Source organism: Canis lupus, chromosome 15, assembly GCF_003254725.2.
Source record: "Canis lupus dingo isolate Sandy chromosome 15, ASM325472v2, whole genome shotgun sequence".
In the NCBI taxonomy this organism is placed as follows: Eukaryota; Metazoa; Chordata; class Mammalia; order Carnivora; family Canidae; genus Canis; species Canis lupus.
The window spans coordinates 63,050,565-63,122,653 of NC_064257.1; the positions used below are offsets into that span (position 1 = coordinate 63,050,565).

Genomic DNA, 72,089 nt, shown 5'->3' on the forward strand with positions numbered 1-72,089 from the left:
CTAAGATAAATAATGTGATGACTCAAGTTAGCTTGGGTTTGTTTTCTTAGAGGTGTTTTCTGACTTGCATTTATAAAAATGGAAAGCTGACTATCTGAAGAATCACCCTTAGATGTATTTTATGAGGATTATCATTTATGGAAGATTCAAAACTAATTAAAACCCAGATAGAAAATTATGGTTCACACAGCAACAGCAAGTAGAGGATGCAGAGGTGCTTAACTCTAGGCACCGACTTTGGGCACACTGGAACTTGACAGATGCCATCTTGCGATTTGAACGAGACCTGAACCTTTTCTCCAACATCAGAGGTTGGCAGGCAAGATTGCAAATATTTGGTCAAATAATGTATGAAAAATAATAATTTAAAAAATAAAAAATTAAAAATTAAAAAATTTTAAAAAAGAAAAATAATACTTTATATAAATGTGGAGATTTTAGGCATCAGAGTTTAATATATGAAAGTATAGGTTATATGAAAGTCAAGTATTTGAAAGTCAGGTGCAGTTCCCCTAAGGTATCAATTGTAATTTTAAATACAATAAGATGTTTTGCTTTCAAAATGTATTTATTTTGGGTTTTATGTGTTAAAGTATCTCCTAGTCATATTTATTCCTAAATGGTACTATTCAAACACTTTATTTGAATATTTTTTTCTAGTTTTCCAATATTCCTTAAGTTGGCCATTTTAAGTCCTTTCCATTAGTCTTTGGTTCTTAATCATCCTTTGCTTTACTTCTCCCATGGATGGATCATTCTCCAGACAGAACTGTGTGCAATACATAGATTTAAGACCATGTTAAAGAGATGGTTAAAGTAATCACTTTTTTTTTTTTTAAGTAATCACTATTCTTAACTTTAGTAACCAGTCATGGTAACCCTGGACTTCCCCCACTTTTTGCCACTTACATGAATAGGAGCACTTAGAACGTAAACACTACCCTCTATTTCTCAGCATGTAGTTAAAGATGCGATTTGTAGACATTTTAAAGGTCATATTCTCCATAGTATAAAAGAAAAACATCTTTCACAGGTGTTTTGTCTCCACATCTGACTAAAGAGACCCTCCCTCATGTTACTATGTTTGCTACCTTTGAGAACTTTTCTTATTTAGGTGAAATCATTAAAAATTCAAAGCATTAGATCAGAGAAGCGGGTGTGGATGTTTTTTGTCCATTTATGACTGGAAAAGTGGGATTCTTTGCCCTTAGGAGTAATCAGTTTCTCTAATAGCTGTATATTTTGATCAAAGGCTTATTTGAGGGTTTTTTTTTCCTATAGCTTTTATTCAGGGAAATGAGGTTCGTAGGAAAAATAAAAGGAAGCAACTTTGCAAGACATTCGGAAGCACATAGAGAAACACAGAAACTAATGGATGAACTTTCAGCTTTGATTAGTACCTAACTACAAATATATTGCAGGCATAGAATGAACAAAGCTGACCTCATATTGGCCTAATTTTCCTGTTAATTAACATACTTAGGGATTTTGATAAATTAAAAATCGCCCTATCTTTAGTGACAAAGTATTTCCATTATAGAAATCGTATAGGGATCCCTGGGTGGCGCAGCGGTTTGGCGCCTGCCTTTGGCCCAGGGCGTGATCCTGGAGACCCGGGATCGAATCCCACGTCAGGCTCCCGGTGCATGGAGCCTGCTTCTCCCTCTGCCTATGTCTCTGCCTCTCTCTCTCTCTCCCTGTGTGACTATCATAAATAAATAAAAAAAAATTAAAAAAAAAAAAAAAAAAAAAGAAATCGTATAGTCTGGGTGTGATATGAGAGCTCAAATTGCTTCTAAGGGTCTTATACTAATATTGACCTGTGGACTCATGCCTCGTGACCTATGCAGTTGATCCTTGAACAACTTAGGTATGAACTGAATGGATTCATTCACATGTACATTTTTTTTACAGTGCTATTAAGATATTTTCTCTCCTTTATGATTTACTTAACACTTTCTTTTCTCTAGCTTATTATTGTAAGAATGCAATATGTAATATACAAAATATGTGTTAATTAGTAGTTTGTTATTGGTCAACAGAAGCTATTGGTAAAGTTTTTGGGGAGTCAAAAGTTATACATGGATTTTCAACTCTATGGGGCATTGGAGCTCAAAACCCTTGTATTGTTCAAGGGTCAACTATAATCAGTTCAGAAGGTTCAAAGTTTCAGAAAGAATAAAAAGAGATAAAAAACCAGATGCTAAATAATATTCTTCCACTAAAACTGATTACTAGCCCTCTGCCTTAACTTGTAAGAACTAGAACATGCATAGAAATTTTACATACATATGCAATTCGATAAAAAAATATACACATTTACATATAATTCCCATTGCCTCCCAAGTTAAAAAAAAATGTCATGGATCATGGTTTCCTAAAAGCCTCAAATCTTTAATGAACAAGCAGACCTGCTTCAGTTTCTTATGAAAAATTAATCCGATTCTTGTATGATGGTTCTACAGGCACTAAATGGTAAATGTTTCATGAAAACAAACTTTGTCTTACTTATAACTGACACTTCAAGTCACAAGCTAAAAAAAGACCCAAAGAGTTTTCTCTAACTATGAGTAAAGAGATCAGCAATGACAGTATTTGGGGTGGGGGGTGGGGTGGGGAACAACAAAAAAGCAGCTCAGAAAGTTATAATCAATTCTTTACTGTTCAAATTGCTGTAGGAGACCCTTGAGTTAAAATATTATCAACGTGAAATAACTCATTCTGGATATCAAGCAATAGTTCACCGAATTCCATAACGTTTCCATTTAATGGCTGGATAATGTAGAAATCGACCTGAGGATAACGTACTGCAATCCTAAATACTGCATAAAACACTGCAAACGCAGTCTACACTGTAGCAGGTACCATGTCGTAACATAAAAAATGGATAATGTGCACTCAGTATAATCAGCACCAAGTTATCTAATTAAAAATGAAATGTTATTTATAGAAGACGATATATATTTTCATATGAGGAAATATTTTTTTATCAATGTTCTTCACAAAGAATCTTAAAAAAGCTTCAGTTTTCACGTATTCTCTTTAAGCTTTGAATATTCCAATATAAGTTCTTCCTACAAATGTCATTTGTGATTGGAAGCCTCCGACTGAACTTGGGGCAGGGACAATTGAAATATAATTGTGTTTACTTATGTTCATATTTGTCTAAAGAAATTGGTATCAACTGAAAAACTGTGTCTTCATTCGATCTTGATTTACTGGTGACACGGAATGGAAATGAGTGGGGAGTTGGGAGAAAGTGAATTCAAAGTTACAAGACAGAAAGTGTTCATAAAGGCGGCGCCCCAGCAAACACTTGGTGGTCCCACGCTTATCATTCCTCCACAATTACCTTGGACTCCCTTGCCTGTTTCTCTTCCATTCATTCTATCCTAGCAAAACTCTAACCTTAGTAGAAGTGTGATGCCTTCCCTAAGTCCTTGTCCGAGCCCTGGTCTCACTTTCGCAATTTGATCCTCCATCTCAAGGAAACACTGAACACGGCCTTTTCATCTTATTAGTGTTCACAGTGAGACTGTTCTGCTGTCCTGGGTGACGGTGGTGTGAGTCTTCCTTCCCCCTTTACCCTCTGGCCCGTTGTGGAAGTGAGGTGGAGGCTGCGACACCATCCCCTGTCCTCACCTCCAGGCCTGGGGCCACCGTGGCCTCCACTGCTGGGACTATTGCCTGCTGATCACTCACAGCCGAGTCTCCCCGGGCACTTCCCTCCGTGGAGGAAACGCTTACCCAAGAAAGGTTATGTCCCTTCTTAGGGCCAGTCGGGTCCAGTGGCTGTCAGCATGGAGACCAAAAGATTCAGCCTTTAGCCTCCATGTAGGACAAGTCCGAACGGTCATCCTAGCTCCAGGGCTCCTCATAGAACCAGGAGTCCCTGCTGCAACTGAACTGTAGTTGCCTCGCCTCTCCCTTCTGTAATCCCTCCTCCAGGCCTTCACAGGTGCTGCTCCGATGCACACTCCCCGAAGCACTTCTGGAAAATAGTTGTCTGCCTCAGACTCTACTGCCCCGGGGGAGCCACTCTAACAGGGTAGGCGCCCGCGAAGAATGGTCCATAGGAACCGACTCTAACAGAATTGTGGAAGTGGTGCCTGGAGCCATCTGGTGATGAGGCCCCCCATCCTTGGTGGTAGGCAGAGTTTGGGTAGCTCCTGCAACCGTTAAAATGGTCGTTATTGGTAAAATAGGATGGAAATACACTGCTACGTGCCATATCTCAAGGACTTAGGAAGTTATCGAGAAATCGGAATTGTAAAGACCTGTAATTGGATGGCTTCTGCTGAGAATGACTAGATGCAATCAGAGAATAAAATACAATGAAAGACCAGAGTTGATTAACCGCTAACTTAAGGCAAATTTGAAAGAGAAGATCTTTTTGCCGGTATTTACAAAGACTTGTATCTTCTAAAGCTGAAGAGTAGAAAAGCTGAGAATGAGGTCCCAAGACTTCATTGTAAAAGTAGGAAAGCTCCAGAAACATTTTTTTTTAATTTTATTTATTTATGATAGTCACACAGAGAGAGAGAGAGAGAGAGAGAGAGGCAGAGACACAGGCAGAGGGAGAAGCAGGCTCCATGCACCGGGAGCCTGACGTGGGATTCGATCCCGGGTCTCCAGGATCGCGCCCTGGGCCAAAGGCAGGCGCCAAACCGCTGCGCCACCCAGGGATCCCTCCAGAAACTTTTTTAAATATTCAGTGTTTTGGATCAAGGAGGTAGTGGATCATAGGAGCAAGACATAAGTTGGATAAGTAAATTTTTTTTCTGGTTTTAAAACTTTTTATTTGCATATTAAAAAGTCGTGCATTCCAATAATTAGAATCTTTTGAACCAAAAAAAAAAAAAAAAAAAGGCCCTCTAATTTAAACGGCATTTTACAGCCTGCAAAGCACATTGGGCCAGCTTGGTTTTTAGTCTAGATTTCACCCAGCTTCTTCCTTCACCGACATGCAAGTTATTTTTCCTTTCCCGCCAGCCAAGCAGGCAGGTGGGAGAGGCAGGTGTGGCCTTCGTTGCCAGCAGTTCTTGCTTCTTTGATAATGAAAAGGGACGGCGCAGTCATTTAAACTTGATCCAACAACCTCTTTGAATCTTGCAAAATTAAATAGCGAAAAGAAGTAAAATAAGAGAGATGCCTGTGGAATGGGTAGTGCTTCTCGGCGGTGCACACAGCATTATGGTTTACAGGATTGCTTCTCCTGTTCAGTCATCTCTCTTGAAGGCAACGGATTTTTCTCTTGCACTTCATTCTTCTTCAATTTCAACTCATCAAATTTCTCCACCTTAGCCACATCGGGCTTAGACACGGTTGTGGAGAGAATAGAGCAAGGCACCCACGCAGGAGAGGGAAGTCCGGTCTGTGCAGTGCCTGCTGTGGTGCAAATATATATATATATTTTTTTTTTTTAATTTGAGCTATAATCGGCATAAGCACTGTGGAAGTTTATGGTATAAAATGTGATTTGATATATTTTGCAACAGGATTATCACCAGGGCATTAGCAAACACCTCTACACCTCCATTGTTAGCATTTCCTCTTTGTGACGAGCACTATTAAAGTCCAGTGTCTCAGCAACACTGAAGTTTCTAACATGGTATGTGGAGTGTAATTACTATCTGTGCTTTGGATCTTCAGTAATTATCTACCAGTTGCATGTTTGCACCTTTAAAGATTTTATTTATTGATTCATGAGGGACACAGAAAGAGAGGCAGAGGCCCAGGCAGAGGGAGAAGCAGGCTCCATGCAGGGAGCCCAACGTGGGACTCGATCCTGGGACCCCGGGGTCACGCCCTGGGCCGAAGGCAGACGCTCCACCGCTGAGCCCCCAGGCGCCCAGCATGTTTGTACCTTTAAAGATCATCTATCTTTACTCCTCTATCCTCAGTCCCTAATCACCACCATTTTACTTCGTACAAGTTTGGTTTTTTTTGAGTCCAGGTATAAAGGGAAGCATATAGTATTGGTCTTTGACATATTTCACTTAGCCTACGCCTGTAACATCCATCCATGTTGCAAATGGAAGGGTTTCTTTCTTTCTCATGGCCGAATAATTTTTTTATTGTGCATGTCTATCTTATTTTTTCATTCACCCATTAATGGGCATTTAAGTTGTTTCCATAGCTTGGCTATTTTACATAATGCTGCAGTGAACACAGAAATGAAGGTATCTCTTTGATATCCTGCTTTCATTTCCTTTGGATATATACCCAAATTTGGGATTGCTGGATCATATGGTAGTTGTATTTTTAATTTTTTAAATCTCTTTTTAAAAATATTCTATTTATTTATTCACGAAAGACAGAGGAAGAGAGAGAGAGAGAGAGAGAGGGAGAGAAGCAGGCTCCATGCCGGGAGCCCAGTGTGGGACTCGATCTCGGGACACTGGGGTCATGACCTGAGCCGAAGGCAGATGCTCCACCACTGAGCCACCCAGGTGTCCCTGTATTTTTAGTTTTTTAAAGAACCTCCATACTGTATTCCATGGTGACTATACCTATTTATATCCCACCAATAGTGTATGAGGGTTCCCTTTTTTTCTCATATCTTGCTAAGACTTATTTCTTATCTTCTTGATGATAAACATTCTAATGGATGTGAGATGTTATATCTCACTGCAGTTTTGATTTGTCTTTTCCTGATAATTACTGATATTAAACATCTTTAATGTAACTATTGGCCATTTAGATATTTTCTTTGGAAAAATGTGTATTTAGTTTCTCTGACCATTTTTTTAGATTTATTTATTCATGAAAGACACAGAGACAAGAGAGAGGCAGAGACACATACAGAGGGAGAAGCAGGCGCCATGCAGAAGCCTGATGTGGGACTCGATCCCAGGACCCGGGATCATGCCCTAGGCAGAAGGCAGATGCTACACCACTGAGCCATCCTTTTTTTTTTTTTTTTGGACCATTTTTTAACCAGATTTTTGTTGTTGTTGAGTTGTATAAGTTCTTTATATACTTTGGATATTGACCCCTTATTTGATAGGTGGTTTGCAAATATCTTCTCCCATTTCATTTTGTTGATTGATTGTTCCTTTGCTGTGCAGAAGCTTTTTAGTTTTATTTGGTCCTACCTTTTGATTTTTGCTTTGTTGCTTGTACTTTTGTTGTTCTATCTAAAAAATTATCAAGACCAATGTCAAGGAGTTTCTCCCCTAGGTTTCCTTTCAGGAGTTTTATGTTTTCAGGTCTTATGTTTCTGTCTTTAATCTACTTTGAGTTAATGAACGGTGTATGATAGATGTCCAATTTATTTTTCTTGGTTACCAAGGATAGCCAACAGCATTTTTTCCTGATTGTGGGTTCTCGGCTCCCTTGTTAAATATTATTTGATATGCAGAGGTTTATATTTGACTCTGTGTTCTGTTTAATTGTTCCATATGTCTATTTTTATGCCAGTGCTGTATTGTTTTAATTACTATAGCTTTGTAATATAGTTTGAAATCAGGGAATGTGATGCCTCCGAGTTTGTTCTTTCTCAGTATTACTTTGGTTATGGGGGATCTTTACGGTCTTACATAAATTTTAGTACTGTCATTTCTATTTCTATAAAAACAATATTGAGATTTTGACAGGAATGACATTGAGTCTATAGATGATTTGGGGTAATATGGACTTTTTAACAATGTTAATTTTTCCAGTCCATGAACCCAGACTATCTTTCCATTTGTCCTCTTTGATTCCCTTGATCAAAGTTGTGTAGTTTTCATTGTACAAATCTTACAGCCTCTTGATTAAATTTGTTCCAAGTATTTTGTTTCTGTTGCTATTGTGAATGGGAAGTTTTCTTCTCTTTCAGATATTTTGTTGTTAGTATATAGAAATGCCACTAATTTCTGTATGCTGATTTTGTATCCTCCAGCTTTAGTGAATTAATGACAATTTTATTTCTTTCTTTCCAATGTGAATGCTCTTCTTTCTTTGCCTTACCTAATTGCTCTAGGTACCACTTCTAAGATTATGTTAATAAGACTAGTGAAAGTGGGCGCCCTTGCATTCTTCTGGTCTTAGAGGACAAGCTTGCAACCTTCCACTGATGAGAATGGTGTTAGCTGTGGGTTTTCATATACAACATTTAATATATTGGGATATATTTCTGTATATACAATTTTTGAGGGTTTTTTTTTAACCAAAATATGTTATATTTTGTCAAATGCTTTTTCTGCATTTATTATGGTGATCATATGGATAATGAATCTTTTTATTAAAACACTTTGCTATGACAAAGGGTTTAGCATCATGGTCCAGATTCTAAAAGATATTGTTTCTTAGAGGTTTGGAGAATATGATCATCTTCACTAAATGAAGCAGACATATAACACTGCTATAGTAAGATAGTAGATTTGAGTTCAAATGTATCACTAATACATTAAATATTTTCAAATGTACTAATTTGAAAAGACTATCAGGATATCAAAGCTTGACCCACCTACATGCTCTATAGAAGAAACATATTTAAATTTCAAGACACTTATAGATAGGCTGAAAGTAAAAGGACAGAAACGTCAAACCATATATACACTAATTCTAAGAAAGATAGAAAGGTTATTTATAGTAATATCAGTCAAAATAGCCTTAAAATTATCAAATATTAACAAAAATAAAGCGGGGCATTTTCTAGTGATAAAGAAGTCTGCAAAAAGTCATATGAATTATAAATGAATACATGATAACAAGCTGCAAAACAAATGAAGCCAAAATTGATAGAACAAAAATAATAAATTGACGAATCCACAATTATTTTTGAAGCTTTTAACAACATCTTTAATTTATTAATTGAATCAATGGATGGAAAACCAGTAAAGGAACAGAGGACTTGAGCCTCTCTATGGAACAATTGGATATTCAGTTTTCTCTTTTATACATCAATTATAACAGAATACACATACTTTCAAAGTATACATAAACAACCATAAAATAATCTTTAAGAAGGCTTAATATTTAGGTGAATGTGATGATACATATCGTTGCTATGTCTACCTTCTTATTTTGATACAAGAAATTTTATTACCTGGCAGGCTCCCACTCTTGTTGAATAGAGCTGAAGACTTAACAGAAGTAGCAACCCAGCAAAATATTTGGCCAAAAATAAATCCCTGGGTGGTCCCTATTCACTGGTATTGAATTTAGTATAATCTTAAAAAAAAAAAAGTATCATCCACAATAGCAATATTTAGAAATAGGGAAAAATATGTGTAAGACGGGTACATCAAAAACTGTAAAACATTGTTGGGAGAACTGAAAGAAGGCCGACATAATCGAGACTAATGCTGTGTTCATGGATTAGTGGACTCAATATTGTTAATATATCACATCTTTTCTATTGCTTACACTGAATGTAATAAAAGAACAAGAAGTCTTTTTTTTCCCTTTGTAGAAATTGACAATCACCATCTGATTTGCGGATCTATTACAAAGCCTTAGTAATCAGTACAATGTGGTATTGATGTAAACATACACAAAAAGATCAATAGGACAGAATGGAGAGTTCAGAAATAGCCACACTTATGATTAATCAATTGATTTTTTTGTTTCATTCAAAGGCAATTATATAGAAAAGAATAACCATTTCAAAAGAGTTGCTAGAAAAATTGGACACAAATTTTCCAAAGGGAAAAAAATACTTTTACCCATTCCTTACACTATATCCAAAAAAGTAACCCAAAATGTGTAGCAGGCCTGAATGTATAAAACAAAAAATTACAAAACTTCTACGATAAAACATAGGAGAAAATCTTTGTGACCTTGGGTTAGGCAAATAATTCTTAGATATAGTACCAAAGCACAATCCATAAGGGAAAGTTGATAAACTAGGATACATCAAAATTAAGAATTTTTACTCTTTAGGAATGTGAGGCATAAACCGGAAAAAAATCTTAAATCATTAAACTGATAAAGAACTTACATCCAGAATATATAAAGCACTCTTGATAACGATAATTCAACAACCCAGTTAAAAAGTGGGCCAAGATCTTGACATCAAAAAACAACACAAATAGCCAGAACTCATGTGAACACACGTTCACTATCACACTCCTCATTAGATAGATGTAAACTTAAGCTACAGTGAGATCCCACTATGCAGGTAGTAGAAAAACTATAACTAAAAATTCTGACCATGCCATGTATCCGCAAGGATGTGGAGGAGCTGGAACTTTTTATTCACCACTGATGAGAATATAAAATGGTATAGCCCTTTACAAAAGACACCCAGATGGCCAACAGGTGCATGAAAAGATGCTCAGCATAATTAATCGTCAGGAAATCCAAGTCAAAACCAAATGGACTATCAGCCTCACACCAGTTAGGATAGTTATTTTAAAAACCGTGTTGGCAAAAACAAAACAAAAAACAAAAAACAACAACAACAACAACAAAAAAAAAACAGTGTTGGCCAGCATGTAGAGAAATCCAAACACTGTGCACTGCTGATTGGAATGTAAAATGGTGTTGCTGCTGTGGAAAAGAGTATGGAGTTTATTCAAAAAAATTAAAACCTCGAACTACCATGTGATCCAACAATCCCACTTCTGGGCATATATCCAGAAGAATTGAAATCCACATCTTGAAGAGATAACTGCACTCTTGTGCTCATCGCAGCATTATTCACAACAGCCAACATACGGAAACAACGCAAATGTCCACTGATGGGTGAATGGAAAAAGAAAATGTTTCGTGTACACCCAACGGAATATAATTCCGCCTTAAAAAAGAAGGAAAGACTACCGTTTGCAGCCGTGTTCTCCGGGATGGACGTAGAAGACATGTACTGAGTGAAATCAATCGATCACGGCAAAACTCATTTGTGTGACTATTGTTATATGAAGCATCTACAATGGTCCACGGTATAGAAGTAGACAATAAAATGGTGATTATCAGGGAGTAAAAGAAGGATTGGGAAGCTGTTTAATCAGCATGACGTTATTTTCACAACATAGTGAAGTGCCGGAGCTGTGCTGTACAACAGATTTCTGCCTGTAGTTGATAATAATACATTGTGTACTAAATAAAAAATAAAAAATACGACCAGATATCACAGTCACTCTGAAGAGTAGTTTGGAAGTTTCTTAAAAAAAGAAAATTAGAACTTCCACTTACCGTAAGAGCCAGCCAATCTATAAGGCAAGCCCCAGAGAAATGAAAGCATTTTTTTTCATATAAATATTCATAGAAGCTTTAATTATAATAGTCAAAAGTGGCAGCAACCTAGTCTGTCAACTAATATCCATCAAAAGATGCATCATAAACTTTGATATAATCACATAATGAAATTGAGCAATGAGGTGAAATGAACCGTTGATGCATATAACAAGATGGATCACTCTCACAATAATTGTGCTACGTGAAAGAAACTGCACACACAAAAAAAGTGATTCCATTCATATTAGAACCATGAAAAATCAATTTTTATTTTATGTTAACGGTGAGTCAATGAAGAGGTGAGGACGCTGCAGACGCGGAAAGCAGGGAGAGATCACAAAGGCTCAGTGCAGCTTTCGGGGTGATGCACTGTGACTGTTTCCAGGTATATGCACGCGTCCGGCCCTCTACGAGGAGGTTCTTCGTGTTAATTTTACTGTATCGCAGTTACAGCTCTGTATTAGGCACTTCTCACCACATGACACATCACCGCAAGCTTAACAGCTGAATGTAACTCACACTTATGCTCTCAGGTTTTGTGGATCAGGATTTTGGGTAGAAGCTCAGAGAAGGTGTTAGCCAGCCTGTACCCTCATCGTGAGGCTCGGCTGGGTCAGAATCAACTTCCAAGTTCATGTAAGTTGGTAGAGTTCACAGCCTGCAATCCCACCCAGGGCCCCTGCTTTTTGTGGGTTGCCGTCCTCAGGTCCGAGAGGATGATGCTTGCAGGTCCTAGACGCTGCTTGCTTCATCCCACGGGCCAGGAGAGTGTCTAGCTCCCGTCCTCCAGCATGGAGCCCCACATAACGTGGTTAGTCACAGGAAGGACAGACATCCTGTCACCTTGGCAATAGTCTATTGGTCAGGAGCAGATGACAGGTCCTGCCCTCACTCAAGGGACCGCATGTACAAAGGTGTGAACACCAGCAGGAAAGAGTTGCCGGTGGTCGCCTTAGAGTTTGTCCACCACAACCTTAACATATGGCTGTTAAAAAAAAAAGAAAAGCAAAAAAAAAAAAAAAAAGGCCTACTGTGTCCTACTTGAAACATGCAGAAGCTTTTGTTATTTCAAAATTTTTTTTAAATTTTTATTTATTTATGATAGTCACAGAGAGAGAGAGAGAGGCAGAGACACAGGCAGAGGGAGAAGCAGGCTCCATGCACCGGGAGCCAGATGTGAGATTCGATCCCGGGTCTCCAGGATCGCGCCCTGGGCCAAAGGCAGGCGCCAAACCGCTGCGCCACCCAGGGATCCCAATTTTTTTAAAAAAATTTTTTTAATTTTTTATTTATTTATGATAGTTTTAAAATTTTTTTTAAAATTTTTATTTATTTATGATAGTTTTAAAATTTTTTAAATTTTTATTTATTTATGATAGCTTTTGTTATTTCAGACGTTATTTTGACCTGCCAATTTTCCTTCATCGAAAAAGAAAACATTTAATATATTTTTTTTTGCAAAAGATTAAAAATCAGACTTTGACTTGAGTTCTGAAAAATCAGCTACCCAAGGGAAGTTATGGGCTGCTCTCCTCTATGCTCATATGCTCATGCCACTCCATTTCACATTTTATAAGACGCTCTTAGAGTCATGACATGCCCATACCCTCTGGTTCACCGATTTCCAGAGATGCTAATAATGTCATAAAGGCCATAGAATTTTTCATGCAACAGTTTCATGTGACTCAGGAATGTTAGTGGTTCAGAGCTGAGCTGTTAGAGATAAAAGTGACATGTGCCACTTAGAGGAAACAGTTGTACTTACAGCAATACAGTACTTTCTTGGGACTCTAATGTACCAAAATAATCCAGAAACAAATATAAAAATGAGGAAATTTCAGGTAATTTAGCTAATGTGTCCATTACCTGGTTCTGCAGACTCTTTGGATTAGAGATACTTTTATCTGTTTTCTGGGTTTAATTTGGTCATTCTGAGCTCCTGATTTATAAATGGACTATAAACTCATAATTCTTATCTTCACAGTCTATTTTGTAGTATTTAAGTATGTGATCTCCACAGACTGAATGTCCTTATGCAGCTGCTAATCCCATCAAATGATCCAAAATTTGTCATTAAACTAAGAGGATAAAAATAAGATCCGAACACGGGTTGACTCCACCGACACCGATGACTTGATATGCGACTTCATCGATAGTAGGATGGAGAATAGTAGAGAGAGAGGAAAAGGTCCCTAGTCCCTTCCACCATGTGAGGACACATTCCGGGTATGAATCAGGAAGGGAGCTCTCATCTCCCCCTGAATTTGGGTATCTAATCTCCAGAATTGTGAAAAATGAATTCTCCATTATCTCACCTTTGAACAACTCTTCAGTTGGCTGAATCTAGCTAGAATCAGTTGGAATAAAGCCCTGAGAGTCAGGGTGGGAGGCGTCGTGTCCCTGTGGTGTGGATTAGACCTAAGGGAAGTCCATTAGATGAATTAGGGGGCCAGCTCCCTACTCTTGTTTCCGTGTGCCTCCTCCAACCCCTAACTCCCTTCATCATCCGACTTACAACGCAAAAAAACTACACTCCTTTTGCTTTCAAATGGAATATATTTGGTTAAATTAAGATGAGGTTTGGGTTGTAGGGAGAAGGGAGGGAAATTTTACCTTAGCACGGAGGGCTTTAAAATCATGCACTGATTTTTAAAACTATTTGTGCTCATCCACCCGTCCCCCAGTTACTCTTATGAACTGAGCAACGTTAATCTTATAGGGCCCTTTCCACTTCGGGCCTGTGCTCCGGGGCTCACCTTCCAGCATCATGTTCTTTAGAGGAGAGGGAAGGAGAGTACACGTTTCCCTTTATAGACGTATTTTAAACCCACATGTAGGAGTAAGAAGAGACACAGTGGTGGGAAAGTCTCCCTGTGACTCTGGGTGAATACACTCCCGCCCCCACAAGAAAGGGAGAAATGCCTTAGTATCTCCTCTTTCTCACTGAATATTCCAAGCTGTCAAAAGTGCCAGGCTGAGTAGAAGCAATCGGTGTTATTCTCGGACTTTCATCACCTGAGAAAGGGGCCCAGTACTCCCCAGAGATGCACAGAAAGATCTAATACAACCTTGACTCAAGGGCATTTTGACTCTACCTGCTTTTATGAGCTTGAGCCCCGAAGTCAAACTGTGAGACTGAGGTTATGTTCTAACACTTTCCTGCAAGTTCCTTAAGATACTTATGTCTTTTCCCCCCATCTCTTTAGCTTTATTTCTATTTGAGAGATTTCAAAACGCCATAAAAATGTGATCCTCGATAGCATTCTGCTCCAACAAGAAATCCTCTGAACGCTGTCCTCCAACCAAACAATACTCACGCACTGGAGTAGGATGGCTGTTGGGTACAATGGCTGGCGAGAGGTAACTCCACATTAAATCCCAAACACGGAAGAATGATGAATGCAAGCAAAGTGCTGTGTTTGAGATCATCTCCACCGACTTGCTGCCTCCTCATCTCCAGCCCAGCAGTCTCCACATTTGCCACTGTCATCACCGGCCTCATTTTCTTCTTACTGTAGTCTCCTCCCCGTGCAACTTGCAGCAGCACGAGCCCCTGGAGCCCTCAACCGCTGAGAACACCAGGAGCACCTGGCTGACTCGGTCGGTAGAGCATGCCACTCTTGATCTCGGAGTCTTGGTTCAAGCTCCATCTCGGGCATAGGGCTTATTGATCGATCACACTAGTTGATCCTAGAAGGATGTAACTCCGGAACAGCCAGGTGGAAGACTTACATGGGGCAAGGTATGGAGAAAGGCCACGCGTCTTCCCTGCCCTCTCTAGGCCACCACTCTTCCCACATTCCCACATGCTCACCAACATGGCAGCTCTGGTTTCTTATCTTAAAATTGGAATAATGATAGGGAAGAGAGTGTAGGATTGATTACCAGATCAAATACCAAATAAGATAATAAGCTTACCACGTTCACCTGCTTTTACTATTATCACTATTCCTTTTATACCAGCATCTAAGAACTTGTGCGTGTGTATGTGTGTGTGTGTGTGTGTGTGTGTGTTGACCAAGATGACCTTAACATTGTCCTTGACTAAACTTTATCTAAGCTTGTTCCTTACTTTAGGCCCTGATTCTCCTTTTTTTTACAGCATGTAACTTAGAAAACTTTTAAGTTCTTTCTCTGTCCCTTTGAGATATAATTTTTTTTTGAGATGTAAATTTTTTGAAGTTTACACAGGTTCACAATCCAGGATTGTCTTTTTCAATGACCTAAGAGCCATCCCTTTGAAATGTAACCATCGAGGCAGATAGTGCTCCCAGATTTGTGGTTGGGTAAGAGCCTAACTTTTGTGGGCTCCTTGCTTCAAGTTGGAAAACTGCCTCTTGTCATGAAGATAAGAGTCAGTTAATTTTTCTTTGGATAAGGCCATTGAGAGAACACGGAGGATTTAAGATTCCCTTATTCCCTTTAAAAAAAAAAAAAAAAAAAAAAACTCTCCTGCCCTTTGTTTTGGTGTAGTTAAGCTCAGAGTCTGGTTGCTTGTGCTTATTGCAATTCCCTTGACAGAAGTCTTCCTCGCCTGGTTAACTTTATCTGGTAACTGTTTGGTTTGACAGCACTATGAGTTGAACAAGAATTTTTATACACGTATTTTTCTAAATCTTATAGTCTATAGGGCTTAGCACCTCAAATAACGAAATTAGTTGCACATAGACAATTTTGCAGTAATGGATAGCTACGGATACTGATGAATAATACAGTCATCTTTTTCCCTATTTCACATCAGAACATAGTCTGAAACTTGCACCTTAGTATGTTTTTTAAGCTCTAAATATTTTAATAATTTTTATCCAAGCAAATGAGCCAATTTATGAAAGTCGCTGATTTAAAAGTAAATGTTTCTCAAGTTTCTTTTCCCTAAATGAATCCGTGGACCCTTATCTCCATACTAAAATGTGTTCAGACTTCATCATTTATACTCTACTAAGAAGATTTCATTATAATAGTAAGATTATGTACCAAGTTGAACTACACTGTTTAGCTTATATATAGTTTCTGTGTTTTCAAAGGTAATTGTTTAGATTTAAAAGATTACCTACCAAACTGCTGAATACCTCTAATTTGCCATCTATGAGGAATAAGTACATATGAGTTAATTTTCAATAATCTTTGTAGTTCTTAATCAGCTTAAATATTATTAAAAGTTGAAATCAAACTTTCATCATATATCATGAATATAAGTAACTTCCTTAGAAAATACTATCTTATTAAATAATTATAATTTAATTTGGAAACTAAATTAAAGAAGAATGTTTTAAGAAGCTGTATAGAAATTTTTGGTAGCAAAAGGACTGTTTTTCCTTTACTTTTATAGCTAGAGGACCTCTAGAGCCAAATTTCCAAAAAATTGGGAAATAATATTTTACAGCCTTTCTAGGTAACCATAAAGCTATGTCCATTGAGTACTTTCTAACACTCATCACGATATATGATATCAATGGAAGAAAAAGAATTCTGTATTTTATATAGAACTGTGGGCTAATTACTATTAAGTAACTATTATACAGATTAATTTAGTCTAATACTAGGTTTGCTAATTTAAATATTCCTTGGCAATACAGTATTTTAAATAACAAGTGCTTGATACTAAAAACTTTACTGCCACAAATTTTTAATGTTATAATTTAGCAAAAAAATAACAAAACAAAAAACATGCAACAAATAAAAAAATAGCTATATTTTTTTGTGAAAAATACTTCCTATTGAAGTTTAATCACAAAAAAAAAAAACAGGAAATTTAAAGCCTCAGAAGGAACTCCAACTCTAAGATATAGAAGTTTTAAAATTGTATTTATTGCTAAGTACGAAGTGCTTATGTATTCCCATAAAATACTTTAATACTTAATAGACCAAATGAGATGCTTTTAGAAAAAGCAAAAGGGAATTGATATAGAGAAGAATATGTAAGGGATGGGGAAATAAACAGAGGAGAACGCTGACGCAGGGGCAGAGATAGGGTAAATACTGGTGAGAGACTGTGGTCTACAGGAGGAAATCAATATTCATGTGAACTCATGAGATGCTTTTATTCTGAAAATATTTTTAGATATAATCATGCATAGTTCTGAAAATAATTCAACAATTCATTAAATGCAAATTTTGGAAATCTTTAGTATTTATCCTGAACTATTACCCTAAAATTAAGAAATTATGCATGTCTTATTAAAAATGAGGAATTCGGGGCGCCTGGGTGGCTCAGCAGTTGAGCATCTGCCTTCAGCTCAGGGCGTGATCCTGGGGTCTGGAGTTGAGTCCTCATTGGACTCCCTACGGGGAGCCTGCCTCTCCCTCTGCCTGTGTCTCTGCCTCTCTCTGTGTCTGTCATGAATAAATAAATAACATCTTTTTGAAGCAATGAGGAATTCATTGGCTTATAAAAAATACTTATTTGACCTAAGTTTCAATTTCAAAAATAACAAAAAATTCATTTGAAAAAAAGAGCTAAATTTAAGTGGGCTCGTAATTTTAAATCCCTTTTTTCTTTTAAGATTTGTTTTAGAGAGAAAAAGAAAACATGAATGGGAGGGGCAGAGGGAGGAGGAGAGAGCATCTCAAGCAGACTCCCACTGAGTGTGGAGCCTGATGCAGGGTTCAATCTCTCAACCCTGAAATCAAGACCTGAATGGAAACCAAGTGTCAGACTCTTAGCTGACTACATGAGCCCAGTGCCCTATTTTAAATGCCTTTTTGATATAATAATATCTAACATACCTCTTTTCACATTAAAATATATTTCAAAACTCTAAATAACCTTTATCATTGAATTTTAGAGCCAGAAATAACTGCCATTATTACCTAGTTTAGCAACTGATTTTGTGTAAACATGATTTAGAAATATCACCCAAGTTAATATAATGTACTAATAGCAGATGTAAAACTAAACTAAGAACTTTTAATCCTTTAAAGGTTGATGGTTTTCTAACATTCCATAACATGTAGAAGTCCTGGAGATATTTTTTTCAGGACTGGAGACAAATTATGGTCAAGAAAATCAAAACTAAGAGTATTTTAATTTCATGATTAGTACAACCCAGCCTCCTTTTGTTTGGGATTAGTGAACTAGTTTGCCTATTGGTTCCTTTGTTCCTATTAGTTCTCCCAAGCCACTCGTCACGGGAAAAAGTGATTTCTTTTCAAAAATATAGATCAGTTCATATCCGTTACTTGCTTGAAATTCTCTAGCGTTCTCATCATACTTAGAATAAAACCCAAACTTTTTCTATGGCCTACAAGGCAAGATGTAATCCTATACTGACACTTTGACCTCATCTGCCACAAGCGCAGCAAAGGACGATCCTCCGACACCTCCTAGACTCTTCTGAGGACTTCTGATGTATGAGTCACTCCATACTTGCAGTGATTCTAGGAGACGGATATGCTATTCGTCCCACCTGACAGATTAAATAACTAAGGTTACAGGGACTAAATAAATTACCTGATGTTTTGAAATAGTGGAGCCAGGATTTGAGACCTTCTGACTGTAAGCTCTGTCCTCAGGGTCATGCTTGGTTTAGCTTTTTTCCTTTCACTTCTGCAGCCAAGACTTGCTCCTCTTTGGCTTCTTCAGCAATCAAGATTACTCTCTTATCTCAGCCTTTTGAATAGCTTTTCTCTCTGTCTAGAATGCTATTGTCCCAGGTCATTGCATGGCTTCTTTTCATACATTTTTCAAGTATAAGTTAAAATATTATTTATTATTATTAATATATTATTATTATTACCATCATAGACTTTGTCATCTAAATAGTCTGTTTATACCCCCATTCCCATATACAACTCCCAACCTAGCTCCTGATCATTTATTAATTTTAATTTTTTTCTTAGCACTTAACATTTCCTGAAAATGTATTATTGTTCCTTATTTACACATGCAATATTGATAGCTTTTACTAAAATGTATTCTAAAAATAAATAAATAAATAAATAATAAAATAAAATAAAATAAAATAAAATGTATTCTAAGGATGGCAATTCACTGTTCCATTTCCTCTTCTATACTCTTAGAATAGGTAAGTAAATATTTCTTAAAAGTAATTTTCTTATATTCAGATTAACTTTTGGAAAAATATATGCTTTAGAAAATGACAAAAATAATGTTGGATTATTATTTTGGGAAACTATACATGTTTTATTATACTTATTTCTTCTCCTTCACTCATCTATTTAGATAATTTATTGAATTACCATAAAATTTAACTTACTCTCTTGATTTTAACAATCACTTCTATGTTCCTTCAGACTATATTGTGTTCTTGTTTCCTTCATAGATACTCTACAAAAATAACAACAGGGAGATAAAAGATGTCCCTGTTATTAATACAAGGATTTTTGTCTAAGTTTGATACTCAAGGGATTGCATATGTATTCATAAAGAGTTTTCATAGACATAAACACTGTTAAAATGATATAATTACATGTGGCTACAGGTAGGGAGGTGACTACGTAAAGAAAGAAAAATGCAAAACTGAAATAGTGTTTTGTTTTGTTTTGCTATTCTTAAATATGGATACCCAATACATCTAATGTTAAACCTTTTATCAACTTCATAACACATTATTCTAAAGCCATGGGGCTACAGAAAAGAAAACAAAACCTCTAAAGAGGTACCTTTGTTTGAAAATGTCATCTTTGAATTGAAATTGGGTTTCCATACCATTGCTTAAGGATGTTATTATTTCAGTATGTTTATGGATTCAGTAGCTGTAAACCAACATAGTGAGGATGAGTAATAAGTAACCTTAAATTGAGAATCTAAAACAGAACGGTAGATATAATTTTATTGTTATCACAGTAACTTTGTGAAATGGAAATCAAGATTGGAAAATGGCAATGCACTATGGATATTCTCTTTTCAAAAGAAATATACTTCTTAAGAGGAGAGAGAGAAGAAAATTTTAGTACTTGAAAGCATATTCCTTCATGGAAATATATAAATGTGAGGGTAGAAAGTTGCTGATAACCAAGGAGAGTAAGACTGAAATAATATGAATAAGGGAATATGCTATGTGCCTTTACAGAGATAGAAAAAAAGATAGTTTTTTAGAGAAGACAAAATTTTCATGGAAGTACTTCAAATAGGCAGCTCTACTGAGAATGTATCTGCTTAACATTTAGTGTCTGAGAATTTCTTCAATTATTTTGCCCATAAATTCTTCTCTCAGAAATCAGAATAGCAAGTTAGGGCAACTTCTCCATATTTAATTCTGACTTATCAAAAGAGAAAATATATATATATATATATGTATTCTCAGTGCAATGATGTTTCCATAGAAGTGATGCAATATTTTTGTCTTTTAATTCTTGACAATCATAAAAGAAAAACCATGACATATTAAGATATATATCCCAAATAACACTAAGCAAAAGTTTAAATTAAAAAGTAATGAATCAGGATGCCTGGCTCAGGTTCTGATCCCAGGGTCCTGGGATGAAATCCCATGGGGTAGCCTATGTCTCTGGCTCTATCTCCTTCTGTGTCTCTCATAAATAAACAAATCTAAAAAAGAAAAGAAAAAGCAAGATTTTTAAAAACATACATACATAAATGTAATGAATCTAAACATTTCAGAGAAAAAAGTAAAGACTGATACTGAACATTGCCCAAAATGGGTCCATGTGTAAAGACTGATGCTGAACATTGTCCAAAATGGGTCCATGTGTAAAGACTGATGCTGAACATTGTCCAAAATGGGTCCATGTGTAAATCCTTATAGAAAAAGATCCAAGAAAATAATTTCAGAGGGCAACGTGTAGTTTATTCCTCTTACGAAGTTCATTGTATCATTAGCTAATGGAAGGACATTCTAGTATTTATTGCTGAAAAAAAAAAACACTCTAAAAGTCAAAGGTTAAATCTGTTATGAATTAATTTCATTTGTGAATCTGCGACTTAAGAAAGATTTCATAGGGAAACAGCTCGCTGGGCATCAACTGGGTCTGGGCCATGGTTGGGAGCTGGAACCACCTTTGCTATCACGACACCATAACTCTCATAATTCATGCAGTTGTCAGTTAGATCCCCCCTCCTGGAGCTCTTGCTGGGACGCCAACCGGTGGACTTCCCATGTGGCTGTTGGTTTTGGCACAATAAGGTGACCGTATTTCAACGACGCCCATCCAACGAGTAGAGAGAGAGTCAGTGAGTCTACACGGCCTGGCAGACGTTACACATCCTCGTTTCCATCTCATGCCATTGGTTAGAATTGAGTTGTTTAGGCCAGCTTATATTTAAGGCAGGAGACTTAGATGCCTTCTTTCCATGAGAAGCTGATCAAAGGATATGTGCGTTTTAAATCCAACAAAGACGCTTTGAATTTTTTAAGACAATGAAATCTGTTTAACTTAGCATTTTCTGAATTTTTTTTTGCTCACGGTTTTCTCTGAGACGACACTAATTAACATCTTGAAGATACTATTCTAAAAAAAAATCCCCTTAAGGAAGCTATTCTTTCAAGTACATAGTATCACTCTAAGTTTATTTGAGCAGCAGGAACTTAATGGATGGGATTAGAGTGACCTGCAATGCATTTCTAAGAAAAGCTCAGGCACACAAAAGTCTAAAACTATGCTCACATTTTGCCCATTCTGTAAAGAAGTAAGTGATGTTACCTTTTCCTTTTACCCTTGTCTTCAATTTAGTGCTCATCCATCTTTTTGCTATTAGTAAACCTTTAATATGTTTGAACAAAGCGGACACGGACGCACGTATGACTGGCAATGTGTTCCTTAAATAGGAAATAAGATCTATTGAGTAAAACAGCAGAAAAATCTTTAAATCATTCATAGGTCCATCAGTCTCTTGTTATTTTATAAATAGATATGTTTAGACCGGGTGCACTGGCTTGGAGACCCTAATGCAGGGGACTACAGAGGAGAGACTTCACCCCGGTAATATTTTACATCTTTATCTGAAAAGGAAGAAGAGGCACCTAGACTTGATTATGTCACAAGTTACTATTTTTATAAAATATGTTAGGTAGCCTGGACGTTTACCCGTGAGGCATTTTGTAACTCTCCCAGGAAGAGATGGGTTCCTCCTTTGTGTTTCCATAACATCTTGAGTAATTTCCCATCTCTTCAAAGAACCTTTTCCTCATTTACTTTTATTCCTGTCTGTATCTTCATCTCCATACTGGCTTTTTCCCCCCCAACCTAAATCTGTTTCTACCATATTTAAATGAAAATGAAATATCTACAATATACATTTTCTGCTTACCATTAAATCATTTTGGTTACAAAGCAATGTATATTTTGCAGAACTTGTACTTTTGCAGATCTTTGTACTGATTGGATACAGTACAATCATCATTTTTTTCTTTGCCACATCATTGAAACTCGTCCTCCCCACCACTGAAAGTGTCCTTCTTAGGAAATGTAATGGTTACTCTCAAAATTTTTTATCATCTATCTTTTCTGTTGCATTTGACATGGTTGACCACAACTTTCTTCTCTTTTCCTGCCTTCTGTTAATGTTTAGATATCTCCAATCTCCCAATATAAATATACAGTATATCCAAAATCTGTGCTGTTTTTGAAATTTCATACCTCAGGAAATTATGCTTTAGTGCTTCTAGTTTTCCCAAGAATATCTCCTAAAAACTTGGAGTCTTTCTTGATACCATCTTCCTGTCACCTACCATTTCCTACCAGTCAGGAAGAATAATCAACTCTTCATCTATATTATGCCTTAATTTTTTTTTATTACTTTCCCTTTATGAAGTTAGGGTATCACTATTTTTTTTTTTGCTGTGGATTGTTAATAAAAAAAAATCTGTTTCCAATATCTCACTTCCTTCTGTCAAGCTCTCTCTATTCACCTAACTGATTCTAGAGAGAAAATCTTTACTTGCTGAAAATCACTGTCTACATCATATCGACAAACCTGCCATTTCCAGAACTCCATAATCTCTTTTCCTTCTCTATTTGACATAATACCTCATCTACTGCAAACACTCTCCTTCCCCCCTTTTACCCGATAAATTCCCTACCCTTGATGACTGGACTTAAAAATGACATGCTCTCAGAGTTCTCCCTACATCACTCCCATCTATATTATTAAGAGGCATTGATAATATGGTTTTATATTATCTTCTTGAGATATTTCAAGTATTTATTTCATAGATTCCTTGTAAACAGATTCCATAATTCTTATTTTCCTAACCATAAATTCCAAAATGTATTTGCTTAATGAAAGAATATGGTTAAACAATAAAGTGTCACATTCTAATGTAATTATTTGCTCAATAAGTCTCCTTCACTTAATCACATTTAACGTACGAGAACCATGTTTTGTTTATTTATGATCCCAGTACACATAATATAATGTGCACTTTTTAAACATATGTGGAATAAATGACAAGTGGAAAGGCAACATCTTGGAGAAAAAAAAATAAAGCAACTCTGAAAAGAATGCCATTAATAATATTTTATTTATATTTAAATTTGGGTAGATAAGATCAAGAGGATGCTGGCAAAGCATTCGTCCTGTAAAAATGCAAAATACATTCTTTTTTTAAAAATACATTCTTTTATTTTTTTAAAATAATTCCAATATAGTTGACATACACCATAGTTTCAGGTGTACATATAGCGACTCGGCAGTTCCATGCATCACCCAGTGCTCATTACAAGTGCGTGCCTTGATCCCCGTCATCTATTTCACCCATACCCCCACCCACCCACCTCCCCTCCGGTAACTATTGATTTGTTCTCTAAAGCTAAGAGTCTATTTCTTGGTTAGTCTCTCTTTCTTTTGCCTTTGCTCCTTTTATGAGTGAAATCATATGGTATTTGCCTTTCTCTGACTTATTTCACTCAGCATAATTCTCTTCAGTTTCACCCATGTTGTTGCAAATGACAAGATTTCATTCTTTAACATGGCTGAATGGTATTCCACTGCATCTATGTACCACGTCTTCTATATCTCTGCATCTGTTGATGGGCACACGGGCTGCTTCCATAATTTGACTATTGTAAATAATCCCACTCTAAACATAGGGGTGCATGGTTCCCTCTGAATTCATGGTTTTGTATTTTTGAGATAAATACCCAGTAGTGTGATTACCGGATCATAAGGTAGTTCCATTTTTAAGTTTTTGAGGAAGCTCCCCACTGTTTTCTGCGGTGGCTGCACTAATTTTTATTCCCATCATCAGTGCACAAGTGTTCCTTTTCCTCTACATCCTCACCAACGCTGGCTGTTTCTTATGGTTTTGATTTTAGCCATTCTGACAGGTGGGAGGTGACATCTCATTGTGGTTTTGATTTGCATTTCCCTGATGATGGATGATGTTGAGCATCTTTTCGTGAGTCTGTTGGCCATCTGAATGCCTTTAGAGAAATGTCTGTCCATGACTTCTGCCCATTTTTTAGTTGGATTATTTGTTTTTTGGTTGTTGAGTTTTATAAGCTCTTTATATGTTTTGGGTACTGACCCCTTACTGGATATGTCATTTGCAAATATCTTCTCCCATTCTGTAGGTTGACTTTTGGTTTTGTTAATTGTTTCCTTTTCTGTACAGAAAGCTTTTTATTGTGATGAAGTCCCAATAGTTTATTTTTGTTTTGATTTCCCTGGTCTCAGGAGACATCTATAGAAAAATGTTGCTACGGCCAATATCAGAGATATTACTGCCTGTGTTTGTTTCTAGGATTTTTAATGATTTCATGTCTCACATTTAGGTCTTTAATCCATTTTGAGATTACCTTTTTGTATGGTATAAGAAAAAGTCCAGTTTCATTTGTTTGCATGTTGCAGTCCACTTCTCCCAACGCCATTTGGCAAAGAGACTTTCTTTTTCCTACTGAGTTTTCTTTTCTGCTTTATCAAAGAATAATTGACCATGCAATGGTGGGTTTATTTCTGGATTTTCTATTCTGTCCTATTGATCTTTGCATCTGTTTTTGTGCCAGAACCATACAGTTTTGAATACTACAGCTTTGTAATGTAACTTGATATCTAGAATTGTGATACCTCCAGCTTTGCTTTTCTTTGTTCCTTTAATTTTTTGAGGAGATATTTAATTTCATCCCTGTGCATACTTGTTTCACTGGCTCACTTTTTCTGTGTTACTTTTGCAATTTAACACTGGATTTACAAAAAAGTCACGGGAAATCTGTCATTTGGTTTTATTTCGCTTAACAAATAAGTTCTTCATAATGATATCTCAAAAAGAATGGAAGAGAATCAGTATAAATATGAATAAACTTTGGAAAAACTTACTGTATTACCAATCAGAAACACTTGCTTCTGAAAAAGCATACTAAATGTTTAATGTAAAATTTAAAATGTAATATGTTAGGTAAAATAATGTAAGACTCTTTAAAATTCAGAATGAGTCTATCCCTAAAAGTATTTTATTTTATTAAAAATGATAATAAAATGCCATTTTATTAAAAATGCCATGTGTGAGACTCCATTTTATTAGAAATAGTATTTAATGTTGCTACTGATATAAAAAATGGAAAACAAATCATTTACATGGAAGTCCTGTGTCCATGGAAGCTTTTTTCTTATTTATATTCCCCTCTGTATGTAAGGCTTGATCTCATGCAAGGCTTGATCTCATGGCCAAAGACCAACACCTGACCTGAGATCAAGAAGAGTCTGTATCTTAATCACTTGAGCCACCAGGAACCCTGTGGTAGCTGTCTTAATTCCTTAACTCTATACCAAAATTAGAACTCAGTAAATTTTCAGAATTTTTACTACTTACAGAAGAAATTATCATTCCACCTAAAATCTGATGTAGACCTAAAAGTACAAAAGAGGGAATTCATTCTGAGAGAGTAGAGCTTTTCCTGTGTTTTGTTTCTTAATATGCCCAAAGAATCTGGAACAGTGCAGGATGCTTAATAGCCACATAATACATATCTATTGAATCAAAATATCTGGTTTGAAAAGATAGTAATATATGAAGTGACCATCTAACCATCTAAACTATTATCAATGTCAAGGAGGAAATATAGCTATATAGCTATATAACTATATATATATATAAAACTATATAACTATATATATAACTATATATATATATTTCTCTTCTTATTATCTGTGATCACTCATATCTCTATTGATACCACATTCAGATTCTCTCACAAGAGACTGTTAAATGACCAGCTTATAAATTTAATTCATTTTCAATCTATTACAAAAAAATCTATTAAAATTTAATAGAAATGTTTTTAAAAGTAATAACCACAAACACTTTTGTCACCACCCTAAATAACCACAAATATTTTTATGATGTCTAAGGACATGCTAGCTTTTCTCATTCACAAAACATGTGACATAATAAATATTTTGGAGGAAGGAGGCTTAATTAGGTAACATAAACACAGGGTCTCACATCACTAAAGGTTTGCACTGCCTCTACGATGTGTTGAAGCTCATTTTGGCAAAGATTAAGGGGACCCATGAATAATCCTTCACTGTTTAGAAAACATGCTATTATCGTGCCTTTTTGTCTTTGGTCTCTTTGGTGCCCTTAGAGGGTAATCTGAATTCCTAAAGCAAGAAAGTCAGACTTGATTATTTTCTAGCAACATTAAACTGTGCAACCACTGATCATAAACCTACCACAGGTCCTTTGCTCTAGCTCTTTCCTCTAGAATGTCACTTTCCTTCAATTTGTTCACCTCACCCTTTCAATTCATTTAGGTCGATGGTCAAGTGTCAGATCCTTAAATAGGTCTTCCCTAGTTAATGCATCTTCCTCACCCCTGCTTTATTTTTTTTCATAACACTTATTGCTATAGAAATGTATGTATATTAATTTATTTTACTCTCTAACAATAGAATGTAAGCTCCATAGGGTCAGAAGCTTTTTCAATTATTTTTGGTGCTATATCCTGAATAGTTTATTAGTATGCAGTAAGCATTTTATCCATAGTTTTTAAGTAAAATAAGACATAAATAAACAAGAGGATAGATTAGGCATGAGAAAATTGGGTAAATCTTCACCAAATTAGGAGGGACTTTAAGAAATAGAATCTTACAAGATTCCATTCCAGCAAGAAGTAACCAAATATTGATTCCCTATATATCTTTACGGAGACCAAGTGGAGTACCATTTCTTAAAAGAGCCCTTTCTAAGTAAGGGAGAGAGAAGAATTTATCCCATAGCTTCTTGCTAAAACCTGCCTCCCATTGGTCAGTGTTCCCATGGGCATAAAGTACCTACACACGGCATGTCAAAACCTCTGCAGGTGGTCACTAGCGAAGCCAGGGCTTCTGCGGGTCCCTTCTGGCTGATGCTCTGCTGCAATGGACTTGCCTTGTTGATCAGTGCGGCCAATTTGGGGCTCTTAACCAGTGGCAGTAGCAGCAGCAGTAGTGACCTGGGTTCTTGGTCACTTTAAGCTTCTGTAGGATCATAACATAAAATATTTAGGTTCTTGTTAGGTTCAGACTGAAATACGATAACTTTTTTTCTCATAACAGCTTCTCCTCATGCTCAATTTCAAACCCAAGTTTGACTGAGTAAGATATTCCGAAAATGTGAGTTAGTGATCTGACCTCCAAACGATAAACAGATTTTTAAGGTTCATAACTATGATATGCGATCCAAGAGTTCATGACAGGCCAAACATTCACTAGTCTAAATCTCTAAGATAATTTGGCTTCTACAAGTGTTTGAGCTACATTAGTTTATCAATTCCATAGCCTTGGTCACTAAATGTCCACTTTGTGGATTCATTTTAAGGAAATTTTTTATTTGCCTACTGAGGGAATGTCCTCTCTAATCTAAGACTGGCTCTTCACAGAAGAAGCGATACGAAGTAAATTGCGAAATATTTTGGAAAGCATTAGGAAGGTATAATTACAAAGGTTTGAAACAGAGGGTTTGCTAATTATCTTTAATTACTGGTGTGAGTTAAGTAGTAAGCATTGAGGAGGCGGCCACCATGTACTCAAACCTACCTACTTATCATATCTTGTTTAGTTGTTGAATCCAATGAAGTATAAGCTCCATTAAGACAAAGAATGCCTCTATTTTATTCATCCATTATATTCTAGGTCCCTAAAACATATTTATTGTGAATCATTAGCTCCTTAGAGGCGGTCTAAATAAACACCTCTTTCCTGCTCATTTTGCCAATCTAAATAATGTTGTCCATCCTCAGTTTTGTGTTCTGATTTCTTGTGCAAACACATATATATTTTTTTAAGATTTTATTTTTATTTAGTTTATAGAAAGAAAATGTGAGCAAAGAGGGGTGGGAAGGTTCAGGGGAAGAGGGAGAGGGAAAAAATCCCAAAGAAACTCCTTGCTGAGTTTGGAGCCCAACTCAGGCTCAATCTCACAACCCATGAGACCATGACCTGAGCCAAAATCAAAAGTCCACTGCTCCACCGAATGAGTTTCCCAGGCCTTCCTCCATCTTTTTTTTTCATCTTTTTTTTTTTTTATATATGTGTGTCTTCTTTCTCCCTCTCCTCTTCTATGTAAATATGCAAATATACACATATGCCTATACAAGCATAATATATATACATAGTATATGTTCTACAATATACATGTCATATATATGGATGTATATATTAAGTTCCCCCAATTAGAATAAATACAAATTATTATTTAATGCATTGTGGAGTGATTAATACTAAGATTTGTCTTATGACCCAAAGAGTCGTCTTTGAATTTGAATTTACCCATTTCAATCTTGGGTTTCTTTTTTCAGTGCAAACACACTACATTGTTTAAAAACAAAACAATGCTTGGATAAAAATTTGTTACTGACATGACAGGAGTTGTATCAACCCTAAAAATTAAGTCTAATAACCTAGATGTAAGTGAAAATAGACAGATTAAACAGGGTCTTTAACTTCTCTCTTCATAATAATCATCCATAAATACTGTCCAGAAAAATGTCCTTGGAAATGCTTGGTCTCTGGACTCTGACAGACTTGAATTTGAAATGTGATCCACTATTTTCTTGTGATGAAACTTTAACAAATGTTGAATCCTTAGTTTCCTCAACCAATAAACAGATATATTTATTGGACCGCATTTTCAGTGATAGTGTGGGATCAGATAGAAAAATCATGTGGTATACAGTAGATATGCCACATTTAGATATTTATACAAAAGACACAAAACCATCAAAGTATTTATACATAATTTAATTACTTCTTTTGACACTCTCCATTTGTGAAATCCTAGGTCATTCTCTTCTCTTAAGTTGACTTTTCCTCTTCTGCAGAAGAACAATATAAGGATGATGTTGAATTTCCATGGCTGGGAAAAGAGTCTGTATACATAAACATCTTTTTAAAAATATTTTATTTATTTATTAACGAGAGACACAGAGAGAGAAGCAGAGATACAGGCAGAGGGAGAAGCAGGCTCCCCATGGGGAGCCCAATGTGGGACTCGATCCCAGGACTCCAGGATCAAGACCTGAGCCAAAGACAGACACTCAATCACTGAGCCACCTGAGCGCTCCTACACACACATTTTAAATGAGAATGTTTCCATTTTTAAAAGTTTGGGCAGAGATCCCAGAAGTGTGGAAAGGTAAAATGAATGCTACTTTTCTTAAGTCATAGTGGATAGAATATTTTGAAATAGGTCTGTGACCCTTTGATGTACCTACATACTGTATATCAAAATCTCTCGAGGCTGTCACTAGGGAAGCCAGGGCTTCTGTGGGTCCATTCTGGCTGGTGCACTGCTGCAATCAACTTGTTTATTATTCAACTCAGAACATAAATGAGATTTGTTTGATAGTTGTAGAGATTGGAGAGCATGAATTTATTTCAGAGGAATTGCCTGTCTACCGTGCTTTTGGAGATAAACCTATAACACTTCAAGCTATGAGAAGGAAATTTCAAGATAACTACTTGTGGACTTTGGCATGTTGTGCTTTGGAGATGCAATAGTCCAGGGAATGATATCTGACTCGCTTTTGAAATGTCTAGCTTGGTATTTGTTTTGGGGCTGAAGAACAGGAAAGGATGCTTAAGAATTCAGGGGCCATCCTCCAAAGTAGGACCAACTATGAACTATTCTGAGAACCCCACACCAGAGGTCCTTGTTCCCAGAGGCTAGTTGATACCAGCAGAACAATGTTGGCATGTATATTTAGATAAGAAACCAACATCTAGGTTGTAAGCATCAATTAGAGGTGGTATTTTCTGCAACAAATAGCAGTCCAGCAGTCCCAGGCTACAATAGGAGATGGAGAGAAAAAGGTGATCATGTGCCTTGATACGTACAGGCTCCCTAGGGAGAAGGAAGACCAAGTTAGGGAAGAAGGATATTCAGAACTGAGAGTGTAAGCATTTTGTTGTTGTTGTTGTTGTTGTTGTTGTTTACACAGGACTGGACATTTTATTTTTTTATAAATTTATTTTTTATTGGTGTTCAATTGCCAACATATCGAATAACACCCAGTGCTCATCCCATCAAGTGCCCCCCTCAGTGCCCCTCACCAGTCACCCCCACCCCCCGCCCACCTCCCTTTCCACCACCCCTTTTCGTTTCCCAGAGTAAGGAATCTGTCATGTTCTGTCTCCCTTTTTTTTTTTTTTTTTTTTTTTTTTTTTTTTTTTTTTTTAAATTTTTTTTTTTTTTTATTTATTTATGATAGTCACAGAGAGAGAGAGAGAGAGGCAGAGACACAGGCAGAGGGAGAAGCAGGCTCCATGCACCGGGAGCCCGACGTGGGATTCGATCCCGGGTCTCCAGGATCGCGCCCTGGGCCAAAGGCAGGCGCTAAACCGCTGCGCCACCCAGGGATCCCTCTGTCTCCCTTTCTGATATTTCCTACTAATTTTTTCTCCTTTCCCCTTTATTCCCTTTCACTATTTTTTATATTCCCCAAATGAATGAGACCATATAATGTTTGTCCTTCTCTGATTGACTTATTCACTCAGCATAATACACTCCAGGTTCCTCCATGTCAAAGCAAATGGTGGGTATTTGTCGTTTCTAATGGCTGAGGAATATTCCATTGTATACATAGACCACAGCTTCTTGATCCATTCATCTGTGGAAGGACATCTCAGCTCCTTCCACAGTGTGGCTACTGTGGACATTGCTGCTATAAACATCGGGGTGCAGGTGTCCCGGCGTTTCACTGCATCTGCATCTTTGGGGTAAATCCCCAGCAGTGCAATTGCTGGGTTGTAGGGCAGGTCTATTTTTACCTCTTTGAGGAACCTCCACACAGTTTTCCAGAGTGGCTGCACCAGGTCACATTCCCACCAACAGTTCAGGAGGGTCCCCCTTTCTCTGCATCCTCTCCAACATTTGTGGCTTCCTGCCTTGTTGATTTTCCCCATTCTCACTGGGGTGAGGTGGGATCTCAATGTGGTTTTGATTTGTATTTCCCTGATGGCAGGTGATGCGGAGCATTTCCTCATGTGCATGTTGGCCATGTCTAGGTCTTCCTCTGTGAGATTTCTGTTCATGTCTTTTGCCCATTTCATGATGGGATTGTTTGTTTCTTTGCTGTCGAGTTTAATAAGTTCTTTATAGACCTTGGATACTAGCCCTTGATCTGATACGTCATTTGCAAATATCTTCTCCCATCTGTAGGTTGACTTTAGTTTTGTTGACTGTTTCTTTTGCTGTGCAGAAGCTTCTTATCTTGATGAAGTCCCAATAGTTCATCTTTGCTTTTGTTTCTTTTGCCTTTATGGATGGATCTTGCAAGAAGTTGCTGTGGCCAAGTTCCAAAAGGGTGTTGCCTGTGTTCTCCTCTAGGATTTTGATGGAATCGTGTCTCACATTTAGATCTTTCATCCATCTTGAGTCTATCTTTGTGTCTGGTGAAAGAGAGTGGTCTAGTTTCATTCTTCTGCATGTGGATGTCCAATTTTCCCAGCACCATTTATTGAAGAGACTGTCTTTCTTCCAGTGGATAGTCTTTCCTGCTTTGTCGAATATTAGTTGACCATAAAGTTCAGGGTCCACTTCTGGGTTCTCTCTTCTGTTCCACTGATCTATGTGTCTGTTTCTGTGCCAGGACCACACTGTCTTGATGACCACAGCTTTGTAGTACAACCTGAAATCTGGCATTGTGATGCCCCCAGCTATGATTTTCTTTTTTAATATATTCCCCTGGCTATTCGGGGTCTTTTCTGATTCCACACAAATCTTAAAATAATTTGTTCTAACTCTCTGAAGAAAGTCCATGGTATTTTGATAGGGATTGCATTAAACGTGTACATTGCCTGGGTAACATTGACATTTTCACAATATTAATTCTGCCAATCCATGAGCATGGAATATTTTTCCATCTCTTTGTGTCTTCCTCAATTTCTTTCAGAAGTGTTCTGTAGTTTTTAGGGTATAGATCCTTTACCTCCTTGGTTAGGTTTATTCCTAGGTATCTTATGCTTTTGGGTGCAATTGTAAATGGGATTGACTCCTTAATTTCTCTTTCTTCAGTCTCATTGTTAGTGTATAGAAATGCCACTGACTTCTGGGCATTGATTTGTATCCTGCCACGCTGCCAAATTGCTGTATGAGTTCTAGCAATCTTGGGGTGGAGGCTTTTGGGTTTTCTATGTAGAGTATCATGTCATCAGCAAAGAGGGAGAGTTTGACTTCTTCTTTGCCAATTTGAATGCCTTTTATTTCTTTTTGTTGTCTGATTGCTGAGGCTAGGACTTCCAGTACTATGTTGAATAGCAGTGGTGAGAGTGGACATCCCTGTCTTGTTCCTGATCTTAGGGGAAAGGCTCCCAGTGCTTCCCCATTGAGAATGACATTTGCTGTGGGCTTTTCGTAGATGGCTTTTAAGATGTCGAAGAATGTTCCCTCTATCCCTACACTCTGAGGAGTTTTGATCAGGAATGGATGCTGTATTTTGTCAAATGCGTTCTCTGCATCTAATGAGAGGATCCTATGGTTCTTGTTTTTTCTCTTGCTGATATGATGAATCACATTGATTGTTTTACGAGTGTTGAACCAGACTTGTGTCCCAGGGATAAATCCCACTTGGTCATGGTGAATAATCTTCTTCATGTACTGTTGGATCCTATTGGCTAGTATCTTGTTGAGAATTTTTGCATCCATGTTCATCAGGGATATTGGTCTGTAATTCTCCTTTCTGGTGGGGTCTTTGTCTGGTTTTGGAATTAAGGTGATGCTGGCCTCATGGAACAAATTTGGAAGTACTCCATCTCTTTCTATCTTTCCAAACAGCTTTAGTAGGATAGGTATAGTTTCTTCTTTAAACGTTTGATAGAATTCCCCTGGGAATCCACCTGGCCCTGGACTTTTGTATCTTCAGAAGTTTTTGATGACTGCTTCAATTTCCTCCCTGGTTATTGACCTGTTCAGGTTTTCTATTTCTTCCTGTTCTAGTTTTGGTAGTTTGTGGTTTTCCAGAAATGAGTCCATTTCTTCTAGATTGCCTAATTTATTGGCATATAGCTGCTCATTTTAATGCCTAAAAATCATTTATTTCCTGAGAGCACATGAAAATATAAAAGTTGATGAGAATATGGTCCATGGACATGGGTAAAGATATTTACCTTTTTTGCTGTAATATATACAATTCTTTTATTTTATTTTTTTTTATATATACAATTCTTTTAATAAATATTTCCATGAACTTAAATGCACTATAACATTGGAGTTGAGCAAATGGACTCAGTTATGCTCGCTTTTTTTTTTTTTTTTTTTTGAAATTGACTTTAGCCCTCATCAGGTGAGCTAGGATTTCAGGAGCATGATGTTGAGAAGATATCATAGATAAGGCCTTGTAATTTGTAGTAGGCACAGGGATGAACCACCCAGATCTCTCAAGGAAAGACTTGTTGCCCAGTAAGAAATACATTCAGTGGACATCTCCTTTGGAGACTGTCTCAATAAAAGAACCACTTTGTCCAATGTTACCCTCTTCTCATAAAAGCCCATATCTGGACTGGTAAAATGGTACAGCTACTTCTACCTACTATGGAAAAATCTGCTTGACAACAATTGGTTTGGGGCTGTCTACCAGGTTGACCAAAGTTTTTTTCAGGTCTACATTGTACTTTAGCTTCTTTCTTTTATTTCCCCTTCTTTTCATAGGTACTGATCCCTATCACCATGTAGTCAAATATGTCTCAGTACTTGCTTCTAGACAACCCAACAACAGTAACATATTTAAGATGGGGTTTTTACCTGGATTATTTGTTGGTTGGCTGCAGTGAAGATTCTATCAATGACACAGGTGAAGCATAGACAGACCTCAATATAAAGTGACAATCAGTTATAAAAATCATTCACCGGCATGACTTTTGATTAATATGAGCTCAAGCAAATAGTTGCTCCAATTGCAGTTGTGATGCCAGTTGTAGTATTTTCTTCCTGCAGCAGTCTTGTATGACCCCGGGTAGGTGATATGAGCCAATGATTTGGTGGATAAATTATTTTCTATCCCAGTTAGCAAAGAGGATAAGAAGCACTTTAAATTCACATGGAAAGGAAAAAAAATAAATATCTACAGTTACTTTCCCAGACTGTATTAACTCTCTCATCCCCTAACATAATAGAGTCTGAAAAAAAAAATACAGGCTATCTAGACATCCTGCAATGTATTACACTAATCCATTACATTAATGACATTATACTGACAGTCTGGATGAGCAAGAGGTAGTGAGCAACCTGAAGTTATTGGTAAGACACATGAGCTCCAGAAGTGAGGGATAAACTTTATAGATCTGGACAGATGCATACATTTTAGGAGTCCAGTGGCATGTCTAGATATGCCTTCTAAAGTAAAAGCTAATTATTATATTTTGACTCTCCTAGCATGAAAAGGATGAATATTGCCTGTTGAGTCTCTTTGGGTCCTAATTCAGCATATTCCATAGGTAGGAACACTCTCTGCTCCTCTGTGACTGAGTGACCTGAAGGGCTCCCCGCTTCGAGTGGAACACAGAGCAGGGAAGAACTGTGCAGGAGGCACAGGCTGTGTCTTAAGAAACCCTGCTACATGGGCTACATGGATGAACAGACCCTTGTAGTGTAGGAAGTGGTAAAAGAGATTGGTTCTAGAAAGAGAAAAGTGGAGTCTCTACTCACTGTCTAAATTCTTAACCATTCAGAGGAAATACTGGATAGCTCTCTTTTGACATCAAGCATCTTCATATCAGGCTTTACAAGATTCATGGAAAGTGGGAGAATCTTAAACGTCATGGTTCCAACATTGACAGGGATCATAAATAATATCAGTAAGTCCATAGAACTACTCACCCAAGGTAGTGAGATTGGACAGATTGTGATTCAAAACAGAGAAACCAAGATACGACATTAGTCTCTTGAAGCAGTACATATGCCGTTTTAGAAGATTATTGTTATATTCCTACAGACAATTCTATTTTTAAAATTGGCAGATTTGGGAACAAATGAAGAAATTGTGATATTAAGTAATTTGGCTACTACCACATGTCTTGTTCTGAGAGTTCTTCGTACTGAGGATGAATTCTCTTCTCATGTTTAGTCCTGACACTCTTAGCTCTTGACTTAGAATCAGGTCACAGTCTGTACCCAGTATCCCAGATGGAAGTATTGATCTGCAGTGTTCAGTTGTGTCATCTCCAGAGTTTTTTAATCCAACAGATGATGTGACAAATAATGATATTCCCCAAAAGGAAGAGAAAATTTTGACATATATGCAATTTTTAAACATAAAAAAAAGAAGAAAAACTATGGCTAAATTTCAAAGACATAATGTTGACCAAAAAGTAAGATAGTATAGTATACTTTATAAGTTCAAATTTATAAAAAATATTCAAAAACAGGCAAGACTAACAAAATGAGTGATATAAGTCAAAATTGTAGTCACCTCAGGTTGAGGAAAAGTTGGGGCTTTAAGATGAAGGAGAATGAAGGAACACTTTAGAAATAGTCTGTGTCTTGATCTTGGTGATAAATACATGAGTGATTTCACATGTAAAAATGCATAAAGATATACAGTTAAGATTTGGGCATTTTATGTATGTCTCAAAAGTATTGAAGATGAAAAAGTAAAAACAACGACCTTAGGAAAAAAAAAAAAAAAAACAGTGGGCCTCACACACAATGAAATATTGAAAGATACTGGGAATTTGTACTTTATCAGGTCACATTTAAGACCAGTTCTGCACACTGGTCCCAGACCTAATTCCTAATGTCCGCCATTCCCAGGCAAACCATTTATGAGGTTTTTTGAGTTATTTTTTAAGCTAATGCTATACTTAGGATAAAACCTCATTGTGGCTCCAAAGTTATCATACATAAACACTCTTCAGTATAAATACTTTAAATATTTCTCCTAATGATTATGCCTAGTTATAAAATAAATTAGTTATAATCTTGCCTTTTTGAAAACGCTTTATTTTCCCAATGAAATACTTATTTATCTGCTTAATGATTGGCTATTAATTATAAATATTAGATTTTCATATTAAAATGATTTTATACTCAAAGCAGGGATCTTCTTCACGTAGTGAATTTTGGTATATGAAGATTAAGACTTAGGATGTTCATGCACATAGCTGAATTATAACTGGAAATGAAAAGCCACTAATGAAATTTCTGGCTCACATCCTTAGGAACAGAAACAAATTTGGTAGTTATGTGACAATATCTCACTCTTGACACTTTTGCCTCACATATTGAATGTTTTGAGCTATGTGATATAATTTTATGCCTCTCTTAAATCTCCAAACTAGTGTCTTAATTCTGGAATTAAATAAAAATTGGTAGTATAATCCCCTGAATCGGAGGCAAGGAATGGAGAAGTGAGTGATTTTAAATAAAAGGAAATATTAATTGTACGATTTTGGGTTTTTTGGTATGTTTACAATTCGAGTGCCTGATCATTCTATTTTTCAAAAACATTGACTCTCACAGATAATTAATACAATTTAAGTTTTATTGTTTTTTAAGATTTTATTTATTATTTATTTATTCATGAGAGACACAGGGAGAGAGGCAGGATCCCCAAGGGGAGACCGATGCAGGATCACGCCCTGAGCCAAAGGTGGATACTCAAGCCACCCAAGAATCTTGAGTTTTATTGGGTTTAAAGGAATTTAACTAGGTATTGTCCCATTATATATCCAAAGACAGCCATTTAGTATTTAAATCTTATTAAAAATGTATCTTACTATATAGGTGTCTGTGAATAATTGGGCAGCTTTTCACTGTAGCGGAATACCAAGAAACCTTTTCCATCACCTTGCTATTTTAGCACCTACGTAACAATCTTCTTCTAACCTGCACTTTTAATTTTCATTTTCTTAATTTGCATCTATTAAAATGTCTAATTTAAATTCATAGTTTTTCATTAAAAAGACTTAAGCAATGATACAGGAAAGGTACTCTTGGGGACTTTCTTTATTCAATATTTGTCACCTATGAATTTCATCCCGTACTAAGTCTTGGGTAGAAGTTCATTCTTAGCTATATATTTCTATAAGTGCAAATACATTCCATGTAAAAAGAACACCAGATGTTCTAAAATTTATTTCTGTCTTAAATTAGCACTGTGATCACTCTTAGAATAACACTAGAAATTATATACATAAATATTGTGAAGAGGGGCCGGGCCAGTTGTAGGCTTAAAGACATTTTTTTTTTTTTTGGTATATGTCCCACATCTACACTGAACACCAACAATTGTATGTAGTTTGCATCTACTGATTTTTTTCACCTGTGCCTTTATCTGTAAGCTATTTTGAGCTACTTATTTTTTATTTATACATATATTCCTATATGCTGATTTTTTATCTATCTATATGTACACACATACATATACACACTTTCATATATATACTTTTTAGATAGATATATAGATACACATATCTACACAAACATGCATGTACAGGTATAAGCATACATATATTTATACACTTTTTAAATTAAAAGAGTATAATATTAGTTTAAGGGTACAATATAGTGATTCAACACTTACATACATGCTGATTTTATATAGTCATTCACAAATACACACAGATGTTTTACAGATATATAAAAGTTTGGTTTTAATTTATATGTTAGTAAAGATGACATTGACCTTGACAAGAAGATAATAAAAGTAAAGTTACAATTTCTAAAATTATTTTTTTAATGATTTTGTATTTTTTCAAGATTTTATTTATTTATTCATAAGACATAGAGAGAGGCAGAGACACAGGCAGAGGGAGAAGCAGGCTCCATGTAGGGAGCCCGACGTGGGACTCGATCCCAGGACTCTGGGTTCACGTCCTGAGCCAAAGGCAGGTGCTAAACTACTGACCCGCTCAGGCAACCCACAATTTCCAAAATTCTAATATTTGTTACTTATCTAAATTTAGAATATTAAATTTACTTTGCCTTCTGTATGCAAATATTGTGCTCATGTCTAGGTGTGATAAAATAGCATCTTTGTCTACAAAGAGGTGTAACCATGAGGAACTTACACTGTAGAAGAGGAAATCTGTAATATCCTTTTTGTGTACATTTTGAATTCATGATAACCCACTGCTGTGCTTTTGTGGCTTCAAGTTGGGAATGCCGGTAATAATTTTTGCAATATGTAGTCTAGTCTAAGTAACAAGATTTGATGAAAACTGAATCTAGGTGTTCTAGAAAGATTCCTTATTGATAATTTGAAATTGGAATTATGAGGTCTTATATTTACCTGTACCTTAACAGGACAAGTATAAATTTAGGACCCGTGATATAGCCATGCTCTCCAAATAGTGAATGCTAAGAAGCAGAGAACTATGTTCTGAGTAATCAGAGAAATTCTCACTGAGCTTTCATACTAGAAGGCAAGAACTTTTATCACATAATCATAAAATCAATCATCATTAAAACTTGAGAGCTCTTATTAAAAAGAGAGAAAGCGAGAAGCGTGCTGGACATGCTGACGTGCTAGTTACTGGAGGGTGTGCTGTAGGCGCTCAGCGTGTTCCTCTGTGAAATGGATGGGTTGGTCCCGCGACCTCTCTACCTTTCTTCCTAAGCATTCTTTATAGAATTGCTAACCCAGTGCTTAGGCCGTGTGATAAAATGTAGTTCTATATTACATATAAATAATAATATGCACAAAAATAAGTTGGATGCTATTATACTTTTTGGCCTGTTTTATGTTAACACAAACTGACATATTTTGACTTAAGCAATACTTAACTATTTGGAAATGTAGGTGTAAGTAGAGGATAAGGTGCTGATAAAGATGCCATGATTTACTGAAATGAAAATTATTTTTTTATTTGTTTTATTTAAATGGCACTTGATGAAATGAACATTATTTTTTGTTGAGGGTTTTGAGAAATAAATTATATATATATAAAAAATATATATATATATATATATTTTTTTTTCCTAAGCGATATGTGGAATATCTAGTAAACAGAAAGGAAAGTGTTTTAAAAGTCTGAACCCATTCTTCACTTACTTACTGGGTTGGAATCCGACACTGCACCGAAATTGAAGTAGACTCCCAAGCCCGCAGTCAGGTTGTGCTTCTGCTTTCTCCATAGAATCCCAGCCCCTTGGGAGCATTTTCCTCTCACTGAGCTACATCTCAATCAGCAGACAATTCGCCGCGGAGACTCAGTTTGAATTCTTGCTTCATCTAGTCACACTCAATTGAACCTAGAGGCCTGTGATCATTAAAGGCTGCTGCTCTCTCCTGACAGCTTCGTGGAAGCCGTCCAGAGCTACTCAGTATCCGAATTTCACATTCCCTTGAAATTGGAGCTGCACACCGTGCAGTGCTGTGACCTTTTCCTTTTCTTTCCCCCTCTGCGGTTTGAGAGGTACAGGCACATCAGAAAAATTTCACTGAGGACAATCACATAATAAAAGAAAAAAAATGATAGGAAAGGTCATAGCATCAGTGGAGATTAATTTAGTCCAGGTAGGCAGCTCTATCCTGTGTATTATTAAATGTTTGGGATTCGGAGATTGTGGGAGGTACTGCTTTTGTTTGGAGTTATTTGGGTGGAAATATTTGAATATTAGAACTGTTTGCTTTTATTCAGGCAAATGTAAGCTCCAGTTTTCGGTGGGTTTGTTGGGTTTTTTTGATTGACAGCTCAGAGAACCAGTGTAATCTATAAGCAACTGTCCTTAATTGACTTCAAGCTGTGACTCAGCTCACTTCGAATGACGTCTTCCATATCCCTTGTTTTATGGATGATACCCTATCTTCTAAACCAAATTAGATTTTTTTTCTATTTCTAAGTTATGACCTAGTGGCCCAAATAGCTATTAGTAGTGCACCCTTGATCAATTCCCATGTAAGCAAAGGCGAGAATTTACTACAGACCCAAAAGCCCCTTCTTAGATGGGTTCGTATCCTTGGACACTACACAGCCTGTGTATTTGTAGTGGTCGTTTGGGGCATCAGTGAAGAATAAAGCTGAGGGAAAGATGGAGATGGAGGGTGTGTGTGTGTCTCTGGAAGGATATTTAAGAAAAATTACTAAAGGCTAAGGATCTAATCCTCCCTAACTCAGTTAATAATATCTCATTTAGATGATCATTTCCCTTTCTAGGTGGATGAATGTGGGCACCTGGATTTGCAAATGAGTCTCCTGGGCTCACAGGAAAGAAGAGGGAAGAGAGCAAAGGAAGAGAAAGAGGCACAGGTGTACTGGTCCCGGCACTTGTGTCCCCAAGCAGGATACTCACCGGAGGCAACCTCCGAAAGACAAGCGATGATGGTTGAGGATTTGGGGTGAGCTGCACAGGAGGATCACTTTGAAGCCAGGTGTCCCCACTGTGAGGAGAGACTGGCGATCCTAATGGCCTGGGAAGGATCGCAAGTCTGAGACTGGAGACGCTTTGTGGGTTACAACAGTAGGATGCCCGGGTTCCGGCAGGAAACTGAAGGATTAAAGAAGAGATCTATTCCTTGACCTTTTCCCCCAAATCGTTGATGGGCTTGGCCATCCATCCATAGCTCCTGATGCTAAATGAAGGCCAATTGCACATGACCAGGACAGAACAAGGCAGACGCTGAATGCAGGGTCCACAGAGCGGAGGCCGGGAGCAAAATGTAGACTATATATGGAAAAATTGCTTAATTTCCTGAAAAGAAAATACTTTCTCAAAATTCAACTTTCATTCACTATAACACCAAGGAAACATATAGTGAATAAGAGCTTTACACATGATGGGCTTAAGTCAGGCAAGGAAAAAGGGTCTTTGAGGAGCTGGCCTGGGGTGGGGGGAGCAGTAGGGCCGATGCTATTGGAGTCAGGTCCCTTAGGGAGACAAAGCACTTCAGCAAACCCATAGAGCAGTGCAGGAATCGCACGAAGATAACTGGGTCTCATAGCTGACCTAAATCCGTAAGTTGAGTTGTAAATAAATTCTTACAACTATTTTCTGAGCTCTATTTTTCTGAGTCTGCTGAGACCAGACTCTAAGGTGCCTGTAAGGGGACTGCATGCTGGTTCACCTGCTGGCTGCGTCCGGATCACCTGGGGCAGATTGATACTATGGATTCCCGGTCCTTACCCAGAACCCACGCCACCGGGATCTCCAGAAGGGGAATGCGCAAATCTGTAGATTTAACGATTTCAGCAGTTTTCTCAGGATAGAACGCACAAGGGCGCCATGAGAGGACAGGACAGGACGGGACAGAGCAGCTAAAGGTGATGATGTGCAAAACCCACATCTACCCTGCAGGCAAAATGCAGGCCCAGAGTCTCCGACAGACCACCCAGGAGGACCTTCCAAACCTTGTCCTCAGAGTGGATAAAGTCAGTTCCTGAGCCACACTCTTTCTTCTGTGTGATTTAATCCTTTTTCTGGTGTTCTAAAAACACACACAAACACTATCCCTGAAGGTGCTTTTGTACTGAGATAAATGTGATGCTTTATTGATTTACAGGAAAAAATAGCTGCATTGGAAGAAAGGCAAGGAATAGGCGAAGAGAAATAATATCTGGACCTCGCGTGATATTTTCTCAACTTATAAACCAGGTTTTCCAACATAATATGCATTCATGCTAACGACAACCTGAGGAGGTTAAAGAACCATCCTTCCATTCACTCTGTGGGCTGAACTGGGACCCTGCTTCGGTGGCTTGTCATTGGAGAAATATGATTGGTGTCCCTACACCATCTGTCATCAATGTAGACAATTATTTCGAATTAATAGAAACATAATTGAATAAAGGAGTCTCGTTTCTTAAGAAAGAAAAAATGTGTACCTGCATGTTTACTCAGTAAACTAACTTAAGAAAAAAAAAAAGGTATTACTCAATTCTGCAGCTTCAGCAAATACTTCAGTTCTTTAGGAATAAGTACAGGTTACAGTGAAAAGATATATGTGGTTCTCAGCACCGAGGCACTTGGGTGTAGTCCAAATGGGAAATACAATTATGCGTATATGTTGTTAAAGACTGAAAATTAACAAGTCCACCAGGGTGGGGGGACAAATAAATAAAATGATGTAGGATTTAGCTTGGTTGAAAAGTGGAGAGTAAAAAAAAAAAAAAAAAAAAAAAAAAGAAAAGTGGAGAGTAGGTAAAGATGATTAGTTTTGATATTGTCAAAAAAAAAAAAAAAGCTACCAAAGAGATTTGAAGATCTACTTGGCTATATTAAATGATTCATGAATTGGGACAGCATCTTATCTAGTAAGCAGAGGGGAAAATCCAAACAGTTGCTTGAAACAGAAGGTTTTCATGGAGAGGAAGGTGGGGGGACAAGAAGTTATTAGTAAAAGGAAAGGCAGGATTGGTTCAGGAAGGTCAGCTTTCCTTAGGGGAAGGGTGGGGGTCTCATGCAGATTATCTTCCTTGGGGTGGTGGAGAGGGCCCATGTACACATGACCTCATCTGTGCTTACCAGAAAATTCCCAACCGACCCATTAAGACTGCATTTCTGGGGAAAATATAAAGTGTAAGTAGGTTATGTGTTAAGCCCCAAATTGATGACTTGGCCTAACTGACCCCATTTTGGGCCTGTCGTTTTCTTTTTAGCTGTATCATCATCATCATGAGCATCCTTTCTATGGCAGTCTCCCACTAAAAAGGCTTTAGTCTATTTTTTTTTTTTACTTAATCAAAAAAATTTTTAAATAAATAACTGGAATATATTTGACATACGACACTGTAAAAGTTTAAGGTTTACAACATTGTGATTTGATACATTTATGAATTATAGTATGATCGCCATCGCAGTGACGATTAGCACCTCTATCCTGTCATGTGGTTATCATTTCACGTTAGTGGTTAAGATAACTCAGGTGTACTGTCTAAGCATGTTTGTTAGCAGAGAGTCCAGTTCCCTGGCCTCAACTCTTGAGTTTCACCGAGAAAGAATTTGTAGCCAAACTCTTAAGCTAGCGTTTAACAATGGTCAAGGCGAAAAAGTACACTCTCAGGGTAGACAGTGGGCCGAGGGGGTCAGAGGTATGTGTGGTTTCTTAAACTGCAAGGGTTATAAGGTCTCTGACTGAGGTGGCCTCCAGTTCTCTAAGGGACTCCACTTACCGCTTGGAGGGAGGAGATTTTAGCCCTACATGGTCCTTGTTGGAATGGTCGTGACAGCCATCCTCTCAAACAGGGTCAAAACCACATTGTCAACACATCATAATGAAGTTAAAGGTTCCTTGAGGGCAGTGGTTATAGGGAAATTCTAACATGCATGCGTGTTCCTGGGGTTTTTTCCCAGCTGTTCGGATTCTGGAGGTAGTTGGTGGTTGCTTTCTTTTTCAACAATTGAACAGTCCCATTTCCTGCTTGTATCGAGCTAACTGCCGACGTTGTCATGAGGATGCTCATGCAATATTGTAGTCTGTATTATTGAGACTGTGCCTCAGATCTCTGGAGCTCATTTACTCCATTGTGTCTTCCATTTCTTTCATCAAAGTCTTGCAGAGTTTGTTATATAGATATCTCATTCCTTATAAATATAAATCCTGAACATTCCCCAAATGCCATTGGAATTGATGAATTCAGTGAATTTGAAGGATATAAAATCAACATGTGGAAATTCTTGTGTTTTTAGACTCCAATAATGAAATATCTTGAAAAGAAATAAAAACTATCCCATTCATAATAGCATCAAAAACAATAAAAAGACAGGAATATATTTAACTAAGGATATCCCCTGCAAATAAAAAACAATTTTACTTCTTCCTGTCTGATTTGGAGGCCTTTTTGTTTCTTTGTCTTGCCTGATTGCTCTGGCTAGGACTTTCAGTGCTATATCGAATAGGGTGGTGAGAGTGGGCACCCTTGTCTTTTTTCTGATCTTAGGGGAATGTCTTAATGTTGAGCATAATATTAGCTAATGTGAATGGCTTTTATTATATTGGGGTATGTTCCTTTTATACTAAGTCTGTTGAAGGTTTTTATCATGCAAAGATATATTTTATCAAGTAGTTTTTTATATCTATTGCAAAAATCATGTGATTTTTATCATTCATTCTTTTAATGTGTTGTATTGCATTTATTACTTTGCATATGTTGACCCATCCTTCTATTCCAAGGGTAAAACCCACTTGGTCATGGCGTATAATTCTTTCAGTGAATCCTTAAAATTCAGTTGGCTAATATTTTGTTGAGAATTTTTACACCTATGTTCATCAAGGACACTGGCCCAAAATTTTCCTTTCTGATAGTATCCTTATCTGGTTTTGATAGCAGGGCGATGCTATTCTCATAGAATATGTTTAGAAGTATTCCCTCCTTTTCAATTTTTTTTTTAGAAGAGTTTGAGAAGGGTTGATGCTAATTCCTCACATGTTTGATAGAATTCCCCAGGAAAGCTGGTTCTCGGATTTCTGTGTGTGGTGGGTTCTGATTATTTATTCAATCTCTTTACTCGTTATTGATCTATTTAGAGTTTCTGTTTCTTCCTGACTCATTGTTTCTCAATATTGTTGAACTACTTTTCTTGGAACTCAGTGTGACCAAGACTATGACTTTCTGCTAACTTGCAGGGCAAGTGGCAAAATTGAATAAGGGCTAGATTAGGAGCGAGGCAGATCAGGTGCTAGTTATACTTTTCCCACTGTTGGCTGGAATATATTATGTAGTGTCATGAAGATTTAGCTTTATAGATTATACAATGATAGACTTAGGAAAAATTATCTTGACATACTCCTATGAATATTAGTGCATTTTGAGGGGCACCTGGGTGGCTCGGTTGGTTAAGTGTCTGCCTTCAGATGAAGTCATGATTCCAGGACTCTGGAATTGAGCGTCAGGATCTCTGCTCCGCGGGAATCTGCCTCTCCCTCTGCCCCTCCCCCCACTCATGTATGTGCCTTCTCTCTCTCTCAAATATATAACATTTTGAAATAGATGAATACGAATACATTTTGAAACTATAGATCCTAGTAGACCGAGATGCCCAGCAGATCAATATTCATACATCTGTCCATTCTGGTTACACACAAACTGTGGTATCAAGACATGATTGGCCTTCCAGTTCTCACCAAGGGGGATGATAGGCCAAATGATGGGCTAAAATGATATCCATTTTCTAATTCCTGTTACTTTACATGGTAATGGGGCCATAGAGATGTGATTAAGTTAAAGATCCTGAGATGGAGAGGTTATCCTGGAGTATCCAGTGGGCCTCATATACTCATAAGGGTCCTTATAAAAAGGAGATAAGATGATTAGAGTTAAAAAAAAAAAGACACATGATACATGGACATAGAAGTCAGAGTGATAAGGCAAGGAGCCAAGGAATGTGGGTAGCTTCTAGGAGCTAAAGAAGCAAGAAACAAATTCTGCCCTTAGAACTTCCAAAAGGAAAGCAGACTTTGATTAAGGTCATGTAAGACCCCATTTCAGACTTCTGGCCTCCAGAACAGTAATATAATAATTTAAAAAAAAAGATTTTATTTATTTATTCATGAGAGACACAGGCAGAGGGAGAAGCACCTGCAGGGAGCCCAGGACCCCAGGATCGCGCCCTCAGTGGAAGGAAAATGCGTTCAACTGCTGAGCCACCCGGGCATCCCAGTAATATAATAAATTTGTGCTTTTGTAAGCCCCTGTATTTGTGCTAATCTGTTACCACAGTTACAGGAAACCAACACGAGAACAAAGAGGAAACCCATTAGCAAGGCTTGGCAGTTTTAAGACGTATCTAAAAAATCATGATTTTCCTCCCATTGAGACAAGAGTCTAATCCACTTCCCGTACATGTGGGTGGAATTCACGACTTATTCTTACCTGCAAAATGCAAAAGAAGAGAAACTACGTTAGGTCTGAGTCCAGGTTATTGAAGGCAATTAGCTGGACCTCTGCTTCGTGTGGTACAATCACACTTGAAATCTTCAGCTTTTCGGGAGAATTCCTGAGTACCCTGAGGCCACACTGCTGTGAAGAAGACATTACGTGGAGATGAGTGGGCCCTCTGGTCAACTGCGTGGTTGAGCCCCGGCCAGGCCCTGGCCAGCTGCCACGTGAGCAGCACAGTAAGGCCTTCAGGTAATCAGAGCTCCCGCCAACAAATACTTGAAACTTCAGGAAAGACCATAAGCCAGAGCTGCTCTTATGAGCTCTTCGCCCAAACCCTGATGCACAAAATCCTTGAAAAATGTACTAAGTGATTGTTGTTTAAGACAAGGTATTCATATATTAATATTATAATGCAAAAGTTAGCCAATAAACTTTTAAGGACACCTGTGCACTACATGGTCGCCGGGCAGCAACAGCGCTGTACTTGGCTTAAAGGATACGTTACCAGCCTCAGTGGATTCAATTACCAGTAGCCAAATGCTATGACTTCTAAATGAGTAGCTCAAACTTCTATTTTCTGCTTCAGCCTTTCATATCTCACAGCCCTCACCTCAAACTAAACCTGTTAAAAAAATTAATTCTTCCCATTTTCATCCCTTTTCTAGAGACTTTGGTCCATTCGTATTTTTGTTAGGGGTTCCTTTGCTCAACCGATTGCTAAAACATGAAATCTGGGCATCATTTCAACTTCTTTCTCTTTCCTAACATAATTGGTCACTAAACCAAGCTATTCTTCATGTTAACAATTCTCAGTTGAGTCTCCTTTTCTCAATTATTATCGCCATGGCCTTTTTTAAGGGCCTTAATATATCCTACTCTAACTAACCGTAATGACTTCCTAAATACATTGTTTCTTCTCTTTCAACTTCTGTCAACATAATTTCCCAATTTATCAGCATACATGTTGCCTGATAAACCCTTTTAATAATTTGAATCACCTGTAGCTAATAAATATGTAACATTTTGGAATCCTGCTTTGACCTAATTTACTTTTTTGGCTCAAAATCGACCAACTTTTGTGGAAATACAAATAAAGAAATGGCTAAGCAGCCGGTATCTGCACTGAAGAGTAAGTTGTTCTTCCACTTGCGTATATGCCCAAGTAATCCTCTGTGCCTGAAGAATCTGTGACCAGCAGGGAGGCCGAGCAATCGTGATGGCAGCCTGCATTAGGAGATCAGAGAAAATGACACCAGCTTTTGAAGCAACAGCCATTCCGTAGTTAGAAAGTAACATCTTTGGGGTGTTTGGATGACTCAGTTGGTCAAGCTTGGGACTCTGGATTTTGGCCCAGGTCATGATCTCAGGGTGGTGAGATTGAGCCCCACGATGGGCTCTGTGTGGGACACAGAGCGGCTTGAGATTCTCTCTCTTTCCCTCTGCCTCTTCTTTGTTCATGTTCCCTCTTTCTTTCTCTCTAAAAGAAACCAACCAAATGACAACAACAAAAAAACCACAAAAAAAACAACTAACCAACCAACGAACCAACCAACCAACCAAACAAACAAACAAACAAAAAAATAAATGAAATAAAATAAGAAAAGAAAGTAACATCTTTGACAAATCCTTTCTACCCAGGATCTGATAGCGGGTGAGTTATGACTCTTAGGTGACATTTGATCATGTGACCAGAGCTGCCCAAAAGGAATCAAGCAACTTCAGAGTCGTAAATAACAGAGACTATTCAGTTAAGTAGAATTGACATATGATGTCTAGCTTGAATAGTTACTTCAGACACAAAGAATTTTCAGGATAAAAATTTCCTAGTATGCCCTGCAGTTTAACTACAGAGATAGCGCCTGTCTCAGGATGTACAGAAGCCTGTAAAAAGTTTAGGTCATCAGTTAAATAAAAAAGAAAAATTAAAAACCTCTTTTATGGAATGTTCTGGATAATACACTGGCATGTGTCCGAAATGGTCTACCTCCATTCTACAAGTCCATTTGGGATGTTTATAAGGGACATTAGAGAAAGTAAATCTTCCAAGTGAAAAGATGTTGGAGCATCTTGTTTTCACCTTTTCATGGAAATAGAGATGGTTGGATACAAGAAGCCAACAGCTATTCAGGTAACCAAGGGATTTGAAGGACAGATAAGAAGATTGATAATTGAACACCAATAAAAAATAAATTTATTATTTAAAAAAAAAAGGATTGATAATAAAAAATATAGAAAAACACAATGAGTTGACTTTCCAGAATAGGTCCAGTTACTATGTGTGTCCCACAGGAATGCTTCCCAAAGGGGCCTTACTGCAGAGAAGGCTGTTTATTATCCACACTTTTTTTTTTTTAATCTATTTCAGTCAGTCTACTTTTCCTTGGCTCCTCATTGAATGTTCATCTGGTCTCTTAAACTGAATGAATGCAAATAAGGATGAAAACCATACATGGACTCAGTAATAAGGTCTTTGCTTCACCAAGGTTGATGCGGGCCCTGCCAAATGCCCCGTGCATCTCAGCTGCCACTATGGCCTTACTGAGGGGAAATAGCCGGGCACCTAATGTTAAGTAAAGTACGCTAGGTTCCTGCCAGAAAGCAAAGGGTAGTAATTTATCCTCATTTACGTTAACACATTCTGGCTTGTATTTATTCCTATGCCAGTCAGGTCTTTCCCAGACGTACGTGTTTGGCTTACTGTATACGATTTTAGTCTTACACGCAGCAATGCTTCTGCATGAGGAACTCACATCGCAGTGAGAAATGTTAGGCGGTGGGGATACTAAGTAGGATCTACCCCAGCCTTCATATGAACCTCAGCACACAGAAACAGGTGGCCTTATAGAATAAAGTAATGGCTTATTTAAATATAGTTCAGCATCATGTAGGAGACAATATTTTGTGAATTCAGGCTTTTGTCCCAGTATATTTTCTGGAAACCCAGACTGCACAGATCTAGAATTAAAAGAGCCGGGCCACTGGGATGTTAACCTTTAAATCAACTTTTAAGCTTAACACAATAAGAAGGAAATGGAGTGTAAAATCCCTTTTCATTTAATCAGAATTTGAATTTCATTGTATAAAACTTCTTGGATGACGTATAGTCTCTTCATCTTCTACTTATTTTATGCCTTTCTAAACTTCAAATCTATACTCCAGGATAATTTCTGAAATTTATCATTTTTTTTTTTTTTGTATTTGAGTTTTGGTTTTCTGTAGAGGGTTGTTTTCTCTAGAGGGGGCCAAGGTAATCAGGGATGGGCACTCGGTTCACTGATAACGATGGTATTCGTTGACACATGTCCACTTTTCTAAGTTATCTCTTGTACTTCAAGGAGGCGAAGTCTAGAAATTATGATATCAAGACTCCCTTCATAATGAGCTTGAGCTACATTCTACTTGTGGAGGCAACTGGGCAAAATTTTAGGGACATAAAGAAGGAAAATGCCACTGAGATGCTGTTACAAGGTCTCTAGCTTTGAAAGATAACAAATGCGAACTTTCACCTGGGGCTTGAAACATCCTCCTGAGAATTTCCACTTCCGAGCTGTAAATGGCTAACACTATCAGTGATAGTTACCTTGTCATCACCATGATTTGGAATCTCCCGAAACCTGTTTTAAACTTTGCTCTCCCACACTACCAGTGGTTTGAAAGCCTACACGATGCCCGATATTGAATATCTTCCGACCGAGAATACCTAGAGTGCTTCTACTTTCATTGTTAAGTCCTACTAATAAAATGCTAAATAAAGTCAGTTAAGCTAAAGGATGCATAACTGAATGAGTAGACATTAATCTACTTAAGACTTCCCAACAGGATAACTGCAGAATTGTCTTAAAAAGATGGGATTTGGCTAGACAATAGAAAATTTTTGCCAAGCTCACTTTCCCTTGGCATAAGGTCCCTACCTGCACGACTCAATACACAGGTGTTCATCGTTTGGCTGCAGGGACCACTGAGTGATGCCCAGGCTATGCTCCAGGATAAACAGGTGCTCCTCAGTTTCCCTGAGATGTTTTGAAGATGGCTAAACTAAAGCCTGTCAACAACCAGGTCAGTGAGCTTGGAAGCACGTTCCCTCCATAGTCACCTGATGAGACCACGGCCCTAATGGGTAGTTCATTGCACCTTCAGTGTATGCCCAAAACTGCAGGTAGTATCAAAACCTAGAAAAATGTTGCTATGGTTGATGTCAAAGAAGTTACTGCCTTTGCTTTCTTCTAGGATTTTTAAGATTTCAGGGCTCACAGTTTTTAAATCCAGTTTGGTTTTATTTTTGTGCATGGTATATGAAAATAGCCCATTTTCATTCTGTTGAATGTTGCTGTCCAGTTTTCCCAACACCATTTGTTGAAGATACTCTTTTTTTTTCCCATTGGGTGTTCTTTCTTGCTTGGTCAAAGATTAATTGTGGCTTATTTCTGGGTTTTCTATCCTGCTCTACTGATCCACGTGTCTATTTTTGTGCCAGTACCATACTGTTTTGATCACTACGGCTCTGTGATACACTTAAATCTGGAACTGTGGTGCCTCCAGCTTTTCTTTCTTTTTTCAGGATTGCTTCCACTATCCAGAGTCCCTCTATGGTTCCATAAAATTCATAGGATTGTTTGTTCTTGTTGGTATTTTGATAGGGATTGAACTAAATGTGTAGATCGCTTTGGGTGGTACGGACATTTCAACAATATTTATTCTTCCAACCCATGAGTGTGGAATGTCTTGCAGTTTCTTTGCGTGGTCTTCAATTTCTTTCATCAGTGTTTTATACTTTTTAGAGCACAAGTCTTTCACCTCCTTGGTTAAGTTTATTCCTAGCTATTTTATTCTTTTTGGTGCACTTATTACTGGTATTTTTTTCTTAATTTCACTTTCTGCGCCTTCATTATTAGTGTGTAGAAATGCAACAGATTTCTGACATTGATTCTGTATCCTGAGACTTTACTGAATTCATTTATCAGTTCTAGAAGTTTTTGGTGGGATCTTTAGGGTTTTCTATATATAGTATTATGTTATCTGCAGATAGTGAAAATTTTACTTCTTCTTTACTGATTTGGATGCCTTTTATGTATTTTTCTTACATGATTGTTGTGGCTATGACTTCTTGTACTTTGTTGAATTAAAGTGGTAAGAGTAGACATTTTTGTCTTATTGCTGAACTTAGAGGAAATGCTCTCAGCTTTCCCTCATTATGGATAATGTTACCTGGGGTTTTTCACAGACGACCTTTATTATATCGATGTATGTTCCCACTAAACCTACAAATGCTTTTTCTGCATCTATTGAAATTATCACATTTCTTATTCTCCCTTTTGTTGATCTGTAAGGTATCACATGAATTTGTGAATATTGAACCACCCTTGCAACCCAGGAATAAATTCCTCTTGGTTGTGGGGAATGATTTTTTTTTAAATATTTTTAATTACTTCTTGCTAGTATTTTTTTGAGAATTTTCACATCCATATTTATCAAGAATATTGGCCTATGGTTCCCCTTTTTAGGGCTCCTTTACCCTGTTTTAGTATCAGGGTAACTGCTGGCCTCATTGAATGAATTTGGACGTTTTCTCTCTTTTTCTATTCTTTGGAATAGTTTGAGAAGAATAGGTATTACCTTCTTTAAATATTAGGTAGAATTTGCCTGTAAAGCCAGTTTTGACTTCTGTTTCTTTGGAGTTTATTGATTACTGATTCAATTTCTTTGCTGGTTTTGGATCTGTTCAAGTTTTCTATTTCTTCCTGTTTCAGTTTTCTAGGAATTTATCCATTTCTCCTAGGTTGCCCAATTTGTTGGCATATAGTTTTTAATAATATTCTCTTATAATTGTATGTATTTCTGTGGTATTGGTTATAATTTCTCCTCTCTCATTTGTAATTTTATTTGAGTCCCTTCTCTCTCTCCTTTTTAAAATAAGTGTGGCTGAAAGTCTGTCAATTGTATTGTTTTTTTTTTTTTTTTTCAATCAGCTCCTGGTTTCATTAATCTGTTTTATTGTTTCTTTTGTTTGTTTTTATTTTTTTAATTTCTATATCTTTTATTTATGTTCTAATCTTTAGTATTTCCTTCCTTTTGCTGGTTTTAGGTTTGTTTGTTATTCTTTTTCTTTTTCTATATCCTTTAGGTGCAAGTTTAGACTGTTTGAAATTTTTCTTCTTGAGGTAAGCCTAAACTTCTGTATTGCTCTAAACTTCTCTCTTAGAGCTGCTTTTGTTGGATTGTAGAGGTTTGAACCATTGAATTTTCATTTTCATTTAATTTTATGTACTTAATAATTTCTTCTTCTAGTTCTTAGTTGACCACTCATTGCTCGGTGGCATGTTATTTAACCTCCATGTATTTGTGTTGCTTCCAGATTTTTTTCTTGTGCTTGACTTCTAGTTTCATAGCATTTTCTTCAGAAAAGATGCATGGCATGACTTTGAACTTTTGAATTTGTTTTGTGGAATAATATGTGATTTATTCTGGTAAATGCTCCATGTGCACTTGAAAAGACTATGTATGTTGCTACTTTAGGATGGAATATTCTGTATATATCTGTTAAATCCACCTGGTCTAGTGTGCCATTCAAAGTCACTCTTTCCTTATTGATTTTGTGTTTAGAGTATCTGTCCACTGATGGAAGTGAGATGTTAAAGTCCCATACTATTATTATACTATTACCGAGTAATTCTTTTATATTTGTTTTTAACTCTTTTATGTATTTGGGTGCTCCTATATTGGGTGAATAAATACTTATAATTGTTATATCTTCTTGTTGGATTGTCCCATTTATTATTATATAGTGCCCTTCTTTGTTTCTTGTTACAATCTTCATTTTAAAGTCTGTTTTGTTTGATATATATATTGCTATTCTGACATCCGTTGACATTATAGATATTTCTCCATTCCCTCACTTTCTTTTTTTTAAATATTTTATTTATGTATTTATGTATTTATTTATGAGAGAGAGAATGAGAGAGAGAGAAAGAGAGTGCTCACAAGCAGAGGGAGATGGAGAAGCAGGCTCCCTGAGGAGCAGGGAACCCAAAGTGGGGCTCATCCCAGGACCCTGGCATCGTGACCTGAGGTGAGGGCAGATGCTTAACTGACTGAGCCCCTCAAGCTCCCCCATTCCCTCACTTTCAACTTGCAGGTGTCTTTAGGTCTATAAGGACTGTCTTGTAGGCAGCGTATAAAAGGGTCTTTTTGTTTGTTTAGTTTTTTTCTTTTTTTAAAATCTATTCTGTTATACTGTGTCTTTTGATTGGAGTGTTTAGTCCAGGTACATTCAAAGTAATTATTGAGGGCAGCCTGGGTGGCTCAGTGGTTTAGCGTCGCCTTGAGCCCAGAGCGTGATCCTGGAGACTTGGGTTCGGGTCCCATGTCAGGCTCCCTGCATGGAGCCTGCTTCTCCCTCTGCCTGTGTCTCTGCCAATCTCTCTCTCTCTGTTTCTCTCATGAATATATAAATAAAATATATTTTTTAAAAAACTGGGGAATTAAAAAAAAGAACAAAGTAATTCTTGATAATTATGTATTTGTTGTCATTTCATTACTTGTTTCATAGTTGTTTCTCAAGATTTTCTCTGATCCTTTCTTGTCTTTCTCTTTTTCATCTTTTGTTGATTTTCTTTAATGATATATTTGGATTGTGTCTCTTTATGCTTTGTATATTTATTAGTTGTTTTTGATATATGGTTACCATTAGGTTTGTATATAACCTCTTCTACATATGGTATATGTAATATTAATATCTCTATTAGGTTGATGGTTGTTTAAGGGTGAACCCATGTTTTTTCTCCTCTCCTCTCCACATTTAGGTATACATTATTATATTTTATATCAATTTTTGTGAGTTCCTTGACTGATTTTTTGCAGAAATATTCATTTTCACCGTTTTTCTGTTTCCTATTTCTATGCTGTCACTTTTTATCTCTCCTCTCCACTCAGAGCCCCTTCTAATGTTTCTTGCAGAACTGGTTTAGTGGTCATGAACTCCTTAAATTTTCTTTGTCTGGAAAACTCCTTTCCTCTCCTTCTGTTCTGAATGATAGCCTTGCTGAATAGAATATACTTGGCGGCAGATTTTTCCCATTCAGCACTTTGAATATATCATGCCATTTCCTTCTGGCTTGCATAGATTCTGCTGAAACATCTCCTGCTAGCCTTATAGGTTTTCCCTTCTAAGTTAATGACTTCTTTTGTCTTGCTGCTTTGAAATTTTTTTTTTCTTTACAACAATATTTTGTCAATTTACTTTCAATATTTCTTGGTGTGGGTTTGCTTTAATTGATTTTGTTGGGGGTTCTCTTTGTCTTCTGGATCTGGATATCTATCTCTTTTCTTCCCCAGTGTAGGGAGGTCTTAAGCTATTATTACTTCAGATGAAATTTCTGCTTCCTTTTCTTTCTCTTCTTCCGGGACTCTTTTGATATGACTCTTGCTACATTTGATGGAGTCACTGAGTTTCCTTTCTGTACTTGTTTTGCATGATTCTTTTCTCTCTTTTTTTCAGCTCGATTACTTTCCACTACTCTGTCTTCTAAGTCTTAGTTCATTTTCTACTTTGCCATCCTGCTGTTCATTCCAACAAGTATGTTCCTCATTTCATTACAGTGCCCTTTATCTCTCTTATGTTACTCCTTATCTCTGTGTTAAATGGTTCATGTCCTCCACTCTTAAGCCTAGTGAGTTTCCTCATGATCATTCCTTTAAATTCTCCATCAGGCATGCTACTTATATCTGTTTCATTTAGATCTCTGACTGTGGCCTTGTTCCCTTCTTTCATTTTGGATAAATTTCTCTGTCTCCTCATTTTGTCTATCTCTGTCTGTGTTAGGAACATCAGCTGTGTCTACTCTTGAAAGTAGTGATTTTATGAAAAAGAAGTCCTGTAGTGCCTTGCAGTGCACCACCCTCTGTTCAGAACCTGGCACTTCTAGAGACTATCCTACATGAGTTGTTTATATCCTTAGGTTGTGTCTGAATTATGTTTCTTTTCAGTGCAGTTGTCTGGACTGAGTCTGTGCCTGTTAGGGGTTATGCTTGCTCTCTGTGGTATTAGTGGAATCTAGGCAAAGAGTAGTGTTAGTAAAATTTGCATTGGGCCAGTAGTCCAATGCCAGATCCCCTAAAACACTGTGGTGGCTGGTGGCTGTGTGCCAGGATGGCCAGGGGCACAGGGCTGAGTACCATGTGGCCATGGAGCCCAGCACAGTAACTAGGCATGAAGCATGGAGCAGCTGAGTACTTGGCAGCTAAGGAGGGCACATGCATGGCTTTAACAAAATTTGCCCTGAGAATAGGACAGAAGTTATCAGACTTGGAATGGGTGAGTCCTCAGGAGAACTCATGGACGTGGTGCTCTGTTAGCAAGTTAGCACCTGTGTGTAGCCCCACCTACTGCAGGCGGCTCTGTGTCTATGAAGGAAAGCAGGGAAAGAAATGGTGCCTACTTGCTCCTTCATTTTTGGAGAAGTCTCCCAACACCTTCCAAAATCATCATGAACAGATCTGTCTCCCGTTTGCCCCTTGTGTTGTGTAGACTGCCCTATCCACGTAGGACTGCTGTCCCTTGAAGGGCAGTGACCCAGCTATCACTTGCCCCTCAGCTCGCCCATACTGAGTCAGCTGACTTTTAAAACTCCAATTTCCACTCATTTTTACAAACTAACAGAATTTACTTCCTCTGGGTTTTATAGCCAAAAGTTACAGGGATTAGCCTTCCTCCTTTGAGCTCCCATTTCTCTGCCTTTTCCATGTGTGATGCTCCCTCCCTCCTCGGCATCCTCCCTCTGCCTTTCTGACCCTCCTGACTTCTCCATGCTGCTTCTCTATATTTAGTTATGGAGTTTTTTTCTGCCAGTCTTTGGATTACTCTCCACTTTATTGACTTGGATGTGGAGAATAACTAGTTAAAACCATAGGGCTTGGTGCTCAGGATTCTTCTACTCTGCCACTTTCCCAAGCTTCATACTTGGCTTTTTTTTTTTTTTTTTTTTTTTCCTCCTTAAGCGAATCTGTCATTGAGTGACTCATGGCCACCAATGCTCCCTAAGTTGTCCAAGTTATAACTTTAGCTCTAAAGTAAGATTGAATAACTTTCTCAGGTCTAGTTTCAAAATATAGAATCCAAGGGCTATACTCTGTTGTGCCATAGGCCTAGCATATCCCAGAGCCAACAATTATGTATAGCAAGTGGGCAGAGTAATATTGTAAAAACAGAGATGTTCGGTAACCACACAATTATGGGAAAATAATTGGCTGTAAGATAAAGGTGTGTTTGTGTGCACATGTGCACGTTTGCATGCACACATTGGGGGACAGATGTCAGGTGAAATTATTCTCTAACCAGTTCCGTAGATGCCATCACAATAACTAATTCCAGCTTTGTGCCTTAATATTCAAATAATGGATCTTCAGCTTATCCTGAGATAAATTCTGTACCTATTGTAATTTTAGCATTTGTTATTCTTCTTTTGATATGTAGCATTTAAAATCCATGAATTGCAAATTACAATATTTTCATGGTTAAATGACTACATAGTTCTCATAGAAGCTGAGCACTTATGTAATGAGCAAACAGCCCTAGGTTTGATTCTAGCCTCCTATCTTATTGTGTGGGCTTGGAAAAATTGCCTATGCTCATCTATATAATGGGGAAAATAAAAATAGTATCTACTTTTGGCGATTGTGAGGATTAAATGAAGCATATCAGGTAAAGTGAGGTTATTGTCAAATTTAAACAACATTAGTTCATATGCTTTATGCATTTTTGGCTTTTTGAAAAGAGGCAAAAAGGAAATTAATTGTTTTTCAAAGAGCTCATGCCATTTTTGATATTGAGCCAGTCATTCACATTATTTAGGAATAGTTAAACAGATTCTCCAAATAACTTTAGTTAGATACTTGGCTATTAGATTTAGAGAAGAACACTCTATAATCCTCAAGGACAAGTTCAAATTTTTCAGCCCCAAATTACATAATATTCTAACCAAATTTTGAGCAAAAATGTTGCTTGATTTCTTCTATAATGTTAGCAATAAATTGTTGCCATTCTTCAGCCTAAATCTAAAAGTTATTTTAGAAATAATTCTTGAAATAATATTTTTTTTCTATTACCACTACCAGTGTGTGGATTTAAATATATGTTTCCAAGGATCTTATTTTCCTCTCAACCACAGTTTCACACTGCACTCAGAATGACAGTGTCATTTCCATAGTCCTTGTTTTTTTGGCTTCCATTGATTTTCTGCTTTAATATAATTTCTGGAGACAGATGACTGTATCTGCAACTATACTCACACATTTCTAAACTAAAGCTTATCTTCCCCTAACAACATTTTTTCACTCTTCTTTATTTATATTTCAAATGATTAATCACCAAGTTCTTTCAAATTTACTCTGGGAAACACCTAGGCATAGCCACTAACTCCAAAGTGTAGTTGACTTAATGATAATATCACTTTTACCTTAAAAATCTATGGGTTGGCTCTGACTGCTGGGCTCTTCTTGCCTCTCTCCCATGTGTTTTTCGTTTCTAGGACCCAACCTAAGGAAACAACCATCCCTGGGGAAGTGCTGTTCTCATTTCAGAAGGCAAGAAAACAAGAGGACAAGGCAAAGTACACAATCGCACTTAAAGCTTCTGCTTGAATATGACATAATTCAAGTTTAATTATGTTTCATTGGTCAAAATATGTCACATGACCAAACATAAAGACGGATAGAGAAGTATTATCTGTCTATGGAGAGATACTTGGCTTCTTATGGCAAAGAGTATGGGTGTATAATTCTTTTGCAGGGGAGGGGGTGAGTTTTAAGGAACAATATTAAAATCCCTCACATTTTTTATATGTTTTGATTGATTGATTTAATGACACTCCATTTTTTTTTTAAAGATTTTTATTTATTTCTTCATGAGAGACCCAGAGAGGGAGGCAGAGACGGAGGCAGAGTCACAGGCAGAGGGAGAAGTACCTTCAGGGAGCCCAGAACTCCAGGATCACACCCTGGGCCGAAGGCAGACGTCCAAACGCTGAGCCACCCAGGCGCCCCATAATAACACTCTTTTCAGAGTTGTACTTCCAAAACAAATGCTATTGCGTCACTCTTCTCTTGAAATCCTCCTTTCGGGATCCCTGGGTGGCGCAGCGGTTTGGCGCCTGCCTTTGGCCCAGGGCGCGATCCTGGAGACCCGGGATCGAATCCCACGTCGGGCTCCCGGTGCATGGAGCCTGCTTCTCCCTCTGCCTGTGTCTCTGCCTCTCTCTCTCTCTCTCTCTCTCTCTGTGTGACTATCATAAATAAATAAAAATTAAAAAAAAAATTAAAAAAAAAAAGAAATCCTCCTTTGGCTCCCGGAGGTTTATGGATAAATTCAAGCTTCTTAATGTAAAATGTAAGATCTTTGAAAATCTGTTCCCTAATATCCCCACAGACTCCTATTTGGTACCATCTTCTTGTTTTTCAAGAAGCATGGTATCCTAAAAGTTGAGTGTAGAGGGTAGTAAAGGACAAATAAATTGAACCAAATGCTCCTAATAGGTTAAGTGTGATGAGATTGGTTAGATTGTCTTTGATTGATGTCTTTGAGGGATATACATGTAACTGGTAAGAAAACCATTTCATTAGAATAAAAAGGGTAAAATCTTGAGGGGAACTTAGATATTTTAGAGAGATGAATGAAGATTTATAACAGACACAGGGCTGAGAGGGAGTAAAAGAGATGGTGTGGTAGTTTGAAGCACATGTGAGAACCAGAGAGGTTTTTTTTTTTTTCATCTCTCTACTTTTTTAAATATGTGAGAAATTAAGCAATGACTATACACTGATTTGAATAATCCAGTGAAGAGGAAAATATTAATGATGCATAATATATATAAGAGTCTTATTGATTCAATGTTCCTGAGAAAGCAAGAGGAGTGAAACTAGGGCACGATGGAAAGTTCGGCCTTAGATAGTAACTTATATGTATTGCTTTAGAGAGACCTAAAATAATAAGATGAAGGGCGTAGTACACGGACTCAGAGGCAGGCCGGTAAGTAGATGTGATTGTAGGAAGTTATGAACGATTTCTCCAAAGCAAAGGAGTTAATCATTTGAGTGTAAGGTTCAAGGAAGAAGCATTTGGGTTTGAGAGCAGAGGCCAGCATATGAAATGGCTACCAGCATTATGGTGGGGACTGGTCGAACACAGGTATATGACAAAGCCTACAGTGTGCCACAGGGACATCCTGCTCACTCACAGGGACATCCCTCTACAGATCTATTGATAAGTAAGTAGATGGCAAATCACATCAAAATATAATTATTATCAACAAAGAGAGGCCAACTAGCAAGTGGATTTCCAGCTTTGGTGATGTAAAGTTTAGAAATAAGCCTACTATAAGCACAGATGACATGTTGTCGTTTTTGTTTCCTTAAATTAGGTCCTCTCGGGTAGCACCGATCCTTCCCATCAGCCGTGAAATCTGCCAGCTTACTATAACCCACTTACAAACTTTTTTAACATGTTTTTGTTTGTTTGTTTGTTGTTCTTTGGTGGCGGGGGGTGGGGGAGGGTGGAGTGCAGCCTGGCGATCAAACCTTCCATCAACCAGACGCTTCCTGAAGTTTGGCCCATCTACTCAGAGGAGTGATGGGAGAGATGTCGGTGGATAATCTGTGCATGGATTGGAGTAGCTGGCATCCTACCTTAGGGAAACCTTGATCACAACTATTAGGCTTCTGAAATAAAGCAATTCTATATGTTGCTGATGGGGAAGAGATTTTTAGGAGAAAAAAAAAATCATTGGTTGAGGTTAAATATCGGACCATTAAACAGTTTTCAATCACAGGGTCTGTGATGGAAGATGCATCACCCCACAGCGTGGAAAGCGCAGAGTAGTGGTTTGTCAAGAAATAAAAAGTGGCGTCACTCTGAAGAGCTGTCCAAACTCCTCACTCTCTCATCCGATAGACACATGGAGTAAATAATCCCAAGAGGAGGATTGGAAGAAATGAATGGGGCAGGCGATGAAATGTCACCGGGGAATCCGTGCCTCCTAGGTGACTGCTTTCTCTACAATGTAGAGCGTACGTGGACGGCTCTGAATATCTGATGACAGCAATTCCATGATTTGCTTTTTGCTTTTAATTAGTGCATATTGGCTAGATCTGGATGTTAATTTAAATATATAAAAGTTTCTGTTTTACAGTTAGTCTACACTCATTCTACATGTCTCAAAACTTGCAGAGAAGTGTAATCCCATCTTATGTAGAACTGTCCCTGCTGCCGTTCTGTGTGTGCCATGGATGGACATGTTAGTGGCAAATTGAATAAAGTGGAATAGGACTACGCAAAGTAAATTCAGGGCCTTAAACCAGTAGTACCAGCCTCCCCTCCACATGCCTCACCACCGCTACACACAAAGACATAATACTAGTAGCCTGGAATTTGAATATGCGTGATATGAATGTGAAGTGGTGGGCAGGATTACAAGTCAATCCATTATTAAACATGATACAGTTAAAGTGGCTGGAGGATGTTCTAGAGTAAACTGGGAAAAGCTGATAGTTGATCACATTACAAAGTTCAAACTTTCATTAAATTGTCGCTTCCCTGATGTCACCTGTTTGCCCCAGCAGGTAAGATTGACGCCTGCTTTCCCCATGCCCTGACTTTCTTCTCATTACACTGTCGTTTACTACAGGAATCTGGGTTTCCTTGATTCCTGTAGAACTGGACCTTTCTACTGGAAAAACAAGGTGATCCTGGGACATTTCATGGTCAATGGAAGCAATAATGCTCTCAAAAATTTCTTCTATATTGGGCACCTGGGTGGTTCAGTGGTTGAGCATCTGTCTTTGGCTCAGGTCATAACCCTGGGGTCCTGGGATCGAGTTCCACATTGGGCTCCCCACAGGGAGCCTGCTTCTCCCTCTGCCTCTCTCTCTCTGCCTCTCTCTGTGTCTCTCATGAATAAATAAGTAAAATCTAAAAAAAAAAAAAAAAAAAGAATGAAAAGCAAAGATTTTATCCACTTGCAGCAAGATAAATGTTTTAAGTAAACTCAAGACCACAATGATAATGGAAAGGCAAAGTCAACATGATGTATGGCTGACGTAATTGGAATGTATGAGTTCCTAGTACCTTTTATCATATCACTGTACATTACTGAAACAAGTGTGTAGAAGTCCTGTGCTAAAAGTTTGGTCAATACACAAAAGACTAATGCAACTTTTTAATACCCTAACTGGTTGCAAACTAAAATCCCCTTTGAAGGTTTAGAACGTATGCAGTTTTTTTTTTTTTATACTTTTCTATTTGTATGTTTGTGTAAAATAGTCTGTGACAAGTAATGGTATTTAAAGTATGTCTGCATTTTATGCTTAGCTTTGTAGTCAATCAAATATCATAAATCACATAGTTTTAACTCTATAAATGCCAAATGAGGACAAATTCACTTTACCCTGGGGATAGAAACCCAGAAATTATCCTTGATCCTACAGCCAAAAAGATGATGGGAACATATGTCAATAAGTAACAGGGATCTGTGGCACGTTTTCTAAGTCATTGTATTTTTGATCGAATTAATTCTTGCTCATTTTTTTTTATTCATATCACAAATAGAGGCAGTCCATTCCACACTTACTCTGTCATCTGAAATTTAGTTGGAAGCTGATAAAGTAACTATCTCCGTGTTTACTAGTCAGCATATGAATCGTAAGTCTGGACTACCCCATGGCTAGTAATTCCTTTTAAATGACAGTCTTCCACTTTGAGAGAAACTATTAATCTGACCCAAGTAAAGAAATGATTTAGTAATTAGCATCAAGGTCAATAGATCTGCTTGTCATTTATCTGCTTATCAGCCTCTAAACACTTGAGGTTTCTTGGCGACCTCCTAGGACTAACTGGGGCTCATTAAAATCAACATAGCAAATCGCAGTGACCACAAATCATTGGCCCCATCCTAAAGCACACTAACCGGTACGTCTTATTGGAGAAAAAATATTCTGATGGTCATTTTGTTTCTATTTTGGTCAGTAGTAATAAGTCAGAACTTGTTTAAAGGTGAAGCATTGGTTGGGGTGCCCGGGTAGCTCAGTTGGCTGAGGGTCTGACTCTTGGTTTCTGCTCAGGTCATGATCTCATGGGGCGTGGGGCTGAGTCCTGCCTCAGGGTCCACACTCAGTGGGGAGTCCTTCAAGATTCTCTCCCTCTGCCCATCCCCGCAGTTGTGCACTTATGCTCTCTAAAGTAAGTAAGTAAGTAAATCAATAAATAAATCTTTGCAAAAAGAGAGAAAGAAACATTGGGATTATGTTTATTTTCATCAACTCATAAGAATAGATTCAAAGCTTCAGAGTCTATAGGAAATGAGGACGAATAAAGGATTTTATCCCATATTTTAAGAGCTAAGCAATGAGGAATACCTAATTCTATGGCGGAATGTTTTTAGATTAACATACAGCATTGCATTAGTCTCAAGGGTACAATATAGTGACTCAACAGTCCTTTACATAACTCCGTGCTCGTCGGGGTAAGTGCACTTTTTAATTCCCTTCACCCGTTTCATCCATCCTCCTACTCCCCTTCCCTCTGGTGACGATCGGTTAGTTGTCTATAGTTAAGAGTCCTAGCATTATATTCTCTAGCTAAATATTGGAGAAATTTTAAACTAGATTTAATGTTAATATTTAACAATCACCTTTTCCCTTAACATTTTCTCACATGCCAAAAAGGGTTAGTAGATCTAAATTCCAACCACATACTGTTTTGTTTGTTTAAACCACAGTACCACTCACTAAGCAATCCTTAGATATGTCAGTTTTTATTTCTAATTGCTCATCTCCCATAACTACTGTTCCTAGCATTAAGGTCCATTTCTAGGCCAAAGAACATCCATCTATCCATCTATCTATCTATCATCCATCTATCCATCTATCTATCATCTATCTATATTTACTTTATATATACAGATATATATATTTACACTTCATATTGGTTGAAGCTTTGCGCCGTTATCAAAGGTACTTGTGAGTTCATTTTTACATGAAATAGAAACATTTAGAAAAAAGCCCACGTTTTTCTCTGTGATTATACACAAAGCATGCTTGCCTTCCGATTATTTGTACATACTAGTATACAGGCAAAGTGGGAAGTGATTGACGATGCTGCCAAGTTCTCTCTGAGCCCACAGGATATAGATGATGCCTTTAAAATTGGCAAAAAACCTAATTAATCTTGCATGAGATGTAAACCTTTTGTCCTTAACCCGATAACGATATGCAACAGTAGGAAACCCACAATTTTCATGATAAGGGAGCCCAAGCGTGAAGGATGTGTATAAAAATATTCAAACAACAATAAAATTACTTTTTTTCTCTGCCATAAAAAAGAACAGAAATCATACCCTGTCATTCTCTAAGGTGTTTTCAACGTACTACACAGCAGGCTTTTTAAATACCGTAGTTGATCATAAAAATCACAGATGAAGTTAAGAAGCATTGCGTGCGTTTGTCTTTTTAAGTTGTTTCCTGTATCAACTTGACACCTAAAGCCGCTGGTGCTTCAATTGATGTTTACTTGACTGCTGCTGAGCCATCCTTCTTCCACCCGCAAGGGAATCGGCAACATCTTTTAAGGCTTCCTGAGAAACCAATGTGCCTTCTTCAGTTTAAATCATGACCCTTGGCTCTAGCCATGTTATCAGGAAAGAAAAAAAAAAAAAAGGCGGGGAAATCATGAGTCTCATACAAATAGGAAATACACACAAGTTAAAGATTTTGTTTAATCAATAATTAATGAGGAAAACATTAAGATGTTACAGTTGATTCCGAGGAGAATTCAAATAACCACACCTAATATGAGTAACTCAGTAATGCTGAGCTGAATTTGTAAATAGAAGCAAAAGCGGTCAATATCCACAGGGAATAATTACTTTCCACTGGATGGTATATTTTCGTCTCTCTGGGCAAAATGGTCTGCAATAGTATCAATATTTTTATAATTTACAGATGTGCAAAATGTCTCAGGGTAAAAGACAAAAATAGTTACCCAGTGATCTTTTGTGCCCACTTCAAAATTGTTCACAAAGTTCCCTGACTCTATGAAATTTCAGACGAAACACTTGCTTGGAAAAAAACAAACAAACAAACAAACAAACAAACAAACAAAAAAATGAACAAAACCTTGTGATGTTATGACTGACAAAAGGGATAATTAGATGGAACTTACATTTCCAGGCAAATGACCCAAATTGTTAAATATAGTTTTGTGGAACAAATGTAAGAATTAAAGGGCAAATTTTAGAGATTGCTGATATAATTTGTAAATGCTCCAACCTCTGTAAATCATTTTGGACAGAGGCTATTCCCCAAAATTTGATGTCCTTGTTTGAATTTGGTCACAGTTTTCTTTGAAAATGTCTCTATCAAGTCGTTTATAAATAGTGATTTGACAAAAACATGCTAAGGGATCAGTATCTTTGATGTTTCCTGAAAGTATTCAATAAACTTGTAAATTAACTAGAGAACCTGGAAGAAATCATGTTAGGTCCTTTTATATTATTTCCCGTTATGCCAGTAGGTACGAGACTGTGTGCCTATTACGGACATTAGGGTGAGCCCCTCGGGCGTTCTGGTGTCTTATAATCACACCAGAACTAGCGGGGTGTGTGTTCACAAACACACACCCCGCTAGTCTCTCTAAAGGTCACGGATTGGTGTATTTTTACTAATAGCTGGTCGGGTGGCCCAGTTGATTTTCAAAAGCCGCTCATATTATTCCAGCCATATTTTCTGTCTTCTCATTTCTTCTCCTGGCTCCACATGTTTATTTGGCCCTGTGCCCTAAGACACTGACTGGTCTACAGCTGAGGGCCTGGCTTCTGTGCCCTCTGGCTTCCCTTTCAATCCCTGGTGGTAAAAGATTCAAGGACCGGAGAAGTGGGGTCAGGGAGTTCCTGCTCTGGTTCTTTCCCTGAGGAGTACCTGAGGGTTACGGAGTCCTGGACCCAAGGCTCCGGCTGCTCTAAAGGCAATCCTCTCTACAAGTCGCTCTCCCTTGTGTTCTGGTGAGTTCCCTACTTGTGGGTCTCACGGTAGTAAGAGTCCGCTGCTATTACGAGGCCAAGGTTATTATATATTCCTTATAGTGCCTTTCTATCCATTCACACTGTCATAAATACGTGTTTTATTGCTAAAAGTTCTTGAAATGATTTTAAGGGACTCACGCCTTGTGTTGGGATCATGACTGCAATAGAGCCTAAGGTACCTTTGTCTTCTGAGTCACGTGGCTAACCAGAGGGGTAGAAATTCCCGAGATTTTAATCTAGGATCATGAGAAAGCAGAGGCTCTCTCAAACCTTTGGTCTTGACTCAGTATCTGTTAAGGACTAGAGAATAAATATTAGTCATAGAAAAATAAATATGAGCATGACTGTGCTCCAATAAAACTCTATTTAAAAAAGGAGGGTGATTTTGCCCTTGGGGTATGCAGTTTGCTATTCCCCCGGGTTAGACCTCAAAAATCCAAGCTGGGTTTACGAAAGTGCCGTGTTTGTGGCTGTCTCTTAGGAGTGCCATTCGTAGCAAAGCAACATTTGGTTTTAGTTTATGCTTTGCTATTTTTCTGTTTTCAGGATGTGTTATTGTTTTAGCTGTTGGACTTTGGAAATGGAATTTTATATTAGTCACACATTTTTAATATTTTGTGTTTTTTTTCAGTTTTATCCCTCATAATGCAGCTTAAGGCAGAGCCATTGCTGAGAATGCTAATATAAAAATTAAAATTTGTGAGAAACCGGATTTTGTATCGAGGATTGCGTTAAATCAGTGTTCCACTTACACAGCATTCTATTCTGCAATGCAATATTACATTCACGACCAGTTATAAAAGGACCGTGATCCCAACAAATAAGTTCACTGCCTACTGAGATTCCTTATTTTATTTTCCAAGTTCTGAAGCATCAGTGCTTTTTTCCCCCCCTTTTGTTATAACTTCATTTATGTGTAATGTCTAAAATAGGAAACTGCAGTTCGGGTTCTTTCCCTTTTTAATTCTTTTTCCTGAGTTTTCACAAGTGCTGTTTGTTTCTGCATGCAAAGAGTCTCAGAGTCTGTTTCCCAGGTTACCTGACTGTCTCACTAATTTACTTTTTCAAGATAAGTAAACATAATCAATATTCATAATTTATACAGTAGAATAGTTTATTATATTTGTCTGTTACTTCCAGAGGTAAGATAATAACATGAGGTACAAGCACTTCATGCTGCATGATAGCAAGGCTATAATGAGATAACAAATACTGTTAGTGCATAAAAAATTGGTAGTGCTCTCGTTTATAGCTTGGTCCAAAATAGGTAAAGTTAGAAAAAAGGAAAAGGACAGGAAAGAAGGAAGAACTTTGTGAAATGGAAAGGAAGATGAGAGAGAGAGGCAATAAGAGGAAAAGGGAAAGAAGGAAGGAAGGAAGGAGAGCTTAAGGGAAGGGGAAGGTGGGAAATGAGATGAGTAAATGAAAAATATTCAAAGGGTTTATTTTGTTCAGTGGTTTTTTTTTTTTGTTTAATTTTTTTTCAGACCAACACTTTTCTCTATCTACTGATTATGCACCAGCAGAAAGACAGTAGATAATGTTTAGAGGCATCTAAATAACTCATTAAGGAAAGAATGCCAAAGGAAGAATGCCTTGTTAGCTCAAAGATTGGTTCATTTTCTACAGGGTGACAAAACCAGAAGCTACAGGATTCTTTTTTCTATGAGCCACAATTTATAGCTTATCATTTTTCAGTATTTATCTTTTTAAAGGTAAAGTTTTTTTCATTTTTTTAAAAGATTTTTAAATTTATTTGAGAGGGAGAAAGAGAGAGAGTCAAGCATAGAGGAGAGGCAGACAGAGAAGGAGAAGCAGGCTCCTCTGCTGTGAAGGGAGCCCAATGCAGGGCTCGATCCCAGGACCCTGGGCCCAATGACCCTGGGCTCATGACCTGAGCTGAAGGCAGATGCTTAACCGACTGAGCTGCCCAGGTGCCCCCTGTTTTGAGTACTTTAATTTCTAACTTTATGGGGCTGGAAAACATCAAACAAACATTTTATCCCTTTGGAGAATGAGATGACTGTGAGGTGACCTCATTAAAAAAATGAACTTCAAAATATGAAAGAATCTGTTGTCATTTTGTATATTTTCATGTTTGGATAAATTATTTCTTTGTAAATAAGAAAGTAAATTTAAAAAGACAAAGAAAAAAAAACAGTAAGTCTGTACATTTTGATGCAAGGCTTGTCATGCACACATAGACCTTCTGAACAGGACTGAACACTTTTCAGTGATTTAATATTCCATGAAATAAGCCTAAAATATGTCCTGCCTCTTTCTGAATATTTTTTATAAAAGAAATTTTGCCCCCTTCTGTCACAGCCTATTCAATGAGCTCAAGCTTTTTTCCTTATGATTTCTTTGATTGTTTATGATTGCTTATGATTACTTTGGCGTACACATGAAGTAAATGTTTTATATTTGTTATAAACCTGGAGGTCAAGTATTGTCATGGGAGAAGTATTTCTACCTCACTTTATGGATATGAAAAATGAGGCTCAGGAAACTAAAACTTGTTTCAGCTCATCTTTTTACTTGTTAGGATGCAGTGGTGACTTCTAAGTCCCTTATAGGCCAGGGACACTGGAAGTCTCATTTGTCCTTTTTTTAAAAATCATTACTGCACTTTCCATATAAATTACCTGATATTATTAACTTCAAAAAGAGAGGCAATACTGGAACCAACAGCAGTATTTTAATGCCTATATGTTTGCATTAAAAATAATTTATCAGAATTCTTTTATATCACATGCCTTTTTTTCCCCCCCGTATTAAGAACTAGTGAAGTTTGCTAACATTAGGCATATAACCCCAAAGAAACACTGAATTGTAGAAACCTCAGGCCCAAGGACAAACTGTACCTTTTCACTCAATAATCCCATTCATTTATATAGAGGCTATACTTTCCTCATGTGTTACTGACCTCTGAAAACTCCCTCTGTTCTCCTGGATTTACAGCTACATAACTATATTCAATTATTTTATTTTATTTTTATTTACTTTTTAAAATACTTTATTTATTCAAGAGAAACAGAGACACACGGAGAAAAACAGAGACACAGGCAGAGGGAGAGGCAGGCTGATGTGGGACTCGATCCCAGAACCCAGCATCACACCCTGGGCTAAAGGCAGTTGCTAAACCACTGAGCCACCCAGGGATCCCCCAATTATTTTATAATAGCACATATTTTCAACTAAACACAGTCAGACTTTATGTTATCAGAAATACTGCTTCCTTGTGAACTTAGAATATCTCCATCTCCTCATCTTGCCCTTAATTGTATATATTAGTGCCTGCAATTCCTTTATGTAGGGAACCGCCCTGCGGGCACAGCCACCTGCTCTCGGGCCTGCAGAGGTAGAGAGGAGCAGGGAGGTGCTATCCCCACAGCAAAGCCACTAAGTTCAAAGGAGGATTTACTCTAATTCATTTGCCAGGAAAGCAGACGTCCTACGGAGTTCCCCAGCTTGGAGAAGGATACCATGTTCTGCTCAGTCACCCGGGCTCAAGCTCTTTGATTCACACATTCAATCCTTCAGCCATTTCTCTCTCTCTCTCTCAAGTGTACAATATATCAGATTCTGGAAAGAGATTGATGAACAGATTGAAAAGTGCGACTTGCTCAAGAAGCTTCTAGTCTATTGAAGAAGGCGGGACCTTGTTGATAGTGAGGGATAAGTGCTACTTTTTGGGTTCTTTAAGGGATAGTAATGGAAACACTTAGGAGCGGGTTTTGTTTGTTTGCTTGTTTTCCTTCAGTTGGTGAAGAGCAGGAGTTCTATGTCCCCAGGCGACAGGATGGGCGACTGTCAGGAAAAGCAGAAGCTTGGCCTTGTTAGCAAGTGAACGCAGCTCTTTGTAGTTGGAATTGAATGTGTAAAAGCAGGAGCGAAGAAGTGGGAGAGGGGATCCCTGGGGGCTCAGTGGTTGAGCATCTGCCTTAGGCCCAGAGCATGATCCTGGGGTCCTGGGATCAGCCCCACATCAGGCTCCCTGCGTGGAGCCTGCTTCTGCCTTTGCGTGTGTCCCTGCCTCTCTCTTTCTCTCTCTGTTCTCTCATGAATAAATGAATAAAATCTTAAAAAAAAAAAAAATAAGAGAGTCCGATGACGAATGACCATGTAAAGAGAAGACTTGTCCTAAATGAAATGAGAAACTGTTGAATGTTTTAGAATAAAGTAGTAAGATTTTCAGTTTGGGATGGTTATTCTGATTAGAGAATAGAGAATAGACTGGAAGTAGAAAAACATTAGAAGTAGAGAATATCGATGAAAATTTTTCAGTAACCAGTACAAAAAATAATTAACAATAAAAAGGCAGGAAATTATGCACCTTGTGAATACTCAACAAAAGGAAACTGAAGTGACTATATCAGCATCAGACAAAACAGACTTAAGAGCAAATCTATTGCCAATGATGAAATGGGGCATTACATGTTAACAACGTAGTCGATTTACCAAAACATGAGATATAAATAAGTATGCATAAAATCATAGGGCTTCAAAATACACGAAGCAAACATGGGCAAGGAATGTAACAAATCCACAACTGTAATTTGTAACTTCAACACTCTCTTTTTTAAGATTTAATTCCGGTATAGTCAATAAACGGTGTTATATTAGTTTCAGGTGTAAAATACGGAGATTCCGCAGTTCTGCGTGTTACTCAGTGCTCATCATGGTAGGTGCACACTCGATCTCCTTCACCTGTTTCACACATTCCCCACCTCCCTTCCCTCTGGTAACTATCACTTCTCTATACTTCACAGTCTTTAGGTTTTTCTCTTTTTTTTTTCTTGGTTTGTTCATTTTGTTTCCTCAGTTCCACATCTGATTGAACTTGTAGTATTTGTCTTTCTCGGACTTATTTGGCTTAGCATTATATTCTCTAGCTCCATCCATGTTGCTGCAAATGGCAAGATCTCATTCTTTTTTATGGCTGAGTAATATTCCCTAACCTCGTTACCCATTTACCTATCAGTGGGCACTTGGGTTACTTCCATAATTTGGCTACTGTAAATAATGCTGCTATAAACATACGGGCTCATATATCTTTTTGAATTAGCATTTTCATTTTCTTTAGGTAAATACCCAGTAGGTCAGTTGCTGGATCGTAGGGTAGTTCTATTTCTAACATTTTGAGGAAACTCCCTATTGTTTTACAGAGTGGCTGCACCAATTCGCACTCCCACCAACAGAACATGAGGATCTCTTTTCCTCCACATCCTCACCCACAGTTGCTGTTTCTTGTATTTTTTATTTTATCCATTTTGATAGGTGTGAGATTGTGATTTTGTGATTTTGACTTGTGTTTTTGTGTCATTGTGTGTCATTGTGTGTCATTGTGATTTTGACTTGCGTTTCCCTGATGATGAGTGTCTGTTGGCCAACTGGACGTGTTCTTTATAGAAACATCTGTTCATGTCTTCTGCCTATTTTTAGTTGGATTATTTTTTGTGTGTATATGTTGAATTGTATACATTCTTTATGTATTTTGAGTATTAACTCTTTATCATTTGCAAATATTTCCTACCATCCCATAGGTTGTTTTTTAGTTTTGTTGATTGTACCTTCATTGTGCAGCTTTTTATTTTGATGTAGTCCCAAGAGCTTACTTGTGCTTCTGTTTCCTTTGCCTCAGGGGACCTATCTAGGAGATGTTGCTATGGCCAATACCAGATAAATTACTGCTTTCCTCTCTTCTAGGAATTTTATGTTTTCACGTCTCACATTTAGGTCTTTAATTCATTTTGAGGAATGTTTTTGTATTTGGCATAAGAAAGTGGTCAAAAAAAAAAAAAAGAAAGTTGTCTAGTTTCATTCTTTTGTTGATAGCTGACCCATTTTCCCATACCATTTATTGAAGAGATTTTTTCCAATTGCATTTTCTTGCCTCCTTTGTTGAAGGTTAATTGGCCATATGAGTTTAGGGACGCCTGGGTGGCTCAGGGGTTGAGCACTGCCTCCTCTGGCCCAGGGCGTGATCCTGGAGACCCAGGATCCAGTCCCATGTTGGGCTCCCTGCATGGAGCCTGCTTCTCCCTCTGCCTGTGTCTCTGCCAATCTCTCTGTGTCTCTCATGAATAAATGAAATATTCACACAAAAAAATAAAGAATGTGGTTCTCCCTCTCCCTTCTTTTTGTGATGATGTGAGATGATAAAATGCCTTTATGATGCGATGAAGTGGGACGAATGATATAGCTATGATGACATAACATTAGGCTACTGTTGATCTGCCCATAAAATGTAAGGAGGATCATCTGCTTCAGGGCCATAATTGTAACTAAAATTACAGAAAATATACTTGCAGATGAAGGGAAACTACCATTTCTTGCATCTACTGCACATTTTATAGGCATTTTATCTTCATATTTTCCCTACTGCTGCACTTGTTTCTTTTCTTCTTCTTCTTCTTCTTCTTCTTCTTCTTCTTCTTCTTCTTCTTCTCCTTCTCCTTCTCCTCCTCCTCCTCCTTCTTCTTTTTCTTCTTCTTCTTCTTCTTCTTCTTCTTCTTCTTCTTCTTCTTCTTCTTCTTCTTCTTCTTTTCCTTCTTCTTCTTCTCCTTCTCCTCCTCCTCCTTCTTCTTTTTCTTTCCCTTCTTCTTCTTCTTCTTCTTCTTCTTCTTCTTCTTCTTCTTCTTCTTCTTCTTCTTCTTCTTCTTCTTCCTCCTCCTCCTCCTCCTCCTCTTCTTCTTCTTCTTCTTCTTCTT

At 37.5% G+C, this 72,089-nt stretch overlaps 1 long non-coding RNA gene across 1 annotated transcript; it reads left to right on the plus strand.

Moving 5' to 3' along the window:
- The first annotated feature begins 14,754 nt into the window (after nt 1-14,754).
- Nucleotides 14,755-42,280, plus strand: LOC112654394 (uncharacterized). Its single transcript, XR_003132983.2, has 3 exons — nt 14,755-14,905; nt 40,655-40,836; nt 41,998-42,280. It is a non-coding gene; the product is annotated as an uncharacterized LOC112654394 (long non-coding RNA).
- The last annotated feature ends 29,809 nt before the right edge of the window (nt 42,281-72,089 follow it).